The following is a 72089-nucleotide window of genomic DNA, read 5'->3' as shown; positions in this document are numbered from 1 at the left end:
TCACCTTGGTGATAATTTCTTACTGCCACTTTATCGCCAACTCTAAATCCTCGGTCTGCAAACTCGTAGGTTTCTTTTCGAACTCTGTCTTCCACCCTCGTTTTGAGATCTAGTCTCAATAAATCTATTCTTGTTCGAATTCCCCTCTTTAGCATTAGCTTCCCAGGGCTCTGTAGAGTAGTTAAATTCGACGCCTTCCTATATTGCATAAAAAATGTACTGAGTTTTGAGTGAGTATGAGTGAGTACTCTCAAAGTTCCTGGATAATTTTGCATTGTTCCTAAAGATTGTTTTACAGTAAACACATACCTCCACGCCAAAGTGACATCTTGGAGAGAGTTCTGTTCCAATACAAAAGAAGTATACGGGCTGCATCACAAGATAGCAACGGGGAAGGTGTTCAAGCCTTCGCAGCTTTAAATCCCGACCTCACTGGATAGCAGCCAAAGCTACCCTACTGACACTTTGAATGTAGTTTTAAATACTGTGTTCAGCCAGGACGATGCAGAACAAGACACCGCCGAACAAGCTGCCCTTCGAGCAGATACAAATAGTATAGATACAGAAGCAGATCCGGAATTCACGCTTCATGAACTGCAGAGAGTGCTGGCAAGTCTGCCACGAAAGAAAGACCCCAGGAAAGACGGCATGGACTACACAATCGTAAACGCTACCATAAAGGCATACCCTACATTCTTCGTAAGCTATTTCAATAAGCTTCTGTCAGTAGGACTTTTTCCAACACCATATAAAATAGGGCAAGTGGTATTATTCCTCAAGAAAAACAGAGATCCTTCAGAAGCCTCATCATTCAGACCCATCTGCCTTTTGTCAACGATGGGGAAGGTGTTGGAGAAGCTAATCATCAACAGACTGCGCCACCACTTGCATCTCAACGGTTATCTCAGCAGCAGCCAGTATGGCTTCAGGACTGGTTCATCGACGGTGCATGCCCTCCATGATATAAAGGAGGCAATTCTGGAAAATAGACACAGCGGCCACCACACGGCTATGATCAGCATAGATCTAAAGAATGCTTTCGATACGCTGTGGTGGCCGGATATCAAGCAGGCATTACGAAGGGCCAATTGCCCAAGTAACATATATAGTATAATAAGCAACTACCTGCAGGATCGGAAGCTATTAGCGGTGCATAATGCAGGCATTATCGAAAAGGTGCAAAGTAGAGGATGTCCGCAAGGATCGTGCGTCGGGCCGCATTTATGGAACTTAACGCTCAATGAAGTACTGACAGCGACGTGGCCGGCGCACACTAAAATCATTGCATACGCGGATGACGCGGCGCTCGTCGTAAAGGGTACCACGCGAGAAAAATTACAGAAAAATTGCAATGAAGTTTGCGCTATCTTTCATGACCAGTGTACCAAACTTAAGCTCACAATTGCAGAACATAAGTCAAAAGTTCTTTTAATTCCGAAAAAAGGAGGATCCTTAGTAAGACGCTCCACTATAAAGATTAACAACCAACGCCTGCAGATAGTGGACCAGCTAAGGTATTTAGGGGTCACTTTTGATCATAAGATGACCTGGATTCCTCACGTGCAGGATCTCAAACTCCGGACGGCAGCCATAGCCAAACAAATGAAACTCTTTTATGGTTACAAATGGGGGCTTAACCCCCATATTCAAAAAGTATTGTACACGACAGTCATCGAGAAGATAGTGACGTATGCTGCCGCAGTATGGGCCTACCCAATGCAAGGAAGGAAGGTCAGACATCTTAACAGCATACAACGACCATTCGCATTGGGAATCACACGGGCCTACCGCACCACCTCCACCGATGCCATTAACGTACTTGCTGGTCTCCTTCACATCCGGGTTGAAGAGGAGGCAGCACGCCAACACATTTTGCAACTTAAGAAGGCAGTTATTTTTGACGATAAAACATACTGCCCGGATGAGTACGAAACAAACTTCTGCCCTCTTGACGTCCACCCGGCAGAGAAAGGCAAAGGGATATTTATCTCAATTAATCCCACTGCAACTCATCACTAAAGGAAAATGACCATCTATACAGACGGGTCTAGATTGGACGAAAGAGTGGGATGCGCCTATGTCGCCACGAAACAAGACAACGCAATCGAGAAATGGAAGGGACAGTTAAGACAACATAACAGTGTCTTTCAAAGCGAAGCAGTGGCAATTGCACAAGCGATTCGCTACCTGCACTCGCACCAGCATAGCCATGTCACCATTAAAACGGACAGCTTATCATCGTTATATGTCATTTGGAATGCAGATCATCCCTCGGAGATTATACAGGGAATCCAGAGAGATCTTAGAAACAACCCCCAGTACCGCACAAAATTAGAGTGGATAAAGGCTCATGTTGGCCACTATGGCAATGAGCTTGCCGACCACCTCGCCAAAGAGGCAACAACTGACCCGCCTGATGCACCAATTATCATCCCATGGCCGCATTCGTATTTAAAGAAGACACTACGCCTAAGGGCCACTGGCATGTGGCAGAACGAATGGGACCAAAGCACCACAGGGAGAAGGACCCACTACTTCATCGGCTATGTGGACACTAGCCGAAATGTAGCAAACGCAAAGTTGGTAAGGTTCATTTCCGGGCATGGACCCTACCCGGAATATTTCTTCAAGCGTGGCATAGGTCACACAAGTCAATGTGCATGCGGCGACTCAGGCTCACCAGAGCACTATCTAACGTCATGCCTATTAACAGAAGGACTGCATATCAATCTCCCTGAAACAAATCGGCAGCTGTTCTGTAAATATATGATAAAACAGCGGCACTTTATTAAAAAGCTGGTACAGTTGATGGACAGACTGTCCGACTTAGATACAGAGTTGTGTCAGCGACAGAACAACCCAGCATGTAAAAACAACTTAAGCATTTTAAAAAGGGCATGCATTGCAATGTAGGAAAACTGTGATTCAAGTGAATTGTAAGAAACTATAAAGTAGACTAGAAACTCACAGTATAAAGACTGCCTGTATTCATACCTGGAAAGTCAGTTGCATTTAACAATGTGCATGTACTGTGTAAATAAATTTCGGCAAATTATACTGTAAGTCCATATATAATGAACCGATATATAATGTAGGCATAACGAATGTATGAAAGTGCATATATCTGTAAGCAATGTAATGTAAAGGAGTGTAATATATGTAAATAAGTAAATATTTTTGTGTATCAGTAAGCTATGTATTAGCAAGTTATGCAATTTAAAGTAATGCAATATAAATGCAGAAATGTCTAATAAAAATGCATGGGTAACATATATGTTTTGTATTATGAATAAGGGATATAGGATGTCTAACGCAATGCATTGTATATATTGGAATGTCTATTTCATGTACTGGAAAATTATGCAATAAGTACCCAAATAATATGTAATGTAAGTAACCTGTAAGACTATTATGTTTGTAAATATTTGTATCTAAAAATTAATCAGACTGTATCTGCACGTATCTGTATGCAATTGCAAGTATATGTAACCTAAAGTTAAGCAGTGTAGGTAAAATTAAGTAATATGTGAAGCAGGCGGGCCTGATTATGCATGTATATAAAAATAATGTAACGTAAGGCACATGTAATATTGGCATATGTAACTGTACATGCAAACTGTATTTATATGCAATCTACAAGTAATGTAGGTATATTTATTGAAATGTACAGCTAGAAACTGTAACTGTACACAAAAGTAATCCAACGCAATGTAAGATTAATGTAATTCAGGTAATGCATATGCATTGTATGCCTGAAATGAGAGACAAAGTCAGTATGTAACTCTGTAAATCACGTTATCCATAGAATATGTTAATCAGCAAACAAGAATGTAATACTAAATATTAACAGCCCTTGTATGGCCATGTAATTGCTCTTTTGACAGACTCAAGGTTCAACTCTAGATATTGGTGGACGTGGCGCTACACCAATTAACCGACGGTAAAGGGGTGGTGCCCACGTCCCCCGTCGCATGTCGCATGTAAACACATACCTTTCACCCTGCCCAATACTAGACTGTTTAAACGGTGCTGTAGTTTTGTGTTTAATCCCGTTACTTTGTAGAAACATCTTAAACTCATGTGAAGAGAATTGTGGCCCGTTATCACTCACTAACAATATTGGTAATCCGAATCGTGCAAAAAAGTTCCGTAAACATTCTATTGTTTTGAATGGATAGGCTTCTGTAAACATCGACTATTATCAAAAACATATGCTCAAATATAGGCCTTGCATAATCAATGTGAATACGTTCCATTGGAGCACTCGGATATTTCCAATGATGAAGGAGGATCTATTTTATGTTTTGCAAATTCAGAACAAGTTTTGGAAATAATTTCGATATCTTTATCTATACCATTCCAAAATACGTAAGATCTAGCAATTACTTTCATCTTTACAGTCCCTAAATGTCTAAATGTCCGTGGTGTAACTCTTTCAAAACATTCTCCCGGTATCGTTTTGGAATACAAACGCGTTGACCATACATTATACAGCCATCTTGGAGACTGTATTTTATCTCCCTTCCTTTCAATTCACCGCTGCTTTGAAGTACTCGTAGCAGAGGACTAAGTTCTGCATCAATTTCAGTTTTTTTAGCCAAAACTTTGGCAGTGATTGGAAGAGTTTCAATCTGTTGCAATTGAAAAATAGTTACATCATCCTAAACAGATAGTTGCTCTGAGTTCGTCGGCAATCATCAGAAAGTCAGCATTACCATGCTTGCTTGTTTTACGGTAAATAATATTAAATTGAAATGACTGTAAAGCCAAAGCGTAATGCAGGAAGGAGTCTTGTTGCTGCCAAAACTGGCATGCCTTTCTTTGAGCCAAAAATTGCAACAAGAGATTTCTGATCCGTAATCAAAGTAAATTTCCTGCTTTTTAAGTACAGAAAAAAATTTTTAGTTCCCCAAATAATTCACAAAGAATACAAGAATATTTTTTCTACGTTTCAGTCAATGTTCTAGAAGCATATGCAATTGGCCTTTCTTTTACATCAGAAAGTTTATGAGAAAGTACCGCACCTAACTCCACTGATGATGCATCAGTTGCCATTGTTAAGGGCAATTTTGGATCATAATGCATCAAAACATTTTGTGAACACAATTCATTTTTAATGTTTAGAAAAGCCTCATGACAATCCTTCGCCCAAATCCATTTTGAGTTTTTCTTAGTTAATTGGTACAAGGGATTTGCGATTGTCGCTAATTTAGGGTACAATTTTCCATAAAAATTAATCAGTCCCAAAACATCTTTAAATTCCCGAAAATTTCTGGGTCTTGGAGACTTCGCAGTCGCTGATATTGTTTCGTCAGTTTTATGTAAGCCATTAGCATCAATTTTTATGACCTAAAAATTGTATTTCATTCTGTAAACATTTACTTTTCTCTAAGTTTAATTTCAGTCCATGAGTTTTACATTTCTCGAAGAAATTTTTTTAAGTAGTATTTAAATGTGCCTCATCATCAGACCCTGTTATTCGCGCATCATCTATGAAGACTTTACACCCTTCCATTCCTTGAAATAGTCCGTCTATGTAACGTTGCCAGATTGAGGGCGCTGCATATAGCCTGAACATTAACCTCTTATATAATCACTTCTGTGTGTTTATTGTTAGCAATTTTTGAGTCTCAGGGTGTACTTTCATTTGTAAATAAGCATGTTTAAAATCAATTTTTGAAAACTGCTTTTCCCCCCTCAAACATGAAAATATTTCCTCTATGTTCGGCAAAGGGTGTTGAGGAGTAACAATATTTGGGTTTACTATCACCGAGTAGTTGGCACAAAGTCGTATAGCCGTTTAGGTACTACTGGTACTATTGGAGTAGTCCATTCTGATGTTTCAACCTTTTTGATTATAACCTCTTTTTCCAAGCGATAAATGTTTTCATCAATCTGGCCCCTTAACGCAACTGTTACTTGCCTAGCTCTACAAAATTTTGGTGAAACATTTGGCTTCAATTCAAGTTGAACGTCATAATTTTTTCTCTCTCCTAATTTTCCATCAAAAATCTCTTTATATTGTTTCAATAATTTATTTAAACTACTTTTTTGAGACACAGAAATTGACTTTATTTAGCTCCAATCTAAATTTATTTCTGAAAGCCATTCTTGACCAAATATTGTATCAAGGTTTTCTTTAAATACCAGAGCTGTATTTTGAATTTTCTTTTTCGAAATTTACCGGAAATTTTTTAAACTCATTACCAGTACTACAGTCCTTGTACCCAGTTCCATATCTAACGTGTGTCCTTCTATGTTCACTTGGACCATTATGCGCGGTTTCCTATTTTTCACTTCACTGGAATGTTATGCTGTTTATAGGAACTGTATTTTCATTACATCTAATTGTTTTTGTTTGGCTTTCATTCTTTCAGCGTTTCAGCGCATGCTCTCTCAATGTGCTCGAATTTCTTACAAAATCTGCAGATACTTGTCTTAAATTTACAAGAATTTCTGTCATGGTCTGTCCCCGTATATCGCGAACACAACCTGCCTTTAGCACTCTTAGCTGAGAAGTTCCGTTTTGAGTTACTGAGTTAGATTTACCTTTATTTCTGGCATTAATTTCCTTAATAAAAAGCGTTTGCTTCCCCTTGTGAATAGCACTATTAAAAGAACAGTGTAAACGGCCATCAGTCAGTTAGCTCAAAGTCTGCAACAGTTTTGCCAGTAAATCCAACGCAATCAGATGAAGATTTTACAGTTATTAGATTGTTTTGAAGCAAGAGATGTGAAAAATGTGCAATACTCAGGCCGGGACTACCGTTATATCACGAAGGCATGCTGGAAGGAAGGAGAAAATACCTTGTATATTCACCCTTTTAGAAGGCGTTTGGGAATTAGGGTACCCAATTGCCAAGTCGCGGAAGCCCAGTTGCCAAGTTTGAAGCCTACTCGAAGCGTATTCGTTAAGTTTGAAGCGTTAGTGTTCTGCCAAGTTTGAAGCGTTAGAGTTCTGCCAAGTTTGAAGCGTTAGAGTTCTGCCAAGTTTGAAGCGTTAGAGTTCCGGCGAGGGCACGTCACATTTTTCATGTCTCCTGCTGTTTTACAAAATACAAACATTCTTGTGTCTTCCCAGTGTAATAGAGGAAAGTGAAGATTTGCTATTACACTGACAGACTTGTATTCAAATTTATGTCAGGGATGTTACTGAGTTTTTGTGTTTGAAGAAAGAGGCACTTAAAACTCGTCAATTCTGTTTTTATCTTCAAAATATGGTGGAAATGAAAGACGGCTATTCGTACGCTATCTGTTATCAATACTTCGCAACAAAAGTAAGAATTAATGGAAAAAATAGTAATGTCACCGTTGTTTTTTAAGTCTTGTGGCCGACGACAAGCACATCTCAGTACTCAATAATTCAAGATATCGCTTGGAGAGTGATATAAGATAAATTGAAACTTTTAAACTTTAGTATAATAAGTGTTTTTGTTTTCAGTATTTATCACCAAACATTTTATTTCTAAATTACTAAATGCAATAAAAAAAGAGATTTTTCTTTTATAAGTGTACACATATGCGATTACATTATGATAGCACTTTTCAGAATTTATTTTTAAATTCTAAAAACTTGACATTTCAGACGTTTAGGAAGAGAGGATATAGAAGGGCCCTTCATAAGAATAAAAGGATACTCTTCAGGAACTTACTTAAAATGCTACAGTGCAAATGCGCTAGTCGACAGCCCAAATGATGCAGTGATGACTCCTAGGCAAACAAGAGGTATGTATATGACTTATATATTCCACATTAATGTCGGTGGACCAAAATATGTTCAGAAAAGAGGCTATCGCTTAGTAATAGTTCTCAAATATGCTTCGAGAAAGGAATTTCAGAAAGTTACAGCTAACGAAAGGAAGAAAGTCTTTGACGCCATCCATTGACAAAAAGTTCCTTCACTTGTGGAGACATTAGGTGATTTTTGGAAGCAGAAGAGATGAAAAATTAGCAATCGCCTTCACCGGGATTCGAATCACGGACCTCTGGAATACCGGTCCAGCCTACAGAACCACTACACCACGAAGGCACGTTAGTAAGGTGAGAGAAATACCTTACACCCTTAGCTGGAACTTTCCAGATTTCTTATCTCTTATTATCGTGTGAGATTATGATTCCCCTTCGTCATTTTCGCATTTGAAGATGAAGAAGGAAAATTATCCACTGAAACTATCCACTGAACTATTCCTATTATCCACTGAACTATTCCTATTATCCACTGAACTATTCCTATTATCCACTGAACTATTCCTATTATCCACTGAACTATTCCTATTATCCACTGAACTATTCCTATTATCCACTGAACTATTCCTATTATCCGCTGAAACTATTCCTACAAACTTTATGAAAATTACACTAATTATTTGGCTATATCATCTTTAACACATTTGCTCTTAGGCCTGTTATTTTCATTAATATATTTCTTTGTTATGATTCTCTGTTTACTTTTATATAATGTTTAATTTAATTTTGTCAACAAGATATTAAAATTAAATATGTGGAATGGGGTTTTACGAGAGCATTATTTTGTGTATATGTGGTCTATAATGATTCTCCGGTTCCTGTATTATTCCATATGTGTAAAAAATTGATAAAGCAGTTGGGTGTGAGTGTGAAAGTATTGTATGGAAACAATTACCAGTTTGATGAGTTTCTGAGAGAAGAAAGTTTTTAATATTGTTATATTATGTGCTGCATTTTGTAAAAGTTTCTACTGTGACTGCATTTTCATTTTAAATCAGATGTATTTCATACATGAGGCATAATTTCAGATATACCTACAACAAAAATTACCGAACACGATGCTCTAGAAAATTCCATCTGTTCATCGAGCTTCCTTTTTAAAGCAAAAACTGGTGCGCAACCGAAAGAACATCAATCTTGTTTATAACAAGATTGTGCGATGTCTAATGCAGTAAAATCCATCATGAAGGCACCAGAAGTGTGTTTTAGGGAATGAAATTTTATAACGATATTTATAGACTATGACCACCATGACCTCTAGATTTTTCCATTATAGACTATGTTTATGCGGACATTAAAAAACCATATACATATACCATGCATACATCACAGGAAAGTTCAAGAAATATATCATTGCTGCTTTTTACAGTATAGGTAAAAAAAGCCTTCACATAAAAGGAATAGAAAAATAGATTGAAAGCTTGCTTATAACATATGTATGCAGCAAATTATGCTGTAAAGCAAAAGTTCTGAGATGTTGTATTTATGAGACATACCTCGCTTACAGCATATTGTAGAGATACATAATTTTAATGTGTTCTACAAGCATGTGGACAGTTAGACGTTCTACGTAGTTTCAGCAAAAACCGCATAGCGAACGTTCCGGAATGTTCCCACAATCAATTCTCTCGCTGAAGAATTAGCAGTTTCGGGGTTCAACAATAAAGTCTTTATGGTGCTTTTAATCCTTTATTATGTGTACACTTATATACAAATATGTACAACCTTCAAATTAAACTCTACAAACATTCACATAAAAAAATTTATGTGCCCAAATTAATATTCTTACGGCATTCAAATTCTGTCCACAGACTTCCTTGCTGCCGCCGCAAGGCGTTCTGAGCAAGCAAGCCATAACATTTGGTTCCCTTCGAGCGGTACTATAAATTTCAAATATTTTACACTCTCTTGGGAGCTCATAGACGGATGTAGCAAAATGTCGCGGGAAGCATGTGCGCATTCCATTGTGCTGCGAGCATAAAAGGAGCGAGCGCACCGGACATTAGAGATTTATACTACGCTCACTATTAGGTCACCTACCAAAGGCTGCATGAAGAGCTCAGAAATGAGAGCATCAAAGACTTTCTCAGAAAAGCTAACATAAACTTTTATAATAAAACCCAGAAATGGGATCACTTGAATTCTTTTAAAATCTTTGGTTACGAGTTTCTTCTGAGATAATGACCTCAGCACACAGGCTGCTCACCTCACTCCTGATTCAAACATCCCAACGTAACCTCCATGATTTGCACATATGTATATAACTTCTTTGTAATTGTGCATATCGTGTTTTTAGTATTGAATTTTATAATCTGGTTCGGATTTTATAACTTATTGTTTTTGTATTCATTTTTAGTACTGGTATTCTAGTTATAATTTATTGTTAGTTTGTATTTTTGCATTCTTTTTTATTGTGATCGGAAGTATTTATCCATCATTATCATGTATGCAATTTCTCTCATGATGACACTTCGTTCCTTCATTCTTGCTTAGTCGTGCCCTTTCATTACCTTAGGATTTGCCATATCACCAATCTCGTAACTTTTCGTCACCGTTTCTCCTCCCTTTAGCCGTCCCCCTTCGGGGTCTTCATGCCTCAGACTGATTATGTTGTACATCCTTTGGACTTTATTTCATCGAGCCGGATATGTTGCACTTAGTGCGACACTCGCAGATATAGCAGCTGAGTTCGGGCAAGACATTTATGTTATGCTCTTTCTATCGTGGAAACATGCAATACAGTTTCCATTCTTAGACTCCAAACAGACTACCTTGAATCTCTGGGAGACCGAGAAAAATACCGTAGTATCACAACAGTGATTTTTTTCTCACCTCTTCAGAAAGCTATCTTCTCTCATAAACCAGTTCTTGGGAGTTGCTCTGAAAGCGAAAGATGGACAGTGTGATAATGATGTTTTCTGAATGATTATTGCAAATAATTTTTGTATGTATTTATTTCAAATATAAAGATTTTAATGCCTTTAATTTCGCAGTCTTGATTTGATAATTGGTTGTGATATTACAATATATTGTAGGCAAGAATACAAGTATCCTGTAGGCAAGATGCCTCGTAAGTACCCGTTTTTGCATTTCTTCTAGGCACAAAGCATGTCTCGTAACTCCTGTTTCTACTGTTCTGAAAGGTCAGTTTTTAAATTGAATAGTTCTGTACTTGTGTTACGTACTTTAGCAATTTCTCTCTTTTTGATATACACCGTGTTTCAAAAAGAATATAACGTATTAAAAAGTGTTATTTTGTCCAAACTACCGATCACTGTGCCTCGACTCGGCTATTGGCGAAACGAATACATAGTCCAGTTTATATTAATGGGAGCTAAATGTCAGTTGTCTTCTGTTTTGCTTGCGTGGTAACCGTCACATGTTTAAAATGCCTACTCCGAAGCAGAAATCATTTTGTGTTCTCGAGTTTGACACCCTGTGACTTCTTCCTGAGGTGTTTTATTAAAGACAACGTTTATGTACCACCACTCCCACAGAATCTGGAAGAGGTGAATAACCGGATCCGTACTGTCATAATATAGTGACGACGGACATGCTTTCCCGAGGTATGGGAGGAATTTGAGTATTGATGTGCTATTGTTCGTGTCGCTGATGGAGGACATATTGAACATCTGTAACATCTATAATCTGAACTTGAGAGGTTTGTACGTATGTGTGTAAAGTTTCATATTCGTATGTCATTCACTTTAATAAATATATGCATTCGAAATACGTATATCCTTTTTGAAACACGCTGTATATATATTTCTATCCTAATAAACTGTCTGCCCAGTAAAGTTTTAAATTACCAACTGTTTTGATCAAACATAGCTAAAGTTCAGAAAGTATGGTATTGGCATAATTAGGTGATATGTTAGTAGATGAGCTTGACAACAATTCCTACAGCAGCAAAATTTGCAACTTAGGCCTAACTATCTCAAAATCTTTGAAAATTGAAAAAAAGATATAAATTAAAAAGTTGAAGAACATAATAAATAAAAGAAAAGCAAAATTTTAATACCTTTCGCATAACATTTCATTTAACAAATTACATTTGTTTTAAAAATTACTTAATGTTAAACGAAAATTTCTCAAAAGATAAATCCATTCCTGTATCAATAGTAAATTAAAGAAGATGTTAACAATAAATGTAAATAAATTTGGATATGGACCGTGATAATATCTGTTGTCAACAATACTTTGTATAGCTGCTGTTGGCCTCAGTGATGGTTGTAGGTGGATGGGGAATAGATAGGATTTTGCATATTTCATGGATCTAGATATGAAAAAGGGTTTTCTTTAACCGCTGAAGCAGTAATGATACGTATTTCTTATTAAGCATTTTAATTCGATTGGGTTCTGTAGATTTTCTGTCAAATAGAGCCGAATCGTCAAAGATTCGTCCTGAAATTTCAGCGAATTTCAATATCGTTAAATAGTAGGTAAAATGTTCCGTCAGGAGAATCCCTCTATTATATATTCACACAAAGGTCATAGCTTAGCCAAATTCAATTTGATTTATTCCTTTTCAATAAACCAGTTCCAGACTATATAGAATACCGAACTTCACTGAAACATTATGTCCATGTCAGATGAAATATTGGTTCTTGAGCTATTGTACGGGATTTATTATAAATAATTTTCATTTATGTCGATGGAGTTATTTGCTAGATCTAATCATACGACATTTTCGAAACAGGAATGAAAACAGGAAAAAATCAATTTATTTTTTCCCTGTTTCCCTGTGGACCAAAATAAGCCCTCTCATTTTGTTTCTGAAACCATTTCTTACAGTGGAAAGGAGTGACTGATTTTTTCTCCATGAGCTTAGTAATGTACGCATTGGAATTCAGTTTTAGACAGACAGACAGACAGACAAAGTAGACAGATGTCTTGGCCCTGTGTTTGTTCAAAGATTAGTCAAAGATTAGTTCAAAGATTAGTTCAAAGATCACAGTTAAATCTATGATATTCAACAAATTGTTTAATATTTTATTTATTAGTTTGTATTATTCCTTATTTGGTGAATAAAAAGTATGGCAACGATTACACAATTAATTACTATGCATCTTCTTTTGGAATAACTAATAAATAGGGATTAATATTAACTTTTGAATGCGATATTATCTCCTCAGGCAATTGTGTTTTTTTTATTTTTAATGGTATGATCGTATTTTCAGTGGACTTCAAAAGTTTTAAATAATTATATTCATAATAAAGTAAATACTTTAAATAAATTAGTTTTATTTAGATATTTTAAATAATGTATTTCGAATTTTATCCAGCAATGGACCACTTTATATAATTAATACTTGCTCAAACAGGGAGCAATATCAGCATCAGAATTATTGGCTTATAATTAAAGCAGCATTTAGTTTGGGTAAATTTGTGATACCCATAATCAATGATAATAACATAATCCAAACTAGGGAAATTCTTAATTTATTTTTACCCCACTGGGTAGTATTCTGCAATTACGTTGCACTGTATATCAGGGTTGGACAAACTTTATGACAATTGGAGTTACACATTAGACTATTCAGGTTCAGGTTTTGTAGTGCAGCGGACACCCATTGTTTAACCATTGGTAATGTGGGTATTGTCCAACTGCACTATCTCTTTATTTGAACATTATAATTTTTTTTTAAGAATTTTGACATATTTACATTTTTTTACATATGATTACTATATAGTTGTGACATATGGTGTCTTTCATACTTGAAATCATACTTGTCTTTTCTTGGTAAATATAGAACATAATGGTAAATACAGAATATAAAGGCAAATATATAACATAAAGGTAAATATATAACATTCCCATAATAAATATATAACATACCCATAACATACATAATGAATGACATACATATAACAATACATTTAACGAACATATATATATAGCATGATTATATACATAAATGCAAAGAGTACTTTTCTGCCTGTATATGTTGTAGAGTCATTAGGATTTTTTTGCAGGCCGGAGAGATGAAAAATCAACACCTTCGCTGGGAATCGAACCACGGACCTCTGGAATACCAGCCCAGCGTGCTACCGTTACACCACGAAGGCACGCTAGGGAAGTGGGAGAAATACCTTATATACTCCCCTTTTTAAAGGGTGACTAGGGTTTTAGGGGACCTAGTCGCCAAATTCTGGGTACGTAAAATCATCATCCACAACCCTTTTAGTTCGGGCGCTACTTGTAGAGACATTAGGTCAATTGGAAGCAGAAAAGATGAAAAATATGCAACCGCCTTCGCCGGGAATCGAACCACGGATCTCTGGAATATCGGCCTAGCGTGTTACCTTTACACCACGAAGGCACGCTAGGGAAGTGGGAGAAATACCTTATATACTCCCCTTTTTAAAGGGCGACTAGGGTTTTAGGGGACCTAGTCGCCAAATCCTGGGTGCGGAGAATCATCATCCACAACCCTTTTATTTCGGGCGCCACTGTAGGGCCATTAGGTCAATTGGAAGCAGAAAAGATGAAAAATATGCAACCGCCTTCGCCGGGAATCGAACCACGGACCTCTGTAATACCGGCCCAGCGTGCTACCGTTACACCACGAAGGCACGCTAGGGAAGTGGGAGAAATACCTTATAATGTAAGAGATTATATACTGAATACATGCAGACTTTATTTTGTATATGAATTTTTTTTCAGAATATTTTAGACTTTCTTTTATTTTGTTGGATGCAAAGAGGTGTCGTATGGTCCTCTAGGCTTGGCTTTTTGTCAATTCTAGTCTGTACTTTTGTCAATTTTGTCCTTCAGTATTTTGTCAAGTAGGTCGTTTTGTCAATTTTAATTTAAATTTTTGAAAGTTCCAGTCTGTTATTATTTGCTTGCACTATTCTTCTCCTCTACTAGCGAGGAATATAACTGAGAGTTCTATTTTTCTTCTTAGCTGTTTGATTTTTAATGCTATTTGCAAACACTGATATATGTTAGTCTCAGGAAGATTCAAGTGATAGTTTTTTGTTAATGGACATTTTAAGATGTAATGGTTGGGGGTCGCTCCTTTCCCCATATATACATTGCTTGGAAGGAGCTATGTTTCGTTCATAAAAATACTTGGGGAAGGGGCCAGTCCTGTCATAAACCAATTGGTTAGATGGTTCGTACTAAGGCTGTCCGTATTGATATGAGGTTTGAGTTGGAAGAGTCTTCTCCCCTTATCGCTATTTTTCCATTCTTCTTCCCATACTTATTCCCGTAGGCATTTAAGCTGATGTTTGAGCTGATATTTGGGCCAAGAGGGATTTTTTTTAAATTCTGCGTCAGCGTCAGTAATAACAGATTTTGTCGCTTCATCTGCTTCTTCATTTCCGGAAATCCCCACATAGGATTTAAGGGGACGGAAAATAGCTAAAAATAAACCAAAATATTGAATTTGTTTTTTACTCTCATAATATTCCATATACGTAACTACATCGTATGCAAAAAGCCGAGTTAAAATATTCTAACTTTTAAAGAAGTTACAAGCATTTAAAATGTGTAAAAGACGTAAACTTTGCCCTTTAAATGTTGGAGAAAAATCTAAAAAAATGTATTTCAACAGTTATTTACTGATGTAATAATTTATATATTTGCTCAAAAGAAGTGTTTATTTCTGAAAAAAAGGTTAAACTGTCAGTATTGACAATTATTAATGAATTTAAATTTGGTTATGTGAATGTTATACGCCTAGAACAGGAGGAAACAATCTCGTTTTCTCTATTCATTGCAAAAAAGCGTGATCAACGTCGCTTGAACCAAAGCAGAAAGAGAAGTTTACCTGCTTGGAAAAAACATAAATAGTAAAACATATTGTAAAGCATTAAAAGATAATGTAAATGTGACAAATAAAGGTGAAATATATATTTTATATGAGTGAATTTTAAAAGTTTCATTGGATATAATGCATAAACTGTTTCTACCTCAAACTTGGAATCACGAACCAATTTGCGATATGTTTATTTTCTCATATTAATATTATGAGATTAAAAATAATTAAATGATACGAAAATGTTATCTAGTGCCTATATATTCATATTTAAAGTTAATTTGCTGTTTCCCATGACCATGTATTACAGGTAAGTTTGTAGAAAAACTTTAAATTCGGTTTCCTCAAAACAAAAGTTTTCGCAGTTTGTATGTCTTGAAAATGTTCCATACGTCCCATTTTTAGTTAAAAATGAATGATATTTGGAAGAAACTATCTTGTTATATGTTACAATAGAACAGTATATGCGTTTTAGGATATGAAGTTATTAAGAAGTTTAAACCTGTGATAATGTTTAACAATATTTTTCCGAAAATTGGGTTTGAGTTCACAAAAATTCCTTTTAAACATTTCTGATCTATCATATTCAATAACGGATACATAAAAACTTTTGTCAAGTCTTTGTAACAAACTTAAAGGAAAAATTAGGAAAAAATATTGAAAATTAGCGCGCAGGGAGCATTTTAAATCTTTAATTAAAATAATTAATTATTTGTTTTAAAATTTTTAATTTAAAATAAATTAAAATTTTGAACATATGTTTTATAAACTGATGTTATAATACGTATATCTATAAAATTTCTTATTGAAAACACAAAACTTAAAAAATTAATTTTTAAAGTCCATCGTCCCCTTAACTCTTGAAATAGTAGGATGTATATCGAGGTTCGAGATGGAGATATTATAGATATCTTGAATGCTCGAATAATTATATTTAGTATTTTTCATAGCTAGAATCGTGGATAGAGTATCTGTATATGTTTGAATTTTTTTTGATTTCGTTTTCGATAACTCAGCTTTGAAAATACTGTTTTCATTTCCAAGTTTAGCTTTTCGTATTATTTTAACTTGAAACTTTATATAAATAATGCATACACATCCGATTCCTTCTTCCATTTTGGAGCCATCTTTGTATACGCATGGGTAGTAGTCTCTAGTTTGTGTATCTTTTGCAATACAGTTAATTTTTGGATTTACTTCTGTATGGGTTACAAGGAGATTCGTAATTGGAATATTCGAATTCTCCATCTTTTATGAAACAGTTCCTTTTAAGCCTTATAATCGTGCCTTTGGTATGTTCCATTTGAGCTGTTATATGCAGCGGGGCTTATACCTGCCAACACACAGAGTGCTGCATTTGAAGTTGTTCTGTAGCATATTGTAATGCATAGTAAAAACGGGCGTTGTATTGCCTGTAGCTGTGTTTTCTTTCTTTTCGTAAGAGGTTGGGCCCAGATCTCTTCCCTCAATTTTTTCAATAACTGTATTAAAAAGAGTAATTGAATATATGGACTTGATCCCCAATTTAATCCTTTCAATTTTCGGATGTTGTTTGCAATTTTGGAGGTTTTATTTCTGATGAATTTTAAATATTCAGTCCAATTTAATTTCTTCTCAATGATTAGGCGAAGGAATTTGATGCTATCAGTAATTTTAATAGCTTAATTCGGTATGCAAGGATTTAAATTTGAAGTAACATCAGAAAAAGCTAGTGATGATATACTTGGAGATCAAGTTTTAGATTTTGGCGTCGTAACTTCTGAGATATGTATAGAATAATTAATGTGTTTAATGTCTATCGATTCCAAAATTGAAATACAATAATTTGGAATTGGTGCTGTAAGAATAGCTATTAAGGAGGGGGGAGTTATAAGGTGTTTTAGAACTGGTATTCCATTTAGAACTGGTATTCGTTAGAGTATTCAAAAAAATTCAAGCCGCTCAACCGGTATAATGGTTAGCTTCGCTGACTGCCGTACCGAAAGCTCCGGGTTCGAATCCCGGAGAAGGCATGGATGTTCGTAAATATGTAATATCGGTGCGGCATTGCGGCACTCTAAATATGCGGCTTCCCGAAAGTCCTCTCGTGTGGTTTGGTGAAAGAGGAGAGGGACCGGTCCTCCCGGGGTGCTGTCCACCAAAACTGGGGGCAGAACTGAGCTAAATCGCACTATCACCTGAATGGTGCTCAAGACTGTTGTCAACGACAGACGTATTCTAGCGTTCCTTGCCACGAGGAATTTCGTGGGATCGGGCTGACTACGTCAGACAAGTGAGCATAAGCAATAACAGAAAATTCAAGAGACGCAACTAGACTTTGAAAAAAATCTCAAGTCCGTATTGACATCATTTTTAAAATAACGAAACAGAAAGAAGATTTTAATAAATTAATGAAAATTAATATACTTACATATAAATGCAAATAAATAACCTGTAGTTTACATAACCGTTACATAGTTAATAACATACCTCTAGTTTTCTCCAATGCTGTACACAACTGTAAGACTGGTCCAGCAAGATTTCAGATACATTATTAGCACGCCGTAACGCTAATGTACGAAATGCACTTTAAAATGATGTATAAAGTAGAACTGGGAAATGGGTGATGCAGTAAATCAAAATGTTTCTAATCATGGTCATTTTCCAAAGCATTTTGGCTAATTTAGTATGAGGTATGGTGGATGTTAAATGGCATTATTGCTAATATTACTCTAGATTCTGCAACAGTTCAAGCTGAGGAGAGAAATTTCTTTTTCGAACTAGTATCAACTACTTATTCCAAGAAACTGGGTTAGTAGTGTAGAATGTATAAAATAAAAATGTGTAATATTTCTCACTATCTCGCAGTCTACGAGTGTTACGCATTAGCTGTAAATGAAGAATTTTATTGTTTATACTCAATGTATACTGGGGCGGAATGGAACAGTTCTACATCTCCCGTCGTACTGGACCGAATGACGAAATTCAGATTGCGTTTTTCATGTCTCGAAAGCCCGGCTTAGGATATGCACTAGATTTATATATACCGTTGTTTTAATATAGGTATTTTGACACAAAATGGGAATTTTTCTGAAATGGCATGCCATTTTTTCCATATTTTAATTCTACGACTCAAATTATGCCAAATTGCCAAGTTTTGTAAAATTCGCACTAGTAGTTTTAACAAATTAGCTCTAAGAATTTTAGCTCATCAGTGTTAATTGAATTTGATATATATTTATTAATACCTCTTTTTTTCATTAAACTTATTTGATTCTTCCCTTCACATTTTGATATTTAGGTTCATTCCAAATAAAATTCGCCCATTTTTATGATTTACTTAAAATTTAAGTAATTTTTATAAATTTTTCGAAAAATATAGTGCATTATAACCTATAACACTTTTACCATCGCCTTAAAGTAGGTTTATTTCTATGCAACAAATTTCTTAGCAAAAAATTAAACATTTTTATTCAAAATTTCCTAAGATATACGTGAATTTACATATTTGCGCATTTTGAAATTTGGCATATTTGTTATAAGCGATAATAACGCCAAATATGGTTTACGCACTTTGATCAAATTATTTGAAATTATGAACGATGACTTTTTCTGCTCATCTGCAATGAAAAAAGGAAAGGAAAATAGGTTGCTATAAATTAAGAATTTCACTAGGTGGCGCAAATTGAAGAACATACGCCAAGATAAATTTTTTAATTTCTTCGTAAATTTCGCAGTCGTAAAATCGAAAAATGGGGAAAAAAGTGTTGTGTCATTCCAGAAAAGTCCGATTTTGCGTCAAAATACCTATGTTAGATTAACATTCTCTATTCGTAAAAACCAAATTTAAAGTTAATTAAATTCTAAAGGAAATCGAATTACAAATAAATGATTAATTATTGCGCGAACTAATCAAAATATTATTTAAATTCTGAAAGCATATGTAAATCAAGTTGTAAGTATCAAAATCTACGAATCTATATTCTTTTGAAACAATATGTTAGATTAACGCTATATATAAATCTAATATATATCTTAAGTCGCGCTTTCGAGATATGAAAAACGCAATTTAAAATTCGTCAGTCGGCTTAGAACGGAAGATACAGAACTGCCCCCCCTTCCTTTTTCTTTGGTGCAGTGTACAACTTTTCCTGTATTTCCATCCCTCTTTTTTTAATTTTGTAGTTTTCATATGTTACGTAATATCCTTGCAGTTATAAGACAGTTATTGACAATAGAAATCTTCAAAAGAGCTGTTGAAAAAAAATAGTAATTAATGAAGAGCAACATTTCTTTGCTTTAACCTGAATGAGAAGCATCCTTTAAAATATCTCTTTTTACATTATCTCTCTTTTTAAATATTTAATATCTCTTATTTACATGTTTTGGCTCACAAATATCAGGGCTGAAATATCAAGTATCGATAGCGAAACATTTTTAATACGCATTTGCTTACATTACTAAGGAAGATAACAGAAAACTAACTGGATTACAAAATTACAAGAATGAAAGAGTACCCGCAAAACATACATAAAACGTGTCTAGCCTACTCCTAACTGTAAACTAATATGAAACCAGCTTTCAATCTCGCTGAGTATTCTAAAGAAATTTTCGTAGATTGCTGATGGGAATAAGGAACGAAGTTTCGAGTTTCGCCAAGACGGCGAACAACTTCAAAAAAAGTTCATGAAAATGCCAAATATTATTGAGACATGTCGTTAAATTAGTCATGTCCTCCAAAACCTCTATATATATCTGCTTGATCAAAAGCAATTTAAAATATGCCTCATTGATTAATCACAACACTGATCACATGTATTAAATGAGTGGTAGTTATGCATATCTTTAGACATAGCTATTGGTTTTCAGCTAATTCTATTTGTGTTGAATTTGTACGTATATTCTTATTGATAACTGAAATGAAACAGAGCTGGAAGTCGACTACAACTTGAAGAAAATATCACATTTAACAATAAATCGTCTCATTTTATTTTCATATTGAATTAAAATATGAAAAGTGTGATAAATGTTGAGCTAAGCTACAGGTAAGAGGGTTTAAATATAATGTACAACGTCATGTTCTGTTTTTGTTCATTTGACAATTTCATTGCCCAGCATTTCGGTCACGAGGCAGTCGAGGCCCCGAGTTAATACTTTAAATTTAATTATCTTAGAAAAAAAATCCATTTTAGTCGTTCATTTATTCTCATAATTTAATGAAGGATAAAATGAATATATGTTCAATTTCAGATAAGTATCCTATAAATAAGTTCAAGTTTAATCTCCAGCCCGAAGAAATTCTCGTCCCCGGTGATCGACCAGGAATCCTGTTTGCTGTCCATTCTCCGTTTATAGCTGTGAATCCCTTCAGCAGAGGCATTTTCATGAAAGCAGGGAGAACGTACAAGATATACGTTCGTATGGTATGAAATTTGGTTTCACATTTTCTAAGCAAACTATTTTTTTAATCTCTTACAAGCCCCCCAAAACTTTTCTTTTTGACATGAAATGTATATAGTGGTTTTACTTACTTATCGAGAGCAGAATTTCCATATGTAATCCTAACTAACATGAACATAAGAAACTTTTGTCGTTAATTGACATAAAAAGAATTCTGAGCTGTCACAGGCCTAAATATATAAAGCATTTGAAATAATTCGTAAAACTTAATATAAGATTATATAAGGTCCGAGATGATATCAAAAGTACACAGCCTATATAAAATACAATAATAATGATATGTACAGAATATTTTCACATGCGGGAGTCGTCCAGAGAGCAAACTCATAACAGAGCTTCCGAGGTAGCTCCGTCATCTACGGTTACAGTTATCCTCATACAGGTAAGGTAGATTGAAATATAGCAGAGAATACGGGTATTCTAAAATACTCTGAGGAGCGATTCTCAACCGGTCGCATATTTTACAAGTGCACATATTTGTAGCCACCGAGGGAGAGGCTTCTAGGATGGACCAATAAGCATCCAGTAATATTTCTGTCATGTCACATGACGTTTCGCATGCTTTTAAGATTTAAGCAAGATGGTTGAAAATATTCTGCCATGCAATTTTCTGTACAAAATAAATAAAGCATCGTCGATTGCTTCTGAAACTTTTCATTGCGAAGTTAGACCAAATATAGAAAATTATGAAGATTTCGCTACCAGGTTGAAATTAATGCAAACATATGTTGGATACTTCGCAAAAATATCGATATGAAATATTACATAATAAGTGGTAAATAAAATGAAAAAAGAAATATGTGATAAACATCTGAGCCCAAATGCAATCTTTACATAAAACTATGCGTATGAGAAAAATATTTATACCAATTATATATGTGAATAGAAGTCAGCACTTTTTATTGCAGTCTATAAAAAAAAAGCTGTTCTATATTAATAACCAATGCAGAATTTTATTCAAAGTGATATTTACTAATTTGCATTCGTATACATTTAGGGCGTTAAATTTCACATTTAATAAATTCTCACTCTGAAATGTACTGTCTACACAAGAAATACTCATTAAACAGAGTGAATTTATCGTATTCACAGCGAGTATATTCAATTTATTCATTATATAATTCAATTATATAATTTTTAATGTTAATAATAGATATAATCATATCATATGTATTCTGAATCTTACACTTTAAAAATCAAAAGAATGCAAGCACTGAAATAAGAAAACACTAGATTCATTGTAACACTTTCAGTCATTCTCAGCTCAGTTAAAAAAATATGCACTTGAATTCCCTTAATCCACATAATATGCCGTGAACATCAATCCTAATATTGATGCGTGATAAAAATTGCGAAAGTGAAATGTCAGCGATTAATCAAATTCAGAAAATGAAAGCACTACGAGATTTTCTACTATTACACCATATATATTTATAACTGCGAAACAAATGCAAATTAAAACGTAAACAACATACGATGACATGCACGAAGATTTAGCGTCACAAGAGCAATAGCAGCTCATTGGTCCATTTTCGAAACCCCTCCCTCAGTGGCTACGCTGATGTGCACTTTTGAAATATGCCAACCGGTCGTACACGTACCACCGGTTGAGCAAGAGAAAAAAAGGTGGTACGCAAAGAAATAAATTATTTTAAGTCTTTAAATTCAAAAATTAAATACCCTAACATCCAGTTAAAGTTTTTCTCTAAAAGTCGTTAATTCATGCTATCTGAGCTTTGTCCAAGGTCAATAGCCGTTCATAGACTTCAGCAAAAAAAAATCCGCTTTTATTGTTACAAATATTCGTTTAGCCATAGACTTAACAAAATCTGTCACAAATGATGTTTTTAAAAGGAGTAATAGAAATGGATGTTGTATTTAATAGGAAAGAAAAATATGTTCCTATAAAAATATAATAGTATGTCATTAATTCTTTTCGAGTTGATCGATTTGTTAGAATGTTTACTCTTTATGTCGCTACCATTTTCGGGCTAATAGTGCTCTATTTTTAATTAGAATAATTTTTTACGTCGATTTTCTGTCTCTAACAGCAAAGTATTTTGTCTTCTTCTTGCTCTGTATTTCTAACTTTTGTATACGATTTAAGAATATCGTCGTTTGATTTTGAGGAACTCAATATATTATTTAAATATTTGTGAAAAATAATAAACAAACTTAGATTTTCAAAAATGGAAAAATAGTTAGGATTGACTAAGCGGAAAAGTGATGGTTCACAGATGGATGGATTTAGGACAATTACACTAAGAATATTAAAAAGAAAGAAAAATTGTTTATAGAAAATGTAGTGAAAGTTATTTATCATTTGGGTTTACTTGGACTGGAGATGAAATGGACCCTCAACCTCAATGTATTTGCAGAGTCAGTGAACCTCAACCTCAACCTCTTTTTTGCTTTCGGTGAACTATAATCCAATCAAATTATAAAACTTTGAATCTATGTACGTATCTAGACAGCTATGTTTGAATCTATGTACGTATCTAGCTCGTATCTAGACAGCTTGAATCTAAAAATACCAATCTATATGATAAATCTGAAGAACATTCTAAGAGGAAATTAATGGAGTTCAAAAATTATATACTTTAAAAACGTTTGAAGACTAACTACTTAGTAAGCCTAAGAATTGCTAAGACTGGGATGGCTGACACTGTTTAAGGAAATCTTATATTACCAGCAGCTAAATATATCGTTTTAACATTATTCAATGAAACAGTGGCTAATGAACTTAAGAATATTCCGTTATCAAATGATACAGTAAGTCGACGAAATCATGATATGGCAAATTCCCTAAAAGAGACATTATTCAAGAAATAAAACACAGTGAGTATTTCGCATTGCAGTTGGATGAAAGTACTGATATAACGAACTTTGTTCAATTATTAGTTTACAGACATTTCGAAGAAGATAAACGAATTGTCGAAGAGTATTTATTTTATGAATCTCTGCATGATAGAGCAACTGCAAATGAAATTTTCGAAGTAATTGACAATTTTATGCCTGAGAATGATATTTCTTGGTATAATACATTGCCGTATGCAGTAACGGAGCTCGGGCTTTAACAGGAAAATGCTCCGGTGTTATTTTTCAAATGAAGATATTCGCACCTGAAACTAAATTTAGTCACTGCTCCATACACATCGTGAAGCTTTAGCAGCCAAAATAATTCACGAAAACCTGAAAATCGCTTTGAACACAGCTATGAAAATTGTTAATTTTACTGAAATCTAGCTTTAAATTTAAGAATATTTACGATTTTATGCCGAGAGATGGGCATTGAACATGAAACGTTTTTGTTACATTCCGAGGTAAGGTGGTTATCGAGAGGTAAAGTTTAAAATCGTCTTTCTGAACTTCGATCAGAAATTCAAATTTTTCTCTGTGATTCAAAATTGGAATTGTTTATTTAGTGAATTATGGTTTGCGCGCTCAGCATATTTAGCTGATATTTTTGAAAAGTTAAATGAATTAAATTTAGGATTACAAGGACAAAGAGTTGATTTCATTACCATTAAAGATAAAATAAATGCAATGGCAAAAGAACTCGAGCTAAATAACCAAAGAATCGGATAATAATATTTTAAGCTTTATACTACTTTTAGAAAGTTGTCTAACTGAAAATAATTTGGAAAACAATAGAAGAATTAGCATCCGTCATTAAAAATCATTGTTTTTCATTGATAAATAATTTCAACGCGTATTTTCTCGACGATTATGAAAACGAAACTTGAATTAGAAATCCTTTTTGTTTAAATCTACCTGAAATTTCATCTCACGAAAAAGAAAAGCATCTTATAGAAATTTCTTCTAATTGTGATCGAACTGTAACTGACGGTTTCAAAAAGAACACACTTCTGAACTTTTGGCTGAACCAAAAAATATAATGTAAAGGCATATCAAATAAAGCTATTAAATTTTTATTGCCATTTATCAGAATCTGTTTGTCCTAATAATAATTTTTTTCAATGTTATATTTGAAAAATAACTACATAACAAAATTAAAAGGGGATCCAAATTTACTGTTAAAACTAAGTGAAATAAGACCAGACATAAAGAAATCGATCTCTTTTAAACAGGACCAAATTTCACACTAAATTTTAAAGTAATATAACTTAAATTTTTATAATTAAAATGGTAGCCAATTTTTAATCTAATATTTTATGTGTACATATTTAACACAAATAGCCTATAGATTGTGCAAATAGCAATATATATGTATATTTAATAATTATATTGAGAAATTGAAAAATAATCATTGTAAAATGTAGTGGTGGTACTAAAAATTTTCATTTTTTGTTTAGATGATACGTGTCAAAAGGTTGAGGACTGCTGTTCTAAGGTATTTTCTCCATCCTATCCGCATTCCTTCGTAAACTGCAAGATACACTACGACAGGCTCGATGAATATTGAAGGTCTTGAGTTAGAATCCCGGTCAAGGGCACTGCGTATTTTTCCCATCTCCAGCATCAAAAACCTAATGACTCGCAACTCTTCCTCAATCGTTGTTTTCACTCATATTGAAATTAGGTTCTGGGTGACAAAATGCTTCCCAGTTTAACATCTTTCTGACTTGGAAATATAGATTTTTAACTTTTCCACAAGTCAGAATTTATATCTTTGAATTGTCTGTAGACACTTCCTACAGAATGCGTCCCAAACTGATGAAGTTTAAAATTTTTATTTTGCTGTAAATCTGTTGAACAGAAGTTATTTACGTAGCCTTTTTTCTCAAATACGTTTTAACAGAGATCCTTGATTTGAAAAATTAGAAAGCAAAGGATAAACTTTATTTGCACAGCAACTATCAATAAAAATAATAATCATTGTTTAATATATAAAGTTACATTTAAGCAGAAACACTCGCGTATTAGAGATTTGTTAAATACGTTGAACATGTTCATAAGGTATTAGTATCCTTATATCTGAAAACGTATGCTTATTGAATAGAATGAATCAGTTTGGAAACATCTATAATATTTTCTAGAAAATATCGCAATTTTTATTTCCGATTTTACAAAATAATGCTTGGAAAAATTATTTAAATAATTTAATTTCACTCTTTTTAAGACATATTCTAAGACTGGTTAATTCCAATTTGTCATTTTTTCACTTTTTACTTCAATATGAATAATTATTTCGAAAATTAGGAGACATGTGATATAATAATTGATACACATGCTTATGACGATTTGCAAATGATATATCATTCTACTGCAAAATTCTCTCTTTTCTCCCTTCACTTAACGAATTATCTCACCGGTCTTTTAATCCGATTAAAGCAAAATGTCTTCTCTTGCGTTTTTAGCCAGAAATGAAGTTGCATTACCTATATTCACTAAAAGTCAGTTTTATAAATCCAATCACTATTCAGGGAAGGGAAACTATATCTTGGTTGAATGGATGTTTAAATCTAAAATCGTAATTTTTCTACGGTGGCAATATTACAACAGCCATGAAGAGACGTGTATGAGCCTTTATATTATATTATCTCTGTTTTCGGCTCAGTTCTTGCTGTCTCCGATTAACATTGTTTACACCATTTACCCGATTACGGCAAGCATTCAAGGACTATCTGTCAGCGAGAAGGAATTGCATTATGTAAGACTTTCTGAAGAAAGTGGCCCGTACTCACGCAGCAAGTGAAGAAAACACGAAAGTATCATGCAGCCTGCTCTCTCTCCAGTATTAGAATTCGTTTAGAGCTACCATAACGAAGCGCTCTTCGCACTTCTTAAAAATGTTTAAAGAGAATGAATTATTGAAGTTGTCTGTGGTTGCTGCCATTAATTTCCTGGCTTGACCAAATGCGTATTTTATCTGACTGAAGAAATAGCGAAATAATTTGAAAAACACATCAAGAAGGATTGGATTTGGATTGGACTATGTGATTACGGCAAAGCCTCGAGGGCTATCTGCCTAAGGGAAGAGATGTCTTCGTGGAAGATTTTCTTAGGAAAACTGGCTCTTATACACGTTACACCTTGGGGAAAACACGAAATACATACAGCCAGCCCGTTCGCGGGATTCGAACCTCGGACCGAACTACTAGCGTTTAGCGATATTACCGCTCGCCCGCTGGCGATAAGGAAGCTAATCATGTATTATATAATTTACCATTTTTATCTGAAACTGAACAGTTTACTTTCTAATTTTTAATTTTACTGCTCAATTTTAAATTTTGTCGTGTAAAGTAGGTCCATATTCACTAAAGTTATTATTTCATAATTATCAGGAGCAGGAAATTCTGCTACCATACCCATACAGGACGAATTGCTTAAATTATACCGAAGAGTGGATCAAAAGGAATAAAACGGGTCCAAGATCGAAAGAGGTAAGATATGGACTTTTTGGAAAATATACTTATATTTGGGGTAGAGAACAAACAGGAAAGAGATTCGCGTATATATGTGTACTTGCCCTGTATTAATAATTTTTCCATATTTTTTCCTGCACGTCAGGAAGAAGATAAGCTGAAATGAAAAACGTTTTTAGGGATTCTATTACTTTAGATAAAACATGCGAGGGCTATGAGCCTGAGCTCCATTGCAATGATGACAGACGCCACCGAGGGAAAGTTTACTTATAAAATGCATCCCGTGGAGCACTGTCAATCATAAATTAGGATAGAATTCGGCAGATAGTTCAGAAATACTTTGCCGTAATCAAATATCTTACCAATCCAGTAGAATAGCTTTTATTATATTTCCTAGTGGAACTTGAATACAATTTTAAAATCTGGTATGATATTGATTTAATGTTGTCTAACATAGTAAGAGTATATTTAGCTTATTAATTCTAAAAGAATTAACTGATAGATTTGAGAAGAAAAGAATTAAAATAATGATTAAGAAAAAACGAGTGAAAATGGAGAAAAATATCCTCCTTCAAATAGTTAACAAAAAGGTAGGAGGCGTTATTTTAGTGTATGTCAGTTTTTAAATTATAGGATATTTTTGTTTTACATTTGTGATTTTTTTCTAATTTATTAAATTTTATCACATAATGTTTGATTTTAATTAAATATATCACATAATGGATGCTTTTAATTGAACACGATGCCACAGAAAATATTTGTTTTTCGTTCCCCCCCCCCCCCAATCCCTTTCAAAAGCCAGTTGAAATACTTTTGTTAATATTTTTAATTTATATTTTTTTTTTTTTTTTTTATTATTTACATATATTTTACAGCGGAGCTGTAACAATTGGTGCAATATGTTTGCGTTTGGCATAATATTTTCTCACGCGCTTAAGTCATTTAATTTAATATAAGTTACAGTCGAATTAATAATCTAAATATACCACCTATAAAGAATTAAAACAAGGAAAAAGAAACTGAAATCTGTGTTTAGAAATCTCAGGTCAATTATCATTCAAGCAATCAGCAGTTAAAACAAGCAAAACTAATTGCTGCACTATTAAATATTTACGATTACCATAATTTATTTAATAATACCATATAACAGTAAATGTTAATTGAATATATAAATGTAAAATCCATTTTCAGAATATTTTCTATTTGGTTTTCGTCAGCAAATACTTTACAGAAATGCATAACTCTTTTTGCAGTGTAATGCATTTTAATTGTATTCATACATTTGAAAGAATTTGTAACATGATATTTTCAACTGTGATCTTTAAAAATTTTGGCGGTCTTCATAAATAAGAGAATCAAAAAGATGATACGGAAGATGTAAGTCAGAATTGAACTCTTATATAATAAGTCGCAAAAATTATGATCTAAACAGCAACTTTAATTCTTCAGTTTCATTCAATTTTACTTTTTTTGCATAAAAATAGTCCACAAAATTGGAGAATAAATCACAAACCAAATAGTAACCTTAGAAAAAGTACATTCTTTTTCACAGACTGTCTTTTATAGATATACCAATATTCGTTAAACTCTCCAAAGAAGACATTGTATGAACACTATTTCAGTGAATTCATAGAACTCTAGAGTGAAATTCATACTGATGTTGGATGTGATGCCAGTAAATTCTCCTTTATTATCATAATTAGATATCAGATGAATTTATATCAAGAGCTTAGACTGTCTGTGTAGAAATTTTAATATTGTACTTCTTTCAAAACTATTCAAAATAAGAAGCATGCTCACCTCATTTTTACTTACTTGTACGAAGTAAAAACGAAGTATTGTAAGCGTGAAAAATTTCAGGCATCATATTTCAACGAAAATATCCATTTTGACCGCTATCGAGTGCAACTTAACGATGTTTTTGCGTGACATCTGTACGTAAGGACAGAATAAAAGATTCTTTTCCTCCAAAAAAATTATAAACTGACTTAATATCCTCCTTCAAATTAGATAATTTTTCGTGGCGTACGTATCTCGCATAAGTCAAAAACGACTAGTCTCAAGAACGTTGAAATTTTGTATATAGGATTGCTATAACATGTAGATGTGCACCTCGTATTTTGATTTCAATCGGCCTCACCAAACGTATATAAATATATCTATATATACACTGAAGTGACAAAAGTCATGGGATACATGCTAATATTTTGTCGGTCCTCCTTTTGCCCGGCGAAGTGCAGCAACTCGACGTAGCATGGACTCAACAAGTCGTTGAAAGTCCCCTGCAGGAATATTGAGCCATGCTGCCTGTATAGACGTCCATAATTTTGAAAGTGTTGACGGTGCAGGGTTTTGGGTACGAACTGACCTCTCGATGATGTCCCATAAATGTTCGATGGGATTCATGTCGGGCGATCTAGGTGGCCAGGTCATTCGCTGGAATTGTCCAGAATGTTCTTCTAACCAATCGCGAACAATTGTGGCCCGGTGACATGGCGCATTGTCATCCATAAAAATCCCATCGTTGTTTGAGTACGTGAAGTCCATGAATGGCTATAAGTGATCTCCAAGTAGCTGAAGGTATCCATTCCCAGTCAATGATCGGTTCAGTTGCACCAGAGGACCGAATCCATGCCATGTAAAAACAGCCCAGACCATTATGGAAACACCACCAGCTTGAACAGTGCCTTGTTGACAACTTGGGTCCATGGCTTCGTGGGGTCTGCGCCACACTCGAACCCTACCATCAGTTCTTACCAACTGAAATCGGGACTCATCTGACCAAGCCACGGTTTTCCATTCGTTTAGGGACCAACTGATATGCTCACGAGCCCATGAGAGTCACTGCAGGCGATGTCGTGCTGTCAGTAAAGGCACTCGAGTCGGTCTTCTGCTGGCATGGCCCAAGGAAGACAAATTTCGCCGCACTGTCCTATCGGAGACGTCCCTCGTACGTCCCACATTGATTTCTGCGGTTATTTGACGCAGCGTTGCTTGTCTGTGAACATTGACAACTCTACGCAGACGTCGCTGGTCTCGGTCGTTAAGTGCAGGTGGTCGGCCACTGCGCTGTCCATGGTGGGATGTTATGCCTGAAATTAGATACTCACGGCACACTCTTGACACTGTGGATCTCGGAATGTTGAATTCCCTAACGATATCCGAAATGGAATGACCCATGCGTCTAGCTCCAGCTACCATTCCGCTTTCAAAGTCTGTTAATTCTCGTCGAGCGGATATAATCACGTCAAAGCCTCTTCCCATGAATAACTTGAATACAAATGAAAGCCCTGCCAAAGCACTTCGCATTTATACATTTTCTACGCGATACTACTGCCATCTGTATATTTGCATATTGCTATCCCATGACTTTTGTCACTTCAGTGTATATCCATTCTGTTAGCCGGCTCAGTAATTTCAGTTTCTTAACTCTTATATGTTTGTAAATTGTGTTTTTTTTTTTGCTTTAAAAATGATTGAATTATTGGAATTATTGAACTATTGAATTATCAGTTAAGGTTTTTATGCCTTTAGTAAATCTGCATGCAATATTTTTAGAGCTATCAACAATTTAAAAGTTGTTTAAGTGCGGCTAAGCCTAATTATTTTTGCGATGGTGGCCATGTTTATTTATATTTGAAACTTAATAAAATAACGTTGCCAATCTAGAAAAACTAAGCTTCGCAACAACAAAGATAGCGCCTTCTTTTATTATTGCGAATTAAATCATTCTTAACCCCTTATGGAATTTATTCCAGGAAATAATTGTTTAAGATTTACTTCATAATTTTAATATATATATTTTGAGTTTTTATGGATTTTTGCCTTGTCAGGAAGTGAGAGCTGAATTAATTGAATGAAAAATACTGAATCTTCTGTGAAAACTGTTTCTTTTTTGGTTTTGTTACCTGAATTTCTTTTATACATCGTTTTAGATTTATTATAGTATTTGAATAGAACGTGTGGCAACGATTAGATAATTCTTTAAATGATATAAATTTTATGCATTCTGAGTTGTAATGTGAACGAAATGTAACGCTTTTAAGTGAACCCGGCGTTAGAGTGTCGCTATGGTAAACAAATATAGTGAATTTTAAAGAGTGCATTTATTCTATTGTGGTTTATGCGCTATCGACGAAGTAGATTTAATTCAATCCAATAAGTTTAAATGAAATGTAAGAAAAAATGCATATAATTTAATATTCCGTACAAGGAAGTCACGTGGTGTACACATCAGATTTTTTCAGTATATATCATCTCAGACACTTATAAAACTGGAATATAGTAAACCGTATTTATAATAATAAAAAATAATCTCCGGCGATATTGTAAGGTTTTCAGTCTAACTACTGTTTGCTTTCGTGGTGTAATGAAAAAATCTCTTCCTTCTAGCAATCGAAAGATCCATAGTTCGAGACCCGGCTAGGGCAGTGTTCTGATTCTTCACCTTTTACAGCTTTTTTTTCTAAAAAAAAATAAATAAATATTTTTTTTTTTTTTTTTTTTTTTTTTTTTTTTTTTGTGTGTGTGTGTGTGTGTGTGTGTAACGGAGGTACGAATATCTAACTTGTTAAAAACCTTGTTGACCTTCTCACACAGCTCGCAACGATGATCAGAAACTCACATCTGATCTCCTTATGTATGCACGACACCTATACCTCAGCATACTCTTGCTGAAAGCAGTTAAAGAACAGCTAGTGAAACAAATAAATTAGGCGGAATGGATTATCTAAATTATGCCAAAGCACTTGAGAACTGTTTATCTGAAGCAAAGGATGCTTTCGTGGAAGGAATTCTTAGAAACACTGGCTCGTACTCACTTTATCTTTGAAGAAAGTCATAAGAGTTTCATGCACTCAGCCTGTTAACACTAGAAGCGCCGTTGGAGTCATTTTGATCTTTTTTTCCAATTTTCCGCGTTTTTTTTTTTTTTTTAACATACAGCTGAGCTTCGAAGCTGATATTTTTTTTACTTTTTATAAAATGTTTCCAAGTATACTATGCCAATTTTTCATATTTCTACGTTAATTATTTAAATAAATAATCTCAGATATACCTAAAACAGCCAACTGGGGTCATTTTGACCCTCATAAGAAAAACGACATATTTTTAAGCGAATGTCCGTTTTCGAATTCCCGATGCCACGTTTTCGTTTTCTGCGCATTGGGAAACACGCAGCTCTTATCGCGATGACTCAGGGGAGAAAAATAAAATCCAGAACGGAGCATATTCTCTCTTCATTGCAATGCCGAGAGGAAGAGGATTGAGTACACAAGAGTGCCTTCGGAAACCTGGTACAAGCTAATGGAAAACTGTTATTCATGCTATAATCCTAGACCAGAAATAACCGTTGATGAACAATTGTTGCCTTGTAAATCAAGATGTAGATTTATCCAGTACATGGCGAATAAACTGGACAAGTTTGTCATCAAATTCTGGCTAGCAACTGATGTAAAATCCAAATATGTTTTGAATGGTTATCCTTATCTGGGCAAGGATGAAGAACGACCAACTAATTTACAACTTGGGGAAAGTGTAGTTCTCAAATTACTGCAACCACATCTAATCTCCGGACTCAATGTCACAACTGACAATTTTTTTACTTCTGTGAAACTTGCAGATGAACTTTCTGGGAAAAAAACTACAATTGTCGGGACGATGCGTCTGAATAAGCGAGAATTACCCCCTATTGCTCGTAACACTTCTTCGGCACGATATTCATCTTTTGCACTGAAAAATGGAGACAAAACACTAACAATATATAGGTGCAAGAGCAAAAGTAATGTCGTGATTCTGAGCACGATGCACAGTAACGTGTTTGTTGACGACAGCATAAAGAAAAAACCGAACACTGTCACTTACTACAACAGTACAAAATGTGGCGTTGATGTCGCAGATCAGATGCTGAGGAAATATAGTACAAGTAGTGGAAGTCGCAGATGGCCTGTACATGTTTTTACAACGTCCTTGACATTGCTGCACTCAGTGCTTGGATTTTATTCAAAGAATCCTTGGGCACCTCTATTTCCCGTCGAGAATTTATTCTTGCACTCGTGGAAGAACTACGAGTTGGTGCACTACGATGCCCTCCAATTGTGCAAATACAGACACTTAAACGAAAGAAATGTGCATTTCAAAGTTGCAAGGGACAAAACAAGACTGTTGTCAGCTGTGAGGGATGCCAGAAACCAATTTGTGGTAAATGTGTTGCTGTCACTGTCAAGCGTTCATATTGTATCACCTGCGGTAATGTATAACAAACTTTGGAAAACATTGTGTGCTTATTCCCAATTTATGTTTTTTCTTTTTGTAATTTTTTGCATATGTTCTATTTTCTACGTTTTGCATTTGTATCTTTTGTTTGTTTTTCATAGATTTTGTTTTTGTTTTTGTAATCTTACATTGAAAGATATTGTGTGCTAATTTGCACTAATTGCACGAAAAAAAATTCTGAAGTACAAAAAATAAATAAAAACCTCTAAAAACTCTTTTATGTGGTCATTTCAGCATCATTTCAATCATTTACTATGTTTCTACTTACATTTCTTATGAGGGTCAAATTGACCCCCAATGGCGGTTTTCGGTTAGTTTGAAATTCGGCTGTTCTAGTGTTAATCAAGATTTAAATCTGATCGAACTATCAGTATTCAGCGATTTCGCCGCTCATCCATTGGTGGCGGCTATAAAACTGAACAGAAATAATAGACTGCCTAAGATTATCAGTCTCGATCTCATGATATAAAGTGATATAACGTTTCGCATGTTTTGCTATCATAAATTAAGATCGACGTTCGAAGACTGTTTGAGAATTATCCCAAACAGTCACAAGGTACGACGAAAGTCAGAAGAAGGGTATAAAGGACCCTTTATTAACACAGATAAAGCTCACAGATGGCGCCAACTAGTGCATACAAAAAGCCAACACCTTTGGCATAATTCAAAAGGCAAAGAGTAACTTATTAAATAAAGTTAAGTTACCCTAACGGCTTCGCAGGTTGGCTCTGACTCGAAAGTCAGCGTAAACAAGCCTAATGGCAAGAACAGTTCAATGCAACAGAAATCTAATAGCTAGAAAATGAAAGATAGCAACGTGGCCTTTAGTCAGGCAGAACACACTTTGAATTTACCTTCCTAAACCTTCTCTTTTAAATACTAACTTCTTTTTATCTCATTTAAATACACGTGCGCTAGACAATTTGTCTTCTTGCAAGAAAGTGTGAGTTGAAAGAAAGAGCGATAGGAAAGGTTGCTTCGTAATAAAATAACTGTTAACTAAATTAAATAAATCTTCACATTTTTCCTGCCAGAATTTATGTATGCAAAAATGAGGTCCTTAACGATCTCATTAACGAACTTAAATTCTAACTATTTAAGAATTCCGAGCCAATCTCTTACAATAACGTGAAATTTTAAGTGTAATAAAAATTTTCATTTTACAATACAAAGAGGTGGATCCTCTTCAAAAGGTAACAAACATTCTAGCTGCTCAGGGCATTTCAGACATCTGGATGGGAAAAAGACTTTAGCAGAAATATTCTGAAAACATGAAACAGCTTTACATTATATTATCTTATTTTTATTTAAACATTTCATGTAAATTTATTCTGCACTTTCAATCCACTCATTTATTTCATGAATAAAATCTCTTCCCCCATTGCCCTTCAGAGGAATTACAGTGCAAGATCGAGATGGTGTCTAAGTGGCAAAATGCTACTAGGTAACCGACAACCTACATGTTTAGACCCCTCAAAGACATTGTACTACCAAAACTGCACCTAATGTGCTTAAGAGCGTGCTTAACTAACAATGTGCTTAAACTAAACAATTTGAATAAAGCTTTCATACATCTTCTTTAACTTTTGATTGTTATGGAAGAATGTTATCCGAAAGGAGAATGTATATCTCAAGTACGTAGGGCGATACTGAAAGTCACAGCCTGTTATAAAACGAATTATTAAGAAAAGTAGAAAAAAGTGGTAGTACTCAACTAACTCTTGATAAGTTTATAAAGAAAACACCTGAAAGCGCTTTAACACACCTCGTTAACTTAATTATGTTAAATAATAATAAATAATATTATTGATAAATGAATATTTTAAAATACAATTTTTAATGCTTTTCTTATAGCCCTCTATTTTTGAGTATTCAACATTCGCACACATTTTCAGAAACAATTTATATGCCAAAGTCAAAGGCCACCTATCTACGGTTACTCCGGAAAGAATGGAAGAAAGAATGCAAAGAATGGAAGAAATCGGATAAGAAAATTATCCGATTTTCCGAATATTCGGATGAACAATGTTTGCAGTTAGGATGATAACTAGATATTCTTGCATTTCATTGTATATATTTACAGGTACATGATGAAAATATACTTCAACATTTTACCTGTTTCTTCTTAACATTGCTTTACTTTTTCAGACGGCCGGCAACGTGGCAATTGTTCTCTAAGTGATATTGAATTTTATAAGTGCAGAGAAGCATGCAAAGATGATTGTTTGTACGTATGGCCAAATATTTATTTTCCTTTGATACACATAGTCATACACTGTGTTTAGAAAGGTTTTTCATGACTAATATTTCTTGAATGATTTGTTATAGGTAAATGTTTCCAGGTTAAAAATAAAATGGTTATGGAAAACTTTTGATCACTTGTGAAAGTTTTTACAGTTTTTAGAGTAAATAAAAATTGCAATTAAAAGATTACTCCTCACTTTATGTTACTCTTCACCTTAAGTCATTTTTTATTATTCATTTTTATAATATATAAAATTGGCCACAAAAATCATTTTCTCAACCGCCTTGCCCTCCCCCCCCCAAAAAAAAGAAACATTGATTTTAGGACCAGCGTAAAAATGAACTGAATTACATAAAAAATATTAAATTTAATGCTATTACCAAAGGAAATTTTAAATCAGGGCTTCTTATTGCATACCTAATTATTTCTCCTTGGAATGAAATAATCATTGACAGTCTTTAAAAGCTCTTTCACATTCATTTCTTTCAAGTGTCTTAAAATATCTTCTACAATAATGATAACCTGAGTTACGCTAAACAATGCACCATTATTTATACAAGTAGATAAAGGTCTACAACTATTTTTTTCCGTCGTCGTGATAACTTTTCACCAATTAAGCTCAAAAATACGAATTATTACAGAAAGCTATAGACTTCGAGAAAAGAAAGTGAAAGCAAATTTTTTCTCGATTACAAAAATATCAAAAAAAAAAAAAAAAAAAAAAAAGGTACGAATTACATTGTTCTTGATTACAAAATATATACAAATATACAAAATATTTTTTAATATTTGAAATAAAGTATTTATAATAAATTTCTTACAATGTTATGTGATTTTTTTATCTTAATATAGTTTTAAAGTAATAGAGTTTAGTGTAATTAAAATTTCAGAAATGTTTTGAAAAATATATCAAAAGATAATTAAACTGACTTATTAGATATGAATTAATTTCTTTTAGGAGATCTCAGTACATTTTAGACGTTCAAGAAAGGTATGAGAGAGAAAAAGTAAGTAGATTGTTTTGCTTAATGTTACTTGATTGAAATATTTATTGCAGTCAAAATATTTAAATCTGATTAATGCTTTTCTCATGAAGAAAAATTATATAAATTTCCTCTTTCTGTGGGGTAGACAATCTAATCTGATAACGAGAAATACCTCAGAAATGAAGTGTTTTAGACAGAAATGTTTCAGATAAAAGATAACTGATTTTAAGAAAAAAGCAAATGACATGTATGTTTTATAATCCTGTGTGAGAAAATTTGAACACCATGAAGAAATCACCAGAACTGAATGCAATTTATTCCATATATGACCTTTGGTGAACTACAGAACTATATATGAATATTAATGCCAAAAATCAGGAATTGGTAAATCCGCCAAGTAATACAATGAGAGCTTGTCCTCATTGAGGCATGGAGTTAAGCAGGATTTGAATGCAAACCTGATGAATAGCGTTAAATATTAATTCGGTCCGAGTTCAAAATTCATACATATTAGCTGCGGGGCAAACTTTACAACAGAATTGCTGGCCCACAAAATCCCACACAGCTTCAGTTGACAACAGGTTCGATGAACAAGCAGGCAAAGGAGGAAGTGATACCTAAAATGCTTAGAAGAAGTCTTAAAACATTCTAGCAGCTTGTGCACGGACATTGTTCTGTTGTTCACTGTTCATTTTAGTTTCATTGTTCATTGTTCACTTTAGGGAATGCGTTAAATGAAAGAGCGTCTTCTGTCCCTCATTGTTGTAGCAATTGCAGGGAAGAATAGCTTTAATTCTTAGCAGACAAAATCGCCAATGACACTCCAGAGACTCAAACTTACGGACTATGTAGTATAGCGCTGATTAATGCAGCTTGGAAGATGCCTTTCTCCCCTATAAGCATTTAATGTGATCTCGACGATCGCTGTACCTCAAACAGACGTGGATCGGGATCGTTTCATTGCAAACTGGCCTAAGCTACTTAAGAGCTATTGCTAATAAAATTTAGGTAGGCCCAAGGCATTTGCAGTTATAAAAATAAACGGGTGAATCACCTCGCCGTTAGGCGAAAAACGAAGACACAAAAAGTGACAAGTCAAGGTTCAGAGCAAGAGGTGGTAATAAGTATTTAAAATACTAATAATAGTGAATCGTAGTAGACGAGTATGTGAAATAATGCAATTTTGCATACTTTTAAAGTAGGGATATAGAAAAGTTTAGTAAAATAAACTTAAAATTGACTCTCAGTTACTAGATGTGGAAAAGATTGTCTGTTGCTAAAAGGCATACCAGTGGCAGCACTGTGAACCACTTGTAGCTATAGGCTTCGATGATGTTGCGTCAGAGCAATCCTATGCCAAGGAATGAATGCACACAATCCACTGAGCAGCAAACGCCAATGAACTATTGAAATTAACAATCGCAGATCTGTAGCAGTGCTCCAACTTTATGCCAACTATCGAGATGAAACTATAGAGAGAGGTATCTATTGCCCTGTGTTGTAATATTTTGTGGTCCATTCCTAAGTTTGAGACAAGTCCAGTTCTTTTGAATATACTTCATCCACACACACCACACATACACCAATGACGAGGCATTATGCGACATACAAGCTAAATTTTCGCGACAAGAAATCCTTCTTCTTGCAGGCCGTTCAATCGCTCAAACCGTGTAACTTGCTCGTCGCCATGACATAGTGATTTCTCATGAAATATTTACTTCTGGGAGATAATGAAATACTACTTTTAATGTTCCGATACATACGACATAAACTGCCGTTCAGATGAAGTGGCTGAGAACACACATACGCTAAGACTATGAAATTCTAATTATTTGCTTACCTTGCTTCGCATTCGCTGCAAATTTAAATTTATTCGCACGATTCCTTTTTAAGGTATTGTAGTTTTCACAATTAGCGGTATGTTTAGAGGAATTTTCAAGGTCACTGAAAAATCAGTCTAATATTTTTAAAACTAAATATATGCTTTGTTTATCTATGCTCGAACCTGGATCTCTTGAATATGCGCCGAGTGTGCTACCGTTACACCATGAAGGCATGCGGAGAGGAGAAACTACTTTATAAAGTTATTTTGAATTTAGTGCGTGGTCTCACAGACATTTGAAAAGTAAACATGCTATGAATTAGCGCCGTCTTCCGCGCATATTCTAGTGGTATAAACAATAACATCCTCCAGCTAAAATCCTGGAAGATTCAAAGTTCGAACCCAAACTTAATTTTCGCGTTTCTATTCTGAAAACCAAATGGATCTCAACAAAACAACCACAAAAAAAAAAAAAAAAAAAAAAAAAAAAAAATTTTAAAATACGGAACTATTTTTTAAAATCAATTACATTGTTTTATTATACTTTTAAACGGATCCCGTTATACTTCAATAAATTATATAATTTTTTTGGAAAAAGTTAATATTCCTTTGCTATTCTCAAACATTTTATATGATCCCTTGCATATTTTCTGGCGTCATTAGTACACCCATACACACTTGATGTTCATGGCAATGTTACAAACAAAATCTGGGTTTGTAAGGCCAGCAGTTAAAACTAATAGATAAACGGACTTCTACGTCCTATCCAATGCACCCTTTAATTTCTGTTTTAATCATCTTTAGCAATGTCTGCATCATGTATCACCATTCAATGTGCTGGATCCGCATGGATTTTCTTTTAATGTCATATTTTTTAACTTTCTTAAGATAAATCTTAAATTAAAATGTTTGTGTACATTTCTCCTGCTAATCTACGTCTATCGATTAAAACGAAACTGAGTTTCTTAATTTCTCAATATGCCACATCATTTTAGGAGATAGCCCTAGTGTGCTTCGCCATTTTCAAACAATCCATACCAAATTGAAGCTGCATCTTACGGCAGCAGACTATGAATTGTAACACTGACCTCTTTTAACAAGTACGGATTTCGAACAACCCAATAGTCGATTTACTTTTACATATTTGATTTGTGAACGTACATGCATCAAAAAATAATACGGACAAAAAGTGCTTATTGTTATTTCTTATTCCCATCTACCTACTAATATTCTGTTCTCCAAATCGTCAATAATGACAATTTGGAGAACAGAATATCAAAAATCAAGTGACAAAATCGTCATTTGATGTAATGAAATAATAATTTGAGGCATCCGTTTAAATAGTCTAATTTAATTAAGTAATATTTTTTGTAATTGTTATTTGCTCCCAATAGGATAGCGGTTAGTGACTATCGTACCGAAGGGCGCGGGTGCGAATCATGGGCATGTTGTCCTGGATATTATAAATGTGCAGTGTCTTTGCGGCATGGGAGTACTCTAAACATAGCAAGGCGAAAGGCTTCTTGCGTGGTATGGAAAGAGGGGTGGGAGATCCTTGGACCGCCCTCCCAAGGTACTTTCTCTGAAAATTAGGGTGGATCTGGACAAAATAGCACTATCACCTCTATGGTGCCGAAGGCTATTGCCAATGACAGACGCAATCTTGTACTCTGTGCTGTAATAAAATTCGTGGCTTCTTTTAATTGGGTCGGGGAAGTGAGATTAGTTACAACATAATCGTAATTTAATTACCTAGAAAATAATATAACTTTATCTTACACATGCTCTCTTTTCATATATCTTTGATATTACGTGATGTATGTATTAAAATGCTTTAGATAAAAAGTTATTTATTTTTGTATAGAAAATAGGAATAGCAAATAACATAATTACTCTGGGATTAAAGAGAAATAAAAATAACTACAATGACGCACATCAGTTTAATGCGTATATGTTATTTAACATTAGCTTCTGTGGAATAAAATTTTGTATTAAAAACCTAAACAGCTCTGCACCATGTATATACTCTATGGCCAGAAACGTGTCTGATTATGTTTATCTTATTACGCGAAATATAGTACTTTCGTATTTTACTGTCTCGTGCAACGGCGGAATTCTTGCAAATGTGTTAAGTGCGTTTGTCGGTAATTCTCGGTATCTCCGACAGATGCTTAGAAGGAATGGTCCTTCAGCTTAGTTAAGCAAGATTGTATGGTAATAATTACACCTCATACTGAAGCATCATGGCATGCAATACGCTCCATTACTGTAAGGTCCTGAACATCAATCTAGAAATCTTGCGCAATTTACTTTTAAGATCTTTTTGATGTAGGAAAAACATCAACGATGATTTCCAAGTAATAAAGCTCCCTGACAGTTCTATATTCTTGTTTACCTCTTATCTACCTACTTTCACATGTTCTGCCTTATGTAGGGGGTTCACTTGCTCTTTTTACTAGGGCAAATCAGCAGACGTTTTGTTTTAGCTTGCATCTGACCAGATTGTGCTCATTAACCCACATAAAATCCTGTCTAGTGCTGATCGTGTTCAGTTTTCGTAAGCATTACGAGAGTGACCTCTAGCCCCTAACAGAAATTCGTCAGGCGGAAACGACACTGTCAAATAAAGAGAGCGCTGAATGAATCAGCTACCAAGTTCAAGAGTAGAGGATCGAAGCAGAAGCGTTGGGATATATTATTAACTAATTGCTTTCAGGTATACCAACAATTAACATAGTGATGCAGGTTTAAATTGAAATCGCTCAACTAGACTTGGCTTTTACAATTAGCAGTAGTTACGTACTTTATATATATATGGTAATTACTTGTGGGCTTTGTTTAGTATTTAAACAGTGTAATTATGTTTGTATAGTACAATTATTTAACACTTTCTCTCAATCTTAAATTTAATTTATTAAAATATCGATTATAAGAACCTATCAAACTTTAGAATAAAAATATACCAAATACGGTATATTTTTCCCCTGGTAAATATGGTATTATGATTCCTACGTTTTACCTATTAATTACTATAATTTTTTAAGACCTGAAAAATCATATTTATTTTCAATTTGCGTCTGAAATATGCATTCAAAATTTCGATAAAATATATGGCAGCCGACTAGATATCTATAAAATAATATAAAATAAGATCTGCAACTACTAGTGTCTAAAGGATTCTAATCACTTTTTTTTTCAAACTTGGGGAGAGAAAAAAAAATCGTTCCCCCCCCCTTTTTTTTTCAAGCTTTTTATCATTAAAGTCTGTGCAGAAGTTTCTAATCTTTATTTTTAATTCTTTTCCATTTTTCCATAAGATTATATATATATATAGACATTTAAATCCGAAATAATTTTTTTTTTCTTTTCAGAAACATTCTAATATAACAATGGAAGAATCGTAAGTTTTTTTTCACCTTTAAGTTATTAAATCTTTTATAATTTGTAAACAGCTTAGTAGTTAAAAAAAAAAGAATTTACAGGAAGTTACAGTTTGAACCAAGTTACTATAATTAAATGCATATAAACTGAGCTATTAATCTGAAAATTTGTTGCATGCAATTTAAAACGCCTTTTTGAACGTAATATAAAATCTGAAAGCTTGCAGATTTCCTCTTTTTGATAATATTACTTGTCGTAGTTTTAGATATCGAAAACCATGGCTTTCACATTTCTGAAATAACAATAACAGCAACAACAATAAAAGAGTTATCGCACATTTACTGAATATTCACAAATTAATTAAAGGCATTTGATGCTCAAAAATCCAAAAATATGACGATTTTCTTGACGAATGTAGAAGCAAAAGTATCCAAAAGAGGAAATATGTGATTTTATGTAACAAATTTGAAAGAATAGAAGGGAAATTTTACGAAAAAGGAGAAAAAGTAAGTAAAGATATGAATCAGATTGCTCAGTTTTTGCAAAATTACGGTACAGTAAAACTGTTTAATCTAGGTTTAGAATTATACTGTAAATTTAATAAAGTGGTGTAAGCTCTTATTGTCACATATTTTAGAATTCTGCATCTCTAATTTTTTTATTAAAGTGTTGTAATTTTTAATGCTTGGATTTATTTTACCGAAAATATATGCTTTTTAATTAGTATTATACATCACATTATTTTACTACGCCTATTACGTCTATTACGATATTTGGCTACGGAAAACTACATAATTTTGAATATTGTCAATGTATAAATTATATTACATAAATTACTGTAATTCGCAATTTCGAAATAAAATGATTAGTGGTAGAATTATGCAATAATTTGAATATCTGTGTCATTTGATTTAACTTTTACTAAGAGCTTTATTTTGATTCTTTCTTTTTGGCATGTGGATTTGCAGATTTTTTTGGCATAGGTTAAAATGTGAAGAAAATCGTGATTGGTATGATTTGTAATAAATGTTTGATTACTGTCGTCGGACGCAGCGAGAACTCCTGACCTTTTAACGGTCGGTGAATATGAAGTATAGTTGTGCTTTGTCTGTCCGACCCACTAAGTATTGTAGTTTCCTGTAGAGTTATTGGAATTGTAATTCCATTGATATACTATAGAGTTCCAGCAAGCCACTGTTCACAGAAAGTCATTAAATTTATTAGCATTATTTTAAATTCTCACAAGTTGTGAGGAATAAGGTTTCATGCTAACGTTTATCTTTTGACTTGTTCTTGAGTCCACACTAAGAATTAAAGAGAGTCATTAATGTATAAAGATAATACCTAGAGATAAGCAGTTAGGTACTAGCAGTTGAGCAGTTAGACATCTTTAGTTGTTATAGTACATGGTACAGTGAGTGCAGTTTTAAAGGAGGACTGCGTTAGGGATCCCTATGTCCCAGCTTCTTGGAAGCCGAAAATTACTTAAACCTATTCAGAGTATGGTGCAGAAAAATATATCGATGTTATAGCTAGTTTTAAAGAAACAATCTGTATTCTATACGCCTAACGTTTCGACCTGGAATTAGAGATGAATTTACTAAAGCTTTTGAGATAATAAGTGATACAATTCTTAAATCTAAATGTTTGTACATTACAATTAGCGATTATAATATTTTTGTTTGTTGACACATTAGAACTTAACAAAGATGGCTGCTTTTAAAAGCATAATTACATTGACTTTTTATTCTCGACATATAAGTTTGTTTTTCTATATTTTTAGAGGCCGTATCGTGGTGGAAATATTTTTAGATGATACTGAAATCATTCGTCTCCAACATAAGCCGCAGTATAGGGTAAGATACTTTTAAATATGGTACAACTGTAAAATTCCTATGTTCTTTTTCAAATATATATATTTAAAAAAGAACATAGGAAATAGAAGATAACGTGCGGTAGGTAAAAGATATGTTACAACTCTTTAGAGATACACAGGAAAAAATTAAGCTGTGTGTCACCCTTGACCGCAATTAAGTTTTGCAGCGACTTTCCATGTGTTGTATTAGATAGTCCAGTAGAACCAGCGGTGATAAAGTGTATTCAAGAGTGTATCGTCCGTGAAGAGAAAATTATTTCCGATTGCAACTAACAACTTGAATAAGAATCAAGAATCTCATTTCTGTGTATTTCAACGTTCATAGATGCACCAGTAAAATTATGTAAGTTAATGCGGCCATTCAGAATAATGCTCACACATACCGTGACTCCATCACCTTTGTGCTAATGCCTTTCATTGATGTTTTCAAGCTCATTGTGAATGTTTTGCTTCCTCCAAATTGCTACGCATCTGAAATCACTTTCCAAACAAAAATGTGACTCATCAAGAAAAAAAGTCAACAGTAGATCGTGATACTTCAAACACGATGATCTCTGAATTGCTGCAAAGGATCAATTTCACAACCAGAATTAATGGGATAAAATCATTACCTGCATGAAGATCATGAGTTTCCTTGCATATAACCTCTTTTATGCAGCTTTGCAATCAAAATATATCTGGAGTAAGTTCTTGTAGCTGCACAGAACTCTTTTGTAATATCAACTAAACTCAGATGTTTATTTCTTTTAGCAAACGTTGTTAAACAATGGTCCTGAGCATCTGTTGTGACACGTTTTCGATGGGACTTGTTTGTCTGCATTCATCATTAATGCCTTTTTTGCTTTTTCCAGGTTTTTGACAAGTCGCTATTAGCTAGTTTTAGCTATTTACGGACCTATGTTAGGATTTGTCCTACTTCCCTTCTCCCAGCTTCACAGTCATTGATACTTTCTCAGTAACAAGTTCTACTTTCAGCACATGAAAATTTTATAAAAACGCTCGTACAGTTCTCGAAATTAGAATTTGAAATATCCCATTTCACTTCTTTTCATAGGTATAGAATGAACGATCGCAAAATTTAAATATTTCTGCGTACGTAAAGTGAATTCCACTGGATTACCTGATAATGATGACTTTGAGCTATTAAAAAACAACCTTGCATTTGACTTAATACATTCAACGTAAAGCATCTTTTATAGCTATTCCTTTAATTTTTGTCCCCAGTGTATAAAATTTAACACATGTGGTCAGAAAAAATTTCACTTAGTAAAACACTGAATTTGCTTTAGTTAGTTAGTTGTAACGTCTTATATATTTATTCGCAAAATGTGTAGAAAGCTGTTTAAATAATATTTTCAAGCAGCACAAACTACAGATTAAAATTTTATAGATGGAATCATTAGAATTTATTTTGCAGTTGCTATCTTAATTTCCTTTCCAAATTCCTGATTTATACATATACGCTAAAATAACCTTCAGGTTAATAAACCTGTTCTTGAATATGTACGCGGATTTAATATTTAAATATATGAAATCATTTTGTTTCATGAAATTCTTTATCTTATATTATAAAAACTTCATCATTCGAAATGTCTGTTTAATGTTATATTGTCAAATGTTATGTTGTTGATGTTATTTTGTTTAAGAATCGATTGTTTTATATATAATCAGCATAATTTGGAATGTGGAAATATTTAGTATACTAAATTTTATTCGGTAAGTAGTTGTTATATTAAATTTTATTCAAGAAGTAATTAATGCATAAAATTTTATTTTCAGAATGTGGAAATTTTCAGTTACATCGGTGGGTTTATCGGTGTTTGGCTTGGAATCTCATTGGTTGAAGTGATGGATCTTCTTGAAGCTTTGTGGCGCACATTTACTTACGTATTTAGAAAACGAAATGGACAATAAACTTTTTTTTTTTTTTTTTTTTTTGTTTAAAACTCTTCCCTATACAGTGAAACAGAAATTCGTTTTTTGTAGCATGAAGTTATTTACCTATATATTAAAATTCTATTCAAGCACTGCATTTTAATCTGCTTGAATTACAGTATTGTGATGTGCCGAAATCAGGAATGTCTTTTGTTGTGCTCTAAATCTCTTCTACTGATGTCTAAATTCTTGACATTTAGTACAGTAATATTCTATGTGTTCTATCAATTCTTATGTAGAAGATATTACAGGCAACTATTTAGCCTACTAGTGTCCATTTCTACTTCAGTAATAAATAATTTTTTAACATAAATTAAATATTTATACTAAAATGATAAATGCCACACTCCATCATAAGAAGCTGATGCTTTCCCTTGCATTGGTCATGTCAAATAAATGATAAACATTTCCAATTCACAACTGGAAAATCTATGATTTATACTACAGCAAAGACACCGTTTATTTTTCCTCTACAACAGCTCTCGTATTAACATATAGTGATGATAATTTGACTCGTACCTCTCCCCAGCTGTCTTTCAAGTGAAGAAGAATGTAAATAATATCATAAGTCAAAACAACTATAAAGTCTGTATTTAATAAGAAAGAGGGTTTTACTCAAGTTGAAAAAAAATTAAACTAACGGTCATAATAGACATTCGAAATTGAGGGGTGAAGTGCAGAATCGCGCACTTATTTAGTGCATTATATAATTGGATTTTTGTCAATTTCCTTTGACTTTTTAAGTGAAAGTACATCGATGTGTACGTGGACAAAGTCAAGGGAGTGCGCAATGCCGAATTGGTGCAACTCTCTGACTACCGAGTTTGGCAAATTCTTAAAAACGCGCCAAGCAGTGGGTGATTCTGCACTGAACTTAACACAGACCTTTTAATGTCATAAATATCTTCAGGCTTACCTATTAGAAGATAATTGCAGGAGTACTTTGTGCAAGAAAGAAGGTAACATGGCTGAAAGAAAAAGAAAGTTTTCATTCAAGCCCACTGGTTTAATTTTTTTTTTTTTTTTTTTTTTTTTTTGCATAAAAGCTTATTTTTTTAAGGTATATTCATCAATTTTTTGTAGACTTTTCATTAACACTTGTAATCAGGTACTTTATCTTTTGTTCGGATGGGCAATGTAAGGTAACGCTGCAAAATGCAATAAACGATTGTATTGTCTACATCTTTGATAAAAATCTATATGTACTTTAAATTTAACAATTTTTGTATGATGATGATAACGATTTTCCAGATTAGCTACTTTATAGTTAATTATATAGCCCGGTAGATGGCAGCACGAACAAAGTAATTTAATCGCTTCAATAGTCATCAGCTTTCAGAAACTAATAAAAGTGTAAACTTTATTTAACGTTTAGTCTCTAGCACACTTCTACCTCCACGAGAGAAAATTTCTTTCAGGTTTCTACTCTGTCAGGCTCCACATGGGATCACATCAGGAACTGGCAAGAGCAGGACTTTAACCTCCTGCTGAAAGCCAGTATAACCGCAAAGTTCCAAACATTTAGTCAGTAGATGGGAGCACGACCAAAATGTGTTATTGGATTTCCAATTCTTTTTCTTGCCTCGATCGTAGAGAAAGGTTTTACTCATCAAACCAGCTTTGCGTTGTTCTCTTTACTATACAACAGGGTTTCTTAAACTGTTTTTCGCGGGAAGGGGTCGCCAAAAATGTTAGCAGTTTTGATATTTCTTTAACTTATTATAAGAACTTTAGAATTACAGAATATTTTTACACAATGTATTTGAAAATAAAGATAAAACAATACAGACAAAGGAAAAAAAAAAGTTTCGACGCATTCTTTTTATAATATAAACGTATATTATTTTCCTTGCTTTGCACGTGACGCCCGCATTTCGTCTGTTACTTATTTAAAATTTTCGCATTGTTCTATGTGTTAAAATTAAAAATTAAAATTAATGACCTAAAATTGCATTAATATATTAGTGTGCAAGTGAAAAAATCGACAGTTTCACTCACGCGTGTGTCGGATTTGCGCAATACTTATGGGTCCCACAATTTTTTTTTTTTAATATTTTGGGGTCCTGGACATATTAGTACATCATATGGAGTTTTTATTATAACCCTCAAATATTATCGTTGATAATATATCTATCTATAAATGCATTCAATTCTACCAGTCATAATGCCTAATGTTGGATTTAATATTATCCTTCAGGTATAAGTTAAATATATTCGTAGATTTAGTGCATTATGTGAGAGTCACAAATGTTGGAAAAAAAAAGATTTAACACATTTTTGATGTGAGCATAGCTATAAACGCGATCACACAATTCCCATTAACTAACCAGTATTCCTCACTTAACAACTGTGTTCCCTTTCATCCATCTTATAAAAATATATTCGTGTTAGCAAAAATTCTGAACCCACCTGATTTTGTTTTATTTTACAGAACTTTTTAAAATGCATTATCGAATTTTACATTTTTATTTCATATTTAACATTATCATCAAATACACAGAAATATTATAACAGAGCCGAATAAGGTACGCGGATTTGCAATGCACTAGCGAATAAATCCTGGGAAATGTACCCAATCTTTTAGTCTTGTGACATCATCATGTTGGGAGAATTTACAATGACTTTCATTGGCTGATTACGAGCAGCTGTCCTCGCAGTGTAAAGTTTACTTATATGCCAACGGAATAATACATATATACCGGTTTTTCTTATTTAGAAGTAAGTAATGTTAAAATATTCAAAGCTAAATTGATGTAAATATTAAATTCAAACTATAAAAACCTAATTCTGTGTGGCGACACAGAGCTATTTTGGAAATCTTTATGAAATTTTAGCATTCTGCAAATTTTTTTAGAAAATTCGCAGTTAGCGATCAAAAGCTCCCTCCGCATTTAATAAAATGTTCTGGATTATCTATAGAGTATTAGCTGCTAACCTTTTTTTATTATTCTACATTTATAGATGCTTTTTCTTGGGGGGGGGAGGAGAAAACTTCAGAGCTTGACTTGGAAGTTCGTCCTTGTGAGAAAACTGGCTAGTTTCCAAGTTAAACGTGGGGTAACCGACGGAAACTAGATGCATCCAGCTTGTTCGTCAGAATTTGAAATCTAATCGAACTACGACCGGCGATTTTCAACGATTTTATCGCTTGGTACTGGAGGGCCTGAGTAAAAAGTGGAATACTGAACTGCATCATTTAAACACATTTTCTACATAAAAAATTCAAAATTTCCTAATTTATTTATTGCTCACTAAACTAGATTTTCAATCCGGAGGTTTCTACAAAAATGTCGGTACTGTTCTGTTATCAGGACCAGGGCCAAAAATGTATTTATATATGTATGCATGTGTGTGTGTGGATGTACGTGGTCCTGTATATATGTATATATGTACGTACATACCACATATATATACCACATATATATGCACATACATACATACACATGTGCATATATATATACCACATATATATGCACATACATACATACACATGTGCATAGATACATACACTTCAAATCCGGTCCTGATAACAGAAGAGCACAAAAGTTTTTGCGTAATTCAACAATTTAAATATAAAGTGCTTTGATAGGAAAAATATCTTAACAGGACTTGAATTTGGCAAATAATTCCAAAGTCGATTTCCAAAAATATTTATTGCAATACAATACCCTGGGAAGGAAAATCTCGTTTGTACATGCACATTAAAATTCAAGTCTCATATATGATTGCAATCGAGAAGGCAATCCTAGAAGTTCAATCCCTTGTGGCAGTTGCGAATTGCAACTCAGTGCATCCATGATCGCGCATCGAGATTGATGCATTAGAGATCTCGGTTGAGAGACGCTTTCAAAGCCTTCGAAACCATATTTACGAAACAGAAGATAAGTGTACTCTGCATTTCTTCTGGGTAAGTACCTAAATAGCAGATGTCTAACTTCCTTGTAAGTGATGTAGGCATCTGGGATGAATTTCCATATGAAACGTAAACTCTTTAAATATGTTCTAAAATCTGGGAGACGGCAGCCTAAGAAGAAAACAAATACTTCAAGTATGATAATTTCTCGTTTTGTTTTTGGTGTTGTATCTTCTTCTAAGCCACGGAAGAAAAACTCACGTGTTTGCCTGAAAAGGAAAATTATAAGACAATGTTAAATAAGTATTTCAGTAAATAAAGGGTGTTCCAAATTAAAAATATACCTACATCAAACCGAAAAGTTTAGTAATTTGATTTGTAATAATAATGCAAACTTTTAAAAGTGTTACACTTGCCACAATGGAGTATGTTATATATACGCCCATGCTACGCCATAGACACTAATAAAAGCAGTGTTCGGTGACATTCAATGTAAGTAATCTTTTATTCGAACACCCTAAACATCTAAATTCGAATTTTAATTAGAAATGCAGTGAATTGCCGAATTCGAAAAATACTTAGTCAGAAATATCGACAAAATACTCTATATTATAAATATCTTTCAGTAACTGTGAAACAATTTTGGTTGACATTTCTCACTTAACTTATCGTCTGTGATCTAAAAAAAAACGGATTTGTTTGATTGAGCACCTTTTCCATTTAATTCTGACAATTTTATTCACAACTTAATCTCAGATGGCTTTTATCTGATAACGGCAAAGAACACTAGGGTTGCCTGCGCAAGGATCAGATGCCTTCGAAGAGGACTTTCTAAACTAGATCACATGACGTTACACATGGGGAAAACCATAAAAATGCGTGTGCGGGCATCCCGTTTACCTAGAATCGTACCAGGGTTTAAGGGATTTGATCACTAGGCCGTTGGTGAGCCTAACCTCAGAGTCTCCTCTGAGGTTAGGCTCACCAACCTCATTTAATGAATGCAGCACTTTTATTTCCAACTTAGCTCTATTTTGAACTATTCCTTCATTTCATTTTTTACACAGTCGTTTTACAGTATTTTAACTCTTTCGGTTTTAGATTTATTTCGTATTATTCTGGTAGATGGTTTTAACTTTGTTTCACAAGTTTCCAAGATGTGGTACAAAAAAGCAACCTGTTATCCTCTCTCAGAAATTTTAAAGATAAGTATTATTTTGCTATAATTTTAAAGCTATAAAATGACTTAAGTTCATCTTTTTCAAAGTATATTTTAATATTTGGAAAACTTTTTATTTTTATCTGTCACAAGTAGTTGCTTGTAACTTAAAATGAACACTAATAGTCTAGGAGTAATAATGTAATGTAATAATTACTGATAGTCTAGGAGACCCTCGGACCGCAGATCGGGAACTTCTCCCTCGGAGTTCCATCTGAGGCTGAAGCTTAGAATTTAGTAAAGCCCGGCGAATCTCACATGTTTACTTGGATACACAGATACTAGTCTTTTGTCAACCTGCAATTGTATACGGTATACTTGTTTATTCAACAGCGTGATCTGACAAAATGCCAGTTCTGCAAACTGCCATGAAGAAATATTAAGAACAAGCGCAAGACATGCGGATGTCAATGGATTGCATTTTGTTAAAAGTCTCTGTAGGATGAAAATAGTTTCAAGATAAATTTAATGAGAAATCATAAGCCAACAAACTATTACGCATTAAGAAATACATCTTGATACCTGCGCATAAAATGATATGCAGGAAAAAAATAGAGATTCAATAGTTTTGCAAGGTGAATGTTAATTAAATCTAAATTGTTATTAATGGTAATTCTTTTTTATATTTTCCTATTTTTCCAATTGCCGTTAGCAAACTGCAAATTAGACTGGGTTTGAATGGTGAATGAATTTTTAGTTTAAGAGGAGAAATGAGGCCTCTCCTCTATGGAAATATTAACTCTGAGGCACCCACCTATAGCAAATTATGTTCTCGGTATGTAACTTTTTGCATTTTTAATGTTCAGATCAGAAAGCCACACCAGCTGAAACAAGGCTAGTTAGTCATTTGAAAGTCAGCTTGTATTATATTTGTTTAAAATTTTGATTTAACGGAAATCCCATTAATAATACTGACTAGAAATGATTAACTTTTAGTTGTACTACAAGACATAGCTTTTAATAAAACTTTTAGGTAGAATTTTATCTCATTTCTATGTTGTTGAAAGTTAGACTTAAGTAAAATGAGAAAATTCTTCACAAGAACGATGATGTATTTAAACAGTTGATTAGGTTTAAACTTGCAAGTTATACAATATTTCTTCTACTTATTGTGACATGTTAAAAATTTTTTCTATTTTGTAAAATTCTAAATATTTGAAGAGATTTCTGAAGCTCAAGATAAAAACTTCAGTAATTAGAAAGAAATGTAAACAAAAAAATAGAGCAGATGTAAAAAGATATAAAAAGGGGGTGGACTGTAAGACAGCAATATAGTTATAAGGAAGTTTATTTAACAGTCAAGTAAAATTATAAAAACAAGAATATCTGTTATAACATCAGAAAGCGAATGACGTTTTCTGTTACGTAAATAATTTGATTTCCAAATTTTGAGCCCAAACATTCATCTTTCGTCTGATTTCGTATGTAATATTTTTGTTTTAAATTATAGCCAAAGATATAATAATTTTTTTTCCCAAAAGAAAATTATGTAGGATTTCTTGCATTTTTCCTATTACTTGTAACGAAAACACTAACTTTGCAATCAAAGCACTTTTAGAAATAAGATAGCTTGCACAGAAATACTCAAGGTTCTTTATAACACATTAAGCGTATTGTTGCTATCTGAAGGTGACTTTCCGGAGCCTTAGCTCAAAAGAAACGGAATGTTATAAATAATCTATTCTGAAAGTTAATCTCGAATGCAAATAGAAAGAACAAATCTTCAGAACGATCACGCGTGATTCCAGATGACTGTGCTCAGGGAGTCTTCAAAGTCCTGGATTGTACTAGTAAGACCCCGCTTAACGCGGGGTTATACGTTCCATTAAAGCAGAGCGTAGTATGAAACAACGTTAACCGAGGTTATCTTATCATGTAAATAAGAGTTAGGGAAAGATGGGTAGAAAATTGGTCAGGTATTTTACCATTAAATTTACTAATTATGTTTTTTATAACAAAAAACAAAACATTATTTCTTACAAATATAGAAACATAATAAACGAATATACATATAAAAATAAATAAAATTCAAAGTCAGTATGTTTACATTTCAGATCATTCAGTCTCTTCTGTATTTCCAGTTTTCTGCTTTTTTATCAAGAAGGTATCTAATGTAATTTGCGTTTTCCTTTTGCGCTCTGTAAAGAAGTTGCTGGTAAGTGGATAAGCCCTCCATAATACCCGTCTTGCCTTTGAACTCTCAAAATTTGGTCAAAAAATACGAAAATCAGAGTCTAAATTATCACGAAACGTCAAAGAAGAAGCGTTTTGTCAGAGATCGTTTCCTTCTTAGCACGTGTTCCTCAATTTCCTGTACACATGGTGGAGGGGGGAATTCTCGCCGGCAGGTTCCGTCGCCAAATCTCTTCGTGAATTTCCGCTCCGCTTTCCAGCGCCGTAATAGCAAACTGGTTTTCATTACGTCTATGAAACCTTTCCTTCTTTACATAGGACGTTTTTTGGCATAACGCTGCGTGCAATTTCGGGGAATCCCACAATCCAAATGAAAGGGCTTTAAAACGAAACAGCGTTAAGCGGGATCTTATTGTAGTGTCTTTAGAATGGTAACATAATATTATTGATGATTATTTTTATTCTCAGAAATACTGCTCACTTTCAGAGTGTCGCCCCGAGAAGTTTCATATGATTCGAGAAATTACTTCTTTGTCTTCGTAAGTCAATAATAAAAAAGAAAAAAATGTGGTAAACCTTCGAGTAGCATTTTACTTCTTATACTTGTTAATAACATCCAGAAATCTAACGTCGTCTAACTCGCCATGGAACTGATTACTCTACTTAAGGCTATATCATCTGTTACCCAAAACGACTTTAATTCATACAACGGATCCTTTAACTCTCAAATAGTTAATTATAATTTCTAGGCCGTAGAGGATATGGGTACTATTTCAATTTTTATAAGCTTCGCTTTAAAGCTCCTGCCTAAAATTTAAAATTCTTTTTGGAGCAGCTTCAGCCTAGTTGTTCTGATCAATGATGAGCATACCTGCGTTTTGAAATCGGTTTTCACTATCAACTAGGACTTGTTCTACTTTACTTAAAATTCATCGAATGGCAATAATTTATTGTTTTTACCAGTGTAGGATGTTTTATCTGTTGTCCTGTCCAAACTGTCATTATCTGATTTCCTGCAATAAAAATTAATTTTCTGCAGATAAGAAAAACTCGTAAATTAATAATCAGCATCTGACGAATGAAACTAAATAAAAGTCATAAAAGTCATAAAAGTAGCATCAAACTGGAACACAACAATAATTTTGTTTGCGAAGTTTTCGGGGATTCACGAGCGCCTGAGCGGTAAAGTCACTGAATATTGGTAGTTAGACCTGGACTCCAACGCCGTCGAATGAGTTGACTGTACGGGAGTTTTCATAATTTTCCCCATGTGCAACCGGGGTACAAGTCAGTTTGTCCTAAAATATCCTCCAAGAGGATATCCCTTCGCATAAGCAGATAACACTCTAGTTGTGTCTAGTAGCCTTCAGTTCCGGATCTATGGGGGGGGGGGGGGCAAGCCGGGGTTCGCGGCTCGGGCGGCAACTTCTGAGGGCGGCAAATTCAAGACTGACGCTAAATTGTATTTGGAATGTTGTGAAATTTTAATGCAGCATTAGTAGTTTTAAAGCCAGATTTAAAAACATCTTTTGAGAATATTTAATTAATTAGTCGAAACCTTTTAATGAAGCAAATAGTTTTAAAAGTAAGCTAAGTACAGCCAAACACGACTCTAAAGATCAGATCAGGGAGAGAACAATAGAGGGACTCCAGGCGTCACTGAAAAAGTCAAAGGACCCTGTCCCTCTGCCAACTCAATATTATTACAAAGGTACTCCCTAGACGCCTTGGTCTTTGGTCCCTGTAAGTGACGCATAGAGCAAAGAATCTATATATCTTCCCTTTAACTGCTTTGTCTAGAGTCCCTCTGTCGTCCTCTCTCCTGAAGAAAATATTCAAATGAAAAACATAACGATTGCATAGAGGCGCCTTGTTTTTATACCAACGGCTTTTGCGAAATAAATGGAGAAACGTTGTAAATTGTAACTTTTTCCTAACACCCAATACAAATTAACCTTGAACCGATGAAATAATTTAAATTAATGTACGTCGAAAATATACAACAGAAATGAAGTAAGGTATTTTGAATTTTTGCAGCCAGTCAGCAACCTAGGTTTTAAAAATGGATTTATTATTTTTATAGTTTTAAAAGTTTTTTTTTAATCTGGAGTTTTTTTTTTTTTTTTTTTTTTTTTTTTTTTTGTCTCATTTTTTTTTTTAATATGCCTGCTTCTAGTATTCCTCACTATATTTAGAGAGACACAATCATTCAGTTAGCGCGCGCGTCTGCGACGCGGCCTTAATACTGTTGAATTTATTTACGTCAGTTTTTAGCTTTTCTTATTAAGGCAAGTTATACTGTATATTATTTAGGGTGCAAGAAATCATGAGAGGGTCCAGGAAAAAACTCTCAGGGGCAGAATATAGAACCAGAGCAAAAAATAGGACTGAACAGAGGAAACTAATTGCAGCTAAAATGAAAAATTGCTTCACGGAAAAGACGAACCGTCAGACCCTGACGAATGGAAGATATTATTCTTGCGCGTTCCGTCGCATTAATGGAAGGTGTGACCAAAACTTTGCAAAAAATGAGAGAAATTCCTACGGAATATTGGATAGAAAGATTTAAAGCAGCAACTGAAAAAAATTAAGGTTGAACCTATTCTGACAAATGTGAATTCTAAAACGCAAAAAGGAATTTGATGACTTGTGCGAGGACGAATCACGAACATTTCATCGTGTTCAGCTACTTTCTAATGCAATGAAAATTGTATTTGATCGAATCTTATCAGAAATTAAAACGAGAGTAAACAGGGCTGTTACACTAAATTCAAATTTTCATTTCTCAATGGTCGTGAAATATTGAATATGTCAACTGAAGAACTGCAAAAGAATAGAGATCTTCCGATGGTGCAGAGATTCTAAACGATATTGATATTTCTTGCAGTTTGCATGGCAAAATGAAGAATCTTCATCTATCATTCTCAAACAGACTTCATTTCAGCAACTGAGAGAACAACTTTCTTCATAGACCCCAAACGAACATCTAGAGGACATGAAATTAGAATATAATGTATTTTCTCATTTAGGTGAGTGTGGGAAGCAGAAAGAAGACTTCAAATCTTTTGATTTGCCGGACCCAGGTAGTTATGGCCAGTCACAGAAAAAATGAACGATCACCAAAAATCTTTCTTCGCAGTCAAGCTGTATTATTAGCCGAAAAATATCCAGAAAACGTAGACCTTAGTACACTGAACGTAATGGAAAACATTTGACATCTTCATTGTGGCACAGAACATTAGCAAATAATGAAAGGCTTAAAAGATCTTGGCTTATATATTCTAAAACAAAAAATGCAATTTTTGTACACCCTATGAGATTTACCAGAAATATGCCACTGCCGTTACATCAGCATTGTGTACCGCAGGACTCACTAATTGGAAAAAGGCTTCAGAAAGGTTAACTAAGAACGAAATATCTGAAATCCACAGAACAAATGAATTCCGCTACAACAAATGAAATTGTGTCAAGGCATCGATCATAACATTAAGAAATTAATTCACACAGAGAAAGAAAAATGGGGAAAGGTCCTACATATGCAGGACTAAAGAGAAGGGCTAGCTCATAGAGCGGTTCCCCCTGAAACAGGCAGTGAGGAGTGATGACGTAGCAATGATGGCACTGAGCGCGGATATGCAATTGACAACATAGAAATTAGCGTTTTAAATTTGAAGAATAAGCGTTTAAAATGAGCTGTGTGTGAAAGATAGCTATAATTTGGAAAAGACAATGTTACTGCAGTATGCATTTTACACTGAACATTAAAAAATTTAATAGTACTTACTCAATTTTAAAATAATAGATAAAATGCGCTACTCTTAGCATAAAGTTCCTTTTTTTTATTTGCAGGGATTTTTTTTTTTTTTTCTTTAAATGCCTGTTTGTTTCTAATCATTTCTTTATCTGCATGTTAACTAAGAGAACTGTACTACTGCAATCTAAGTTTGAGTTTCAGCCTAATTGTAAATTTTACATTAGCATATTTTTCTCCCGATTCATTATAATAACATATATTTTTTTTTAAATAATTTTCTAACTTAGGCTTACATCAATATTTCATTTAAATAAATACATGTAAGATTGTTATCTTAATTTAGACAAAACAATTTTATTCATAGTACCTAAAATAATTATTTAATTTTTCAAAAGTGGGGGTTAAGGGGGCAGGTCTTCTTATGCCAATTACTTTAATATTATACTTTATAAATATTTTATCTAGAATGCTAAGCTAGCACAAAATCGAATCAATAATAACAGAGGATACAATAAAAATAACTGTAACAATAACTTAACAGAATTAGTTCTCATTTGAAATATGCTTTACGCTATTAACTTCTAAAATGTAATCTAGAAATATTTCAAATCAAAACATATTATATATACTTACTTTTTGTCTCTCGTTTCCCTTGACCATTAAATAATTTGGTTTTAGTTTGTGACACAATTTAATTCTCTTTAATAATATAAACATTTAAAACAGTTCCATCTTCTAAAACAAATCCTTTATGTAAAAAGTGGTTTCTCAGTAATTTGAGCCCACCAGAGGCCGAGCGGTAAAGTCGCTGAACACTGGTAGTTCGGTCCGAGGTTCGAATCCCGCGAACGGGCTGGCTGCATGGGCGTTTTCGTGGTTTTCCCCATGTGTAACGTGTATACGAGCCAGTTTCCCTTAGAAAGTCCTCCACGAAGGCATCCCTCCCCTTAGGCAGATAGCCCTAGTGTGCTTTGTCATAATTAAATACACCAACACTCAGTAATTTGAGGCAGTGCGCTAAATCTGCAAAAACCCATATTTTTTTCGTTTGGAATACTGGATTTGGAAAATGAGAACTATTAATCGAAATCTGTAACTCTTTCCACAAAGTAGTAGATCCTCTTAAATCAGACACTATTGCTTTCACTTCTACTCTAGATGATTGAATATGTCTTATGAGTGAAAAAAAGAAGTTCTTTCTTCATTGGAGTGTTAAAATAAAAAAAATATTGGTTGTTTCCACTGCGAAATGAGACCTCTGATTAAAACAAACTGCACTTTTTGAAAAGGACCGATTTTGGTCCAGTTTAGAGTCATAGCAGAGTTTAGAATCTATGTGCATTTCATCGAAACTGAGAACGCATATTTTTTCTACAGAATTCAAATATTGGCATCTTTCTTTCATTACAGCAAGAACATCACTCTGAATTCCTGGACTACATGAAAATTTAGCGCACCATCTCTTTAATGTGCTAGTGCTAGGTAAAGGAATTCCCATTTTTTCTTTCCAAAAATCGTAGCTTTTAGATGATAGAGCTCTTATGACAATGCAACGTGAAATATCTTCACTAGTCCACCGGATTTTTTCCTTCTTTTCTAGCAATGCGTTAATCTGCGTCTTTGTAAAAATATGCTTTAAACGTTTTTCCAAATTCTCCGATCTGTTCTGTTTTTTCCTAAATTTCGCTGTTTGGAATTTTAATTTCTGAATTTCCGATACAAATTTCTTTCTAAATGTCGTCCACCTTCTTTGTCGCTGAGCAAACATTCTAAAATCTTTCTTTTCTCTATTTTTCAATATTTTATTACAATTTTCTAAGGATATTATTTTGTTCTTCAAATTATCAATACATTCTTGTTTATCTTTACACTTAGGGCACTCAGGGATATTGTCACATAGGGCATTGTCACTTGTGAGTTTTATTTCAAAATCATTCACATTTGATTTATTATTGTCAGCTTTAATTTCATTCTCGGCCTCAAAATAAATTTTCTTTGGGCTTAATTCATGTAGTCTTTCAAAAGCACTCTGCATTAGTTTTTTCAAATGTCTCCGATTTCTTGGTGTTATTTTGTTTACTGCACACGATAAATTTACTTTCGGCACAGCATTGCATTTCAACAGTTTCTTTTGCGGCAATTCAAGCAAGCGATTTCTCATGTCATCTTCATAATAACTGCACAGAAAATGTTCGCTGCAAATTCTTGCTTTTTTCACATTAATAGAATCCTGTCTTCGACATTTATGTATCCATTCTTTCGTCAAAAGCAAATTGTCCTTGGGGAAAGCATGAAATACAATATCTCTTCCTTTCGTATTTCTATAAGTGTTACGGCACGTTGCTACAGCACAAGAAGCCATATTTCATAAAGGATACTTTAAATATAGAATGTAAAAGAAAACTGACTAAAACTATATATACACAAATTATTTTAAATATTTGCATTATTAGAAAACAAATATGTATGATTAAAATTAATTTGGGATATGCGATCTCCAGAAAATCGTCTCGCAACTGAATGAAACTACAGTTTTAAAGGCGCGAAATCAGAGCAGGTGCAACAGAGATACGTCAGATTACTTCAGGTTCCCCCCCCCCCCTCTATGAGACTCGCGTCGGCGAGGAGTCGAACAAAGGAATGACCTAGCCCTTCTATTTATCAATGCTACATATGAGTATGGTGCTGTATTGTATCTTTCAACAAACTGCCTTTTTTTCCGCGGGTCTGATGAAACCCCTGGCAGTTTGCTCACAAAGTGTCCTCGGCCTAGTCAACGCAATTTTTTAAGTTTAATGACTCTGCTAGCCAAACATAATTCTTAAGCACCAGTTAGAATACCTAAAAAAGGGACAAAAGTATCATATTTAACAAAGATAATTCAAAATGAAATTACTGATGTAATGGCGAAAACAGTTCGCAATAGCATTTTAAGTGATATTAAAGAAGCCAAATATTATAAAATAATGTTCGATTGCATTCCAGATGTGTCGTATACAGAACAAATGAGCCAGGTGATTCAAGTAAAAAATATGTGGTGATGTGTGTGAAATAAAGGAGAGCTTTATTGATTTCATAGAAATTGGTGAAAAGACAGCTGAGAATGTATTTCTCAACGGATTGTGGGAAAACTGACACTTGATGGTTTGGATATTGACAATCGTTGTCAATCTGAGGATAACGGATCTAATGTTGCCACTACTTACCGGCCATACTATATCTTGGAGTAATCCTGGAGTACAAACCAGGATTATAGAAATGAATAAGCTGCCCGAATATGTGCGATGTTTGGCTCACTCTTTGAATCTTGTCTATGTGCATTCTGCCTCCGTCTTGCCCCGAAGCAATTAACTTCTTTGGAATTATCCAGAAGATATTTAGCTTTTTTGTGGAATTCACTATTCGATGGGATATTACGAAAACATGTACAAAAGCCAACTCAAAAGGAAGCAGCCAGACGAGATGGTTGGCAAAATATGTGGCTTTGAAAGCTCTTCTAACGAATGTACCAGAAGTAGTAAAATGCTTGAAATAAATTGATTATCTTTCAAAATACTATATTACTATTTTAAAATTAACTATCTATCAAATTACGAAGCAGAACATCTACTACATGTTGTAAAAAATTTTGAATTTATTATCAGCCTGACAATTTGGGCTAATATTCTTCGAGAAATCAATCGAATAAATTCTGAAATTCAAATGGAAGATATTAATTATTCTTGTGCGTTCCGTCGCATTGATGGAAGGTGTGACCAAAATTTTGCAAAAAATGAGAGAAATTCCTACGGAATATTGGATAAAAAGATTTAAAGCAGCAACTGAAAAAAATTAAGGTTGAACCTATTCTGACAAATGTGAATTCTAAAACGCAAAAAGGAATTTGATGACTTGTGCGAGGACGAATCACGAACATTTCATCGTGTTCAGCTACTTTCTAATGCAATGAAAATTGTATTTGATCGAATCTTATCAGAAATTAAAACGAGAGTAAACAGGGCTGTTACACTAAATTCAAATTTTCATTTCTCAATGGTCGTGAAATATTGAATATGTCAACTGAAGAACTGCAAAAGAATAGAGCAGATCTTGCATGAAAATATGAGCGAGATCTCTAAACGCATTTTGAGTTCTGTCAGGAACTTGCCGATTTTAAAGAACAAGCCCCGATGTTATTTGCCGACATAAAAAGGCTAGAGCTTTTTATCTCTTGCAACAGATCTACACCTATGATTTTCAGGATGCCTTTTACAATATTTGTATTGCTCTGCGGATTTACTCTGTGCTTCCAACTACATCCGCAAGCTGTGAGCGAAGTTTTAGCAAATTAAAACTTATTAAAAACTATCTGAGATTATCGATGAGCTAGGAGCGCTTATGAAGTCTCGCAATTCTGGCAATCGAAAATCAAACAGCCCATCAAATTAATTATGATGATGCCATAGATTTATTTGCAGAACAAAAGGCTCGCATAGTAAAATTTTAATCCCGTAATATTTTAAGAGCGTTAGGTAAGAACTTAAAATTACTATTGAAATAAGAATTATGAAAAGAAGTACAAATACTAACCTTTTCCTTTCAGTAGTAGCCGTATTGCTGTTACATATAGCTAATGAAAGTTAGTTACATAATTAATCAGCTCATCTATTGTCCCAATCTATTGTTTATAACTAAAGATTATTTTTATTAAGAGTGCATAATCAAGGGTGTCGAAAGACGTACAGTTAGTCAATAAAGTCTGCGTACATCAAGAAAAGTAATATCAAATCCAAATTTTAAGGTGCGAAAAGGGTAGTTTCTTAAACTTTTATTTTTTAAATATTTAGTTTCAATACGGGACTTTGAAATTATTTAACTGTAATATTTTCATATCTAATAATTTATGCACACTAATTTTTAAAAGATAAGTGGCCAGAAATCAAAGCCAATAAAGTTTGCGTACAACGCGAAGGAGGCGGGGGATTTCTTATCTAACTTTTAAACTTCAAACTTGAAAATGCAAAGAAGGTTACACTTTCAAGGTCATTGACTTCCGAAGCAAATTTCACGTTGATTGGAAGTTGCTATTTCTATTATCTTTGACGAAAATGACAACCAATAAAGAAATTCCTTTAGTTACGAGACAACTAATTATCAAATTGAGAGATGAAGGTAAAAATCTTCGCTATATTGGTAAAACCATTGGAAAACCATTTTCTAGTGTGCAAAGAGTTATTCAAAACTATCTTGACACTGGTAGTCTTGCTGTAAAACCAAGATGTGGGAGACCGAAGAAGCTAACGCAGAGAGAAGAAAGAAAAATTCTTTTACGAATTAAACAAAATCCTAAACTTTCTGCTGCAATCATTTCAAAAGACATTTTTTTAACTAGTAACAAGGAAATTTCTCCTGAAACTGTACGAAAAGTGCTGCGAAAGTCCGATTATCATGGACGCAAACCTAGGTCTAAGCCATACATTTCCGAGACAAATAGAAAGAAAAGAATTGCTTTTGCCAAAACATATTTAAACTCTTCGCAGGACTTCTAGAACAATGTAATTTGGTCAGATGAAAGTAAATTTACAATATTTAAAGTTAATGGCCACCCTATTGTATGGAGAAAAACCAGGAACAGAACTGAATCTGAGAAATTTAAATCCAACTGTCAAACATGGAGTTGGCGGTGTGATGGTATGGGGGTGTATGTCGTCGAAAGGAGTTTCAAAGTTTCACATTATTGATAAAGTCATGGATAAGTAGGTACTTTTCCGTTTCGCCGGCGCAAATCTCGCCAAGCAGACTTTATTGGCGACAACACAGAGCATACACATATAAAATGTTATCAAATGTTGGTTCTAAGAATTTTTTATTTTGAGGGCATAAGCATTTTAATATCGTTTAAATTTTATAAAAAGCCAATGAATAAAGACAATAAATTTGTAAAAAGTTATTAATTTAAGAATTTACTATGCTTTCATGGTACAACATCCTGATTCACGTAACCCCAAGTGATCTCATCTCACGTAAACTACACTAAAAAAATCTAATTCTCTCAGTAATTATCTACATTAATTTCAAGTTAAATCTTAATTTGGAATACAAGTTTAAATGCAAGAATTATTTCAGTTCATACGAATAGCTTACTCAGAAATTATGTAAAACCAGAGTGCTTTATTTCGCTAGTGCATTCTCATTAGATTGGCCTTAGGGCATAAAACTGGACTATCTGTTAAAAATTCTATGTAATTGTATGCCAGTATTGAAAGAAACAATGAATCTGATAAGAAATGGCTGCGACTTATTTTGAAAATGAGGCTTAAAAAGCTACCAGCCAGGATATTCCGTTTGGCATCAGTTGTACCATTATTGGCGACTTTATCGCCTGCGCCGGCAAAACGGAAAAGTACCGAATAGTATGTTTATCTGGATATTCTGAAGAAAAATCTACGAGACAGTGCCCGAAATTTAAACCTTTCTAATACTTTTATTTTCCAACAAGACAACGACCCGAAACATACAGCTAAAATTGTGAAGGAATATCTCCTCTATCACACTCCAAGAGAGTTGCGTACTCCTCCACAGTCACCAGACCTCAATCCAATCAAACATTTGTGGGCAAAATTAGAGAAACGAATTCGAAAACACAATATTACGTCGCGAAATAAGCTAATTAGTAAATTGCAGGAAGAATGGGCGAAATTTACGTCGGATGACACTGAAAAACTAGTTCCGTCAATGCCCAGACGTCTGCAAGCTGTTTTGAAGAATAAAGGCTATCCTACAAAGTATTGAAGTAATGTAAAAGCTTATATTTTGCTTTTTTTTTTTTTTTTTTTTTTTTTTTTTTTTTTGAAAGTGTACGCAGACTTATTGGATGGAATTTCTGAGTTTTTTTAACAAAATATATTTTTGAAAAAATGTAAAAAGTAATACATTGATATTATTTACTTTTTATTTAAGCTTACAATTTTAGCTAATAGAAGAAAAAAATGCAATGATTAAAATACATTTATCTATGCTTTAAGTGTTTTTTTTAATTTAAAATTTAGTCTGTACGCAGACTTTTGTGACTAACTGTATATAATTTTAAAGATACCATAAGGTATTTTCCATTCTTTAAGCGTAAAATTTTTGCTAAAATCTTTAAACATAACATTTTGCATAAGAATAACTATACAAATTGCTATTATCCATCACACAATGAATGTTTCTTTTATTTATCCCTGCTCCATCTGGAGATCGAAACCCTCAGAAAACCGCGGGGTTGGCCAGCACCCCATGAGTTAGCTCTAGGAGGTGTTGGGTTGGCCCCCTCCTTTCTTTCTTACCTCCATTGTGGCTAGTTATTGTTGCAAATATTGCAAAATTGCGTATTTCAGAGAAAATGTAATTTTGATTATTACAGTACAAAATAGTCTTCTGCGTGAATATGTAAATATTTATTATGTTACCGGGCTTTGTGAGGACTATAGTAGAGTTCTTGAGTAGGCTACATGAAGACGTTATTGTGAAATGAATATTTAACGTGCTAGGTTAAAGTTACTACTGTTAGTATCGAGAAACTGGTAAAAAATTATTCAATCCACTGTATTAGTGATTTGTAATTTGCTTATATTTGTTTAAATGAAAGTTTTTATTATTTATTAGTGTCTGATTTCCATTTTTGTGCTGTGCTGAACTATTTTAGTATTTAGTTCTGAATCGTTTTCTATTAACATCATTTATTAGTATGAGTAGGTTGCAAATATTGAAAAAAATCCTCATTTAAGGGAAAATGTAAATTTGATTATTTCAGCGCATCGGAGAAGTAATTGAATTAAGAGGGTTTTTACGGGTTTTTAATTATGTAACGGCCACCAGCGGCTGAACACTGGTAGTTCGGTCGGGGGTTAGAATCAAGCGAATTAGCTGGCTGCATGGGTGTTTCCGCCCTTTCGCTCACGCGTAACTTGCACATGAGCCAATTACTCTTAGAAAGACCTCACCCTTCTTAAGCAGGTAGCTCTCCTATGCTTTGTTATAAGTAAAGAAATTAAACCATTTATTATGTATATTTCTTTTAGAACAAAAATGGCAAATAAAGAATTTCTTACTATAAAATGGATTTTACATTTTATCTCGAAAACTACCTATTTCTATGTTTATTTAAAAAACTAAAATTTGTTACAAAAACTTAAAGGAAGATGGGTAAGGGCGGCATTTTTTAGTTTTTGCCCCGCTTAGGAAAAATGCGGTACTATTCGGTTTCGAGGGTCGTAAAAAATTGCCAAACTATTGTTGATGCCAGTGCTGCCAAAAGTAATTGTGGCAACCCTAACGCAAGAAAGGAAGTATAATAGTAAATATCTATCTAAATATTGACGTTTTAATTTAGATGAAAAGTTAATTTCATATAATATTTCGCTACCGAGTTATCGCTAAAGCATAATGTCATCTCGTTGGTTTTTCAAACATAATTTTCCATGATGAATGACGCATTTTTTTTTTTTAAACACTTTCGGTAAAGTGCAGAATCGCCCGCTTATTTCTTTGCTGCTTTTTACAAGGGTAAAAACAATTGGAATTTTGTCAATTTTCTTTTACTTTTTAAGTGACAATAGGTTGATGTGTACATAGATAAAGTCAAGGGTGAGAGCGGTGCCATTTTTGTGCAATTCTGGGATTTTATTTTTAAGTGAAAATAAGTCGATGTGTACATGGATACCGAGTATGTGCAATTCTTAAAAACGCGTCAAGCAGTGGGTGATTCTGCACTTTACCCAAAATTCTATCGCAGACTTTTCATCATAGGCAATTCCTAAATTGTTAGATCCATACGATATCAAAAAAGGAATAAAAAATTAAACTAGCATTTCAATGGCGTCTTAAGAAATACAGAACTATTTAAACTTACGGAATCTGAAATCAGCTCGTACGCGAGATTTGGCACGCTGGTAAATAGGCGTGTTTGCTAGATTTGGCGCTTTCGCGCATACATTTTCGCTGCAATTTTTTTACGGCCCTCGAAACCGAATAGTACCAGAAATGCTAAATCCGATACTGGTAGCCTTAATCAATTAACTTAATCTAACCTAACCAGAAGAACCAGTGTCACCCCAGTGTAGAAGAGATATGGAAATGTTAACTTTTCATTGACGTCTTTACGTCATACTAATATTTAATTACGATGCATTTTTATATGTCTGACTTATCTTCTGATTTTATTTAGCATCATTTTATTCACCACGTACAGGAAACTTTACACTTCTTAATATCTATCAATTACTTAACATTACACTTCAACAAATCAGTTCTAAAAGTATTTCATTTTTAAAACCTGTACAACTTGCTTCAACATTTCTTTTTTTGAAGGCTGTCAGTGTTTTAAATCGAAAAGATTTAAAACAATATTAAAAATATCTTGAGATTTAGATACAATAAAAAAATAATAAAAAGGTTTTATAAAATAGGCTTTTATTTAAGACCTTCTAAAATAATCAATGACCTAAATAGAGAAAAATAATTTATCCGGTAGTTTAATGGGAACAAGAGATTAAATAATGCTGTACAAAATTCTAACAACAAAATCCCTCTACAGTTTTATATAAGGTGTCCATAATTTAATTACCAGATAACTTATCAGGAAGAACGCTAAAAATCGGTAGCAAGCTTTTGATCATGCGACAAACACCGTGAGTAGACTAAATAAAAGCTTACAAAATATGTAGCGGAGAATAGACTATATGTAATTAAATTACGAATCTATCTATATGTATGTTTGCCTAAATCATTTGTTCGTACTTTATTCTAATCTTTTAAATATACCTTACTTTGAATAGCATATTGCTTACTATTAGTATTGATTTTTATTTGTAAATATTCAAGTGTTTGTATTGTTTATTTTATCTTTGTAACACATTTCATTGCACCTTATCTTGCTTACGTTAATATTTTCGCGGGACCACAGTATTTAAGCAACTTTTTAGCGTACGAACTAGGAATTTTCTTTCAATTTTTTCTAAATTTTGCAGCAAAATGTGCAAAATTTTTGACCACATAGGTCTTTTTTCGTTTGTTCTTTTTACTTTAATTAGTTATGTATATATATATTATTTAGAGAAAAATGCTGTTAACGATTTTCCTGTATTTTCAAGCAGTTCATTCTGGAGTAGAAGTTTATTGGTTACGTAAGTCAGTATTCAAAACAGAAAGAGCAAACGGTTTAATTTAATTTAAAATGGAGGGTACTAACATATTATCTCAATCACCTTAGTAGAAAACGCCAAAATCTAGTAATCAGGCGTATAATGACTATTCAGGCAACCATGCGCATGACAAATATTCAGTTTCAAAGTCGCCATTTTCGTTTTTTTTTTTTTTTTTTTTTTTTTTTTATTCCAAGTTTTAACGGCGTTTTTAAAAAATTTTTGATTATTTTTTGTCTTAAATTCGAATTTAATATTTTTTATTTGTGAGATTTTCCTGTGATAGAAGAAAAAAAGGTAAAATATTTGTAGGAACGCAACATTGTGCTGAAAAATCACTAAAAAAAAAATGCTTCGAATGCTTTCTCAAAACTATCGCTACGAAATATTCACCATAACAGAATAGGTCAGTAGGTTTACCGACTGACCTTACTGTACTTAGTACTGTACTTTGACCTTACCTGAACTGTTTTTCTGGAATAAATGCATAGTTGAAACGTTAAATATGTATGAATGTCATATACATTTCTTTACAGTCAAAATAATTGGTCTTTTTCATTCGTAAAATTCGTTAAACTGCATCAAGGTTGTAGCGATAATACGTATATACGAAATGGAGCACCTGAGTTATAAATGGCATTAAAAAATGTATTTACAGACAAATTTAAACGGTGCTATCTTCTAAATTCGGTAATTTAAATTTCGAAGAAAAACATTTCGAACTTTTTTTTTTTTGGGCAGAGTTGCCAAGCTTATCTGGCAGATATCTGCTATCAATTATCATAGAATTTTTATTTTACTATTACCCCATCAATTTTATTTTACGATGATGGTTTGCGAAAATAATTTTTCTATCATTCCGTTATAAACAAACTTTTATGGACAGGCTTGTTAATTCGCTCGGGTTATCCAGGGGTTGACTGTTGATAAGATATCAACTGCTAAGATTTGGAAGTTAATTATTATAGTGTATTGGTCGGTAGCTGAGCATTTTCTGGTGCTCAGATTTTATGTTAAAAAAAGCAACATTTTTTGAAAGAGCCTGCAATATACTGTCGCTATACGCGTAAATGCTATTAAAATCTAAAGCAATATTATCCAAATTTTGAGTTCATCACAATTAGAAAACTGATATTTAATTCAAAATTAACCCATTTATCTCGATGCTGTCCAAAATTTGATAAATATAATAGTTACTAAGCATACTTAACATTTTAAACAATTCTAACAGCAATATAGTAATAAAAAATACATTTGAAAGATTGAGGACTTAAATCTAAATAAAAAAAAATCCCTGATATGTACTAAGACCAGGACTTGGTGATACATGACATTTTTTGTGTTCAGTGAAGCACCAGTGCATCTATAACCGCATTAGAGAATTATCCAGGAATGTATTCTTTCCACATGCAATAGTGTTCAAGTGCTTCACTTTAATAAATTTAAGATTCGTAAATTAAAGGTGTAATTCTATTTATACCTATTATTAACATGAATTATTTTTTAAAAAATACGTTAAATAAGACACTTTGGTACAAGCTGACAAAATAAAATGCAAAAATGTAATCTTACCATACACGAAGTAGTCCTTCAGTTTGCTGAAAGCGCATATGCTTTATAAGCTCAGGGAACTGGAAGTGTTTATGCATATTCTTGAACCCGTATTTGAGTAACACAAAGAAATGTTTTGGCTTTTTCCTAATTAAACTTTGCAGTTCCCATTCAGGAATGCTCCCATTCTCGAGGTCTTTTATCCAGATATCAATCAAGTTACATTTTTCCTTTTGCAGGTTGCATAAAATGTATTCTGTTACTGCAGGTTCGCATTCAAAGAACATTTGTGCCTTAATGTCCCAAGAGATGCACACCGTATGAAAAAATTCCGCAACAAGGTAGGAATCTTGATTAACTTTTTCATACAATATTTTCCCCAATTTTTGAGCAGCTTCAGACATTAATGACTCCTGAAAGAGGTACCGTTGCGATCGGATCAGGCTAAACCTTCGCGATGGAAAGCGGTTAATAACAAGTCTCTCTTGCCCGCCTGTTGGTCCGAAAATGGCGTACGAATTTGCGAAACAGACGGGATACAAAATTTGTTCTATAAAATAATTGAAACATCTTAGATACTTTAAATATAATCTCATGGTTTTTTGTTCCCAGGTCTTGATCAGTTTCTTCAACATATTCCTGCTAAAAGAGCTAAAGAATGCCGCTGCCGAATCAGTCGTATCTAAATCCACTGTTTTCTTTGTTCTGAAAATCTGGATAAGTGGCATATTAGGGAAAGAGGGCCAAAATTCATAACTCAAATCCAGAGCCTCGATTAACATTTTCTCCTTCTTCTCACGAAATTCTTCGTTATGTAAATCCAAATAAGCCACCGAACGAGCATCAGCTAGCCAAAATATTGTTGACATTGTTGACTTAAATTCGCCTACTTTTAAGCAGTTCGAAAAAACGCAAGACATACTTTCACCACAGACAACATGACAGAGTTTAGTAAAATTCAGCACGTGGTAGAAACTTCTATCCAAAAGCCCAGGAAGAATCTTTTCTATTGCGGAATAATAGTATAGAAGAAAATGTGCTCTATTCTATTAGTTCTCGAAGAAGGTTCATTCGTTGGCATGATAACACTTTCAGTGTCATTGTATTTTCCCCCTTAAGCAACACTGATTACAGTAGACTGGACCCCCGTGGTGAAAACTTGTCCTTTCAGCGTGTCCCAGAAGCATTAACCCGGCGGCAAAAGCGGTGGGTGTGTCATGCCCACCCGCGCATTCTAAAGATCCTATACCCTTCCCCGTTTTTCAAAATGGACGAAACCTTCAGTACTTGATAGTGCTGTAGAAGTAACGAGAAATTGTGTACCCGTATGTATTCGTTACTCGGTGAACCAGTACTCGTTACTATCGTATCGTTACTTTCGGTAAAATCGATCGGTATCCGTATACTCAGCCTATTTTATCGGTCTACGGCCCTAAAAAGGGCTTTGAAACGTCGCATTGTATTGAATCACGTGAGCTATTCTAGTTTTCCGTCGCCTTTTTTTGGGTAGAAATAATTCACTTTATTTTGGCTATTATTTTTTGGTGCACTGGATATGATTCATTATTAAATTTTCTATTGCTGTCAGGGCTTAGTTTCTAAAGTCAGAAGGGTCTACGAAAGGCCGTCAGGAAAAAATAAAATAAAAATAAAGAAAGAAAGGAAATAAATATTACAATAATAACATTAATTAGTAATTAAAATAACAAAAAAATTACTTATTAAAAAACTTAATAATTAAAATAACAAAAAATAGTGATTAAAATAATGAATAATTAAAGTAACATAATAATTAGCAACTGAAATATAAAATACTTATAAGTACAATTTAATAAAAATGTAAAAACAAATAAAAATTAAAATAATTTTTAAATTTATGATGACTAATTAAATAATAAAGTAAAATACCAGATCTTGTCTTATTGGCTTAGTATCGTTTCGTCCTTTCTCATTTAATCCCCAGCTCGAAAAAGTGTTCCCCCACCAATTCCCTCTTTCCCGTTTCATCCGCTGTTTGAAAAATAGGTGTTTACTTTACGATAATGCGAACGTCTGTTTACTTCAATTAAAATGTTTTAGAAGAGATGACTGTTTCTACTTCGACTTAGCTTTTGATTTTTTAATATTATTTAATATTTTATGCAGACAAATTATGTTGAGCAGAATAATGAATTTCAGACGTGTTCAAAAGGTGTGTATCTGAATATAATAACATTTTTGTTGTATAGTATCCATTTTTTTAATTTCACACATTTCTAAAGCAACAGAAGTACGTTATCACTATTTTGGCACACACATCAAAAACATGTATAATTAAGATTAATGTTACATTCCTTATTAAAAGTAATGGGTCCTTATTAAATGCAACCATTCATGCTTTTAGAGGATTTTACATGTGGTGGTCTTAAAAAGATGATGTTCACTACCAATGTTTGTTTATGTTCCCAAAAATAGAGATCTCTTAAAAGGTGACCTCTTAGAGATGTCGTAAATAGATGATTTGCTATAATTATTTTCCGATAGATAATGGAATTAATGTAATTTAATGTCAATAACTCGAGGAAGCAAGTTTAAATACGGTGCAACAAAAATACAGAAGTATTTTAAATGACGAAAATATTCATATTTTGTCAATGTCAAATTTAAAAAAGAATTAGTTTTGGGCAAATTATGAAATCTAACTTTTAATGTCGTCTTCTGGTTTCTATATTTATATTTGGAAAACCTTTATACTCGTTATGAAAAAGAAAAATACAAGAAGTTTGAGTCCTGTAGGACAAAGATTGACCAGGAAATTTAGTTTCAAAATTTGCAATGTTTGATGCCATTTGTAACTTGCCTTTGGGTATCGCTTAATTGAGTTAGAATAATTCGAGGAAATAAGTTTAAATGAAGTGCAGAAAAAATAAGCATAATTTAAATAGTCGTAGAAGGAAGTCATGCGGAATCCATATCAAATTTTCACTTTTTCATAATGACCATAAAACTTTCCCAAATACAAATACAGAAAGTATTTGTATTTGAGAAAGTATTGGTTCGATCTCATTTATTTTCATTGGTTCTCATCTATTTGGGATTTGTATTGAGTTCGATCTCAGGCAAACGGGTTGGCTTCATAAGCGTTTCGTGGTTTTTTTCCCTGTACCAGCTTACAAGCCAGCTTACCGCGTACCATACGAGCCAGCTTTCCTAAGAAAGTGCTCTACGAAGGCATTTTTCCTTTTAGGCACATAGCCCCAGTGTGTTTTGTCATAATCAACTAAACCAAATCATTTAAGAAATATATCAGTTGATCACTGCTCAGTATACATCTGTTGTTTCCTTATAAAAACACTTTGTAAAGACGTTTCCACTATTTTGCTAATAATTCTGGAAGGCTCATAGAGTCCGAAATTATGTTACACTAACATCCGAAATTATGTTACACTAGCTAACAGAGAACTTAAGTCTGCTTAATACAACAAAAATCTGCTTGACTTGCTTTCGTGTCTTTGGGAAACGTAAGTATATGCAGAAATAAATATTAAAATCTATCACGTATATTTGTAAGGATGTAAAGCATACTGTTTTGATTCACGATAATGATAAATATGCATTATGTTACGACAGTTTTAA

At 33.6% G+C, this 72089-nt stretch overlaps 1 protein-coding gene across 1 annotated transcript; it reads right to left on the bottom strand.

Moving 5' to 3' along the window:
* Nucleotides 1-49435: 49435 nt before the first annotated feature.
* LOC146995897 (uncharacterized) lies at nucleotides 49436-69721 on the bottom strand. The gene is made up of 2 exons (XM_085822081.1): nucleotides 68496-69721; nucleotides 49436-49923 (listed from the first exon to the last, which is right to left on the bottom strand). The coding sequence occupies exons 1-2, from the start codon at nucleotides 69392-69394 to the stop codon at nucleotides 49503-49505; spliced, it is 1320 nt and encodes a 439-aa protein (XP_085678207.1). The 5' UTR covers nucleotides 69395-69721; the 3' UTR covers nucleotides 49436-49502.
* Between the last annotated feature and the right edge of the window lie 2368 nt (nucleotides 69722-72089).

This window comes from Stegodyphus dumicola, chromosome 8, assembly GCF_044657685.1.
Source record: "Stegodyphus dumicola isolate Sdum_Otavi_A_Nest chromosome 8, ASM4465768v1".
NCBI lineage: Eukaryota > Metazoa > Arthropoda > Arachnida > Araneae > Eresidae > Stegodyphus > Stegodyphus dumicola.
This window is presented reverse-complemented; position numbering and strand designations above follow the sequence as displayed.

Coding starts and splice junctions, on each gene's coding strand:
- LOC146995897 (XM_085822081.1), bottom strand. CDS start 69,394: ATGTCTTGCGTTTTTTCGAACTGCTTAAAAGTAGGCGAATTTAAGTCA. Junction 49,924..68,495: donor GAAGGACTACTTCGTGTATG/GTAAGATTACAT, acceptor TTTCCTTTTCAG/GCAAACACGTGAGTTTTTCT.